This window comes from Gouania willdenowi, assembly GCF_900634775.1.
Source record: "Gouania willdenowi chromosome 24 unlocalized genomic scaffold, fGouWil2.1 scaffold_320_arrow_ctg1, whole genome shotgun sequence".
NCBI lineage: Eukaryota > Metazoa > Chordata > Actinopteri > Blenniiformes > Gobiesocidae > Gouania > Gouania willdenowi.
In genome coordinates, this window is record NW_021144848.1 from 3,795,978 (window position 1) to 3,868,066 (window position 72,089).

The window sequence follows — 72,089 nt, forward strand, 5'->3', positions numbered from 1 at the left end:
TGTTGTTTTGTTGTTGACATCCTACCTGTACCACGGGTAAACAAAGTTCTCCAGGACCAACTCGAACAACTGATGGACACAAAGGACACACACGTTAGAGGTGGGGCAGAGGAGGGGGCGGTTGCCACGGTAACGTGGACTACCTTTACTTATTATTTTACCTCAGCAAGAGAGGCGTCGACCTTTGAGTGAACCTTCAGGTCCAACCAGGGCTGGTAGTTCTCTAGGAGCAGAGCAGGTCTACACACACACACACACACACACACACACACACACACACACACACACACACACACACACACACACACACACACACACACACAGAGCAATAAACAATAATAAACAAACACAAGAGATAAATGGTAAACGTACCGGTGGCGTTTACACGTGTTTTTCCCGCACACCGCACAGCTGCGCCCCTTAGGAAACAGAGCCAGGTCCGGTCGCTGTGAGAACATGCAAACCGTCAGTCTGACACAAACCTGTACGTAGATGCTTCAGAGGAGGGCAGGTGGTCACCTGACTGCCTCGGCTCCTGTGATTGGTGAAGAGCACATTGGGGAGGAGGGAGTGGGGGCCCAGGGAGCAGTAGAAGGTCACGACCCCAGCTAGCAGAGACCAGAACACCATCAGCACATGGAGGTACCTGATAATACATTAACACCACACATTAGGATGCTGCTACGCATCAACTAGTCACCATGTCATCTAGTGACACGTGCTGGTGTTACAGATCAACTAGTCATCATGTTATTTAGTGACTGATTCCCACTAGTTTGTGTCACAGTTGGACTGGTACCAGCCGGTGTTGCAGTCTGACTGGTGATAGTGCTACCTGCTGACTGGTCTCTGTCACATGAAGCACTGAGACCGGTTGGTGTCACGGCTCGTCTGGTCACCGTGCTACCTGGTGACTCACCTGTTGAGCACCACGGTGAGCGTTGTCAGTGTGAACAAAGTGAAGCAGCTCAGCGGAAACTGACGAACTAACTCCGTCACGAGCTTCATCCTCATCCTCACGTGATCCCACAGCCTCGCCATCATCATCATCACCTGCTGACAACACCTGAAGAAGAAGAGTAAAGGTAGAGCCGAGCATCGGACGGAAAACTACGACTTTAGCCGAAGCGGGGAGCACAGTTTACGGTGTCAAAAACACTTTGTAACAAGTCACATTTGTGAAAATAAAGTCACAGTCTTCAGTTTGAAGTCCTTTTACGCGTTTTATTCACACATATTACCTGAGTTAGAGCCAGAATCCACAGTTTTACGTCGTTTTTAACTCCATTATCCCTCCGAAACAAACCGGATCACTTCCGACTGTTTACAATCCACCGAGTGTTGCCAGGTCTGTGAAAAGGACGTAAAGCGGCACACAGGAGTGAGTAAGATGGCAAATAAATTGCATATTTTTAATACACTGCGTTGTAAATAATAATTCGGCATTGGATTAGGTTCATATATAATTTGTAGCTCTGTATACGGTACCGTATGTAGTTTTCATGTTTACAGTCAATAAATTCCGACTTTTTCCTACTACGTGTTTTCAAAAATATTTTTCTTAGTTTTTGTTATATTTCTCTACTTTCAATTTCCTCTATTAATCTGCTGTGTTTATTGGCATATATTGTTATTGTGTCTTTACATGTCACGAGTAAAAACTTCTACTGCGTTTAAAAGAAAACAGACATGGCAACCTGCGTCAGATGTACGTCATCGTGTGAGCATTAACTCCATAGGGTTTAACAAAATAAAACAGCTGTAAAATCCACTAAAATCACTTCCTTTACATTTTAGAGCTTTATTTTCTTACTGACATGTTTCAGTCCAGACTCGACGGAATTCCTTTTTTTTTTTTTTTAACGATTTTTAAAGGCGTTAACCGATAAAGCGCTGACGGGCTTACCTGCAGAGCGCTACAACCAATCAAAAGCCAGAGCGGACGCCACGTGATCTTCAATCGGCCTATCAGGGCGTTCTGTGGCTTAAATCTACTACAGATTATGTTCACAGCTTCCTGTAAGGGAAGAGCGACTTCATACCAAAATAAAAGTATTTAGAAACCAACAGTACATTTAGTTAAAACTCTAAATATACAAAACACACTACATAGTTTTATATAATTATGTATTTTAAAAAAATCATATATATGCATAAAACATGTCAAAATGAGTATTACATTTAAATATAGAAACTATAAATCTATGTAATTATATAATTTCAAAGAAAAAATATTGTAGATTTTAGTTTAACATTTTATACAGGTTATTTTTAAAAACTGAATGTAGAATTAAACATATATATTCTAAATGCCTAAAGAGTGATTCTATATTTGTTAAATTTGTACATTTGATAAATGCTGAGATGAATGTAGATTTAGTGTGGTTGGGGCTCTTATTGTGAAAAGCTGCATGTTTCGCTCATAATCATATCAGCAGAGACTGTAATTATGAACAGGAGTCATGAATAACTAAAACCACACACAGAGGTTGAGGTTTGTTTGTTTATTACAAAAATAGATGGAGTTGATTCTCTGTACAGTACAAAACGTGCACACAGTTCTCGTACAAACAGCACCGCTGGGAGGAGGAGGTTAAGACAGTCGCATGACGCTGGAAAACCACGTTATTCAGGCAAAGAAAAACTACTAGTTTGTCATTAACATTTTTTTTTAAAAAAAAGAGCATTTCAGGAGAAACACCAAACAACGCTAATTCTCCTTCAAAATAAAATGTCTCTGAGTCCTGCTGGGTTTGGACGGAGGCTGTGAGGGGACAGAAGTGTTTCACATGTGCAGCTCCAACGTTTCACGTGTCGCATTAAAATACATGAAGTGACGTTAGTGACGTATGACCACAGGGGGCGACATTTCACCACTTCACTGCTCAGACGAGAAACTGAAGCTACGTTAAAAATGTAGACGAAATAAACGTACGTTTGCTCCCAAACAATATGTAACCTATGCACGGGGTGATTCAGGGAGGGATTCATGAACAATATGGTGGTCGTTTCAAACAGAGGGAGTGGCTTACAGACAGGAGGGGCATGTGTGGATGGAGGAAACAGTGGGCAGATGTGGAACGTGGGAAAGTCTTGCTAAAACATTCTGTGAACAGTCGTACATTTTTATAAAACAGCACAACTGTTGACATTGTGAACTTGTTCTTGGCTATGTACATCCCAATGTGGGGAAATGTCGCCCCCTGTGGTCACAGAACGTGAGATCTCACAGATTTCGGTCTATGTGTTACACCTTTACCCGTTTATGGTTTAGACCAGCGGTTCTCAACCTGTTCTGGCCGCAAACCCCAAAATAAAGGTTCCAGAGAGCGGGGATCCTCCAAAATAAAGGTTCCAGAGAGCGGGGACCCTTCAAAATAAAGGTTCCAGACAGCAGGGACCCCCACTGTAGCTGAAGATGGTTGAACACAGACATGAACATTGAAGAACAGTCATGTGGAGACAGGACCATCTATAAGGGGGAATAAAGGAGAGATTTTTGGGGTCCATCCATAAAGTCAGTAAAATGATGGTCTATTGTTCTATGAATCTGTGATAACCACATTTATTTATTCATCTGAATAATATCCACTGTTATCCAGGAACGTTTATTATTATTATTATAATCATCTTAAAGATGGAAATCATGGTTTTAATCACTAATAAAATGGTTCAAAGTGAATAAAAATAGTGGAAAATGTGGTGAAATGGGATTTTAAAAACCATAGAAATTGGTTAAAAGTTGTAAATTAGAGTGGCTAAAAACAGACAGAAAAAGTGGTAAAAATGGTTCAAAGTGTCAATATTGGAGAAATTAGGTTAAACTGGCCAATAATGGGCATGAAAAAGAGTGGTCAAAAATAATCATTAAAATGTGACGTAGAAGTGTCAGAAATGCACCAATAATACAGTAAAAGGAGCAAAAATATGGCAAGAAAAAGTGATGAAAATATGTTAAATTATGGTGAGTTTGGTGGAGTTGCAGAAAATTGAAAAATAAGCAAAAATGGGCTGAAATTGTTCAGAAAATCATCCTAGTTTCTTTCTCCCAGTGTCTCACAAACCCAAATGGGATCCTGACCCCAAGGTTGAGAACCCCTGGTTTAGAGGCCTCTGATTCACTCACGAGTGTCAAACTTTTACGTGAACACGTGAAACTCTTTCCATGTCACTTAAGAAGCTTCTTCTTTAGTCCGTGTGTGAGTGACAGCGTGGAGGCGGAGCTTAGGTGACCAACGATTAAAGGCAGATTAATCACAGTTCAGCTCATCACACAATGTTAACAATCCTCCCTGTTTCCTATTCTACATTAAGCTCCTCCTCCTCCTCCTGATGATGATGATGTAGTGACATTGTGCTGACTCAGCACACACTGATGAGTTAAAGTGATCACTGTGTTTAGAAGAAAGCTGCTGGTTACATTTCATCTCATTCAAACATTTCGTAAACGTCTTCTCCAACAGTTCAATGAGAACTTCTGCTCTCAGACTAGTTAGTGCCTGATGGGAGGAGCCACGGTGGCATCATGCTCAGACCGGGTCAGTCTGTAGTCCAGCGTGTCCACTCCGTTACCTCTGACTTTTGACCTCTGAGCGTGGGGCGTCCCCGTCCTCTCCGCTCGGTCGTCATGGCGACTCGTCAGAACCAGCCTGGACGTCGGTTTCCTGCTACGTCGTAACAAAAACAAAAAACCACAATTAGACACAGACGGTGAGTGACGCAGACAAATAAACAACATGTTTGTACCACAACTCCAAACGTTTGACTTTAACCAACATTTACCGTCTGATCCTCGGCACAAATTCCACAACGGCGGTTTTAAACGATGTGAGAAAGTAGGCGTGACTTTCACTGGTTCCAACTCATCGCCTAAGCTCACAAATATCCTGTGCACGTTTTATACAATTAGCAAGAAGAGAAAAAAAATAAGTCAAATATCTGGTTTTCCTTTGGTTCTTTGTTCACGGACCGTATTTGCTGCTTTGATCATCCGACATTGGCCTGCGGGCCGCAGTTTTGACATCAGTGTACCAGATACCTGCACTCGCAGATTTCATCTCATCTCGTCAGCAAAAGACCAAATTATTTTGGCGATAATTTCTGCACAAATCTTACATTTTGTTTCACGTTTCATGTTATAAACACTAATTTCCTTTTGCAATGATTCACTCGGCTCTCCAACAAAACAAAAATCTCAAAACCTGTGGAGGATTTTATATTTTTAGTTTAACAAATGAAACCATCACAAACTGTTCTGACAACTTTTTTTTTTGACAAAATGTACTTTGAAGAGATCAAAGTCATTTCAAAGTAATTGTCCTGAAAAAACTGAATAAATTAAACCTTAACATATTTCAAAGAAAACAAAATTAACTTTTTAGAATTATTACGTGGAAGTACATCACTAATCTACGGCGTCTCACCATCTAAATTATTACAATCATTTCTTACTTTTAGTTTTTGTCAAAGCCTTGTTCCAACATTTAATGCATGATTCATTTCCTGCAGCAAATCATTAAACGTTAAGGTTTCATTTACTCTGACGACTTTTTTAGGCAGGTTACTTTGTTTTTTTCAAATTTACTTTGATCTCTTCAAAGTAGCTTGCCTTAAAAAGTTCTCTAAATAAGTTAAAAAATTATTTTTAAAAAAGCTGCAATATTACTCTTAAGTAGAACAACAACAAAAGATACACGACTAAAACCAATCAGCGGCGTCTCACGCTGCGATCACAGAGACCATCTCGTCACGTGAGCAACGACTAAATCTGCAGGAATTAAAATCTACACGAGCAGTTTGTCATTGAGACAAAATCGACATTTGAAAAGCGACTGACGTGAAAAAGAAACCTGCAAAGAAAGCAACTTGCAGAAGTTTGGTTGGTTTTGTCGTCTTGCGTTGAATTGTGGTACAAACCCAACACACACACAGGGAGTGTGTGACAACAGGCACCGATATGTGATACAAACATGCGTGAGAATGTCTTAGACGACAGCAGGCAGGAGAAAAAGCAGCGTTGGATCCGTGACTTTAAAGTGATAATCTACTGTTATTACAAATGTGTCCTAAAATGATCCTTATTAGTAGATCTATGCTTAATAAAACACATTAATATGCACTATATTCATTTAATCAACTTTTTAAAAAAATAGGACTACTTTTCAGTTTTAGAGCCTGTGTTCCTTCATCTTGAAATCACATGATTGATGATGTCACACGGCCCCACTGCCTGTAAACATCCCATTGTTTTCTATTAGAGTGAAACATTCAGCCTGATTTCTAGATCTTTTAGTAGATTTTTAGATCTTTTAGTAGAGGCATATCACATGTACTGGGTGGGACATACACACAATGCACTTCCCTACAACATTACCCATAAGCCACTGCACTCAGGCACCCTTATTGTGATTTCCACAAGTGGTATTTTCTCAGTTTTGCTAATCCAGAAAAATCACCAAAATGTAATCACCTGTTCTCGTCTCAACATTTGCTGAAAATTTCATCCAAATCTATGAATAACTTTTCCAGTTACTGCTAACTGACAGACCAACGCAGAGTAAAACAGAAACTTCGGCTTCAAGCTTGGCTGAGGTAAAAATGACATTTAAAAGATTTTAGGACACATTTGTGAAAACAGTAGAGGAACCTTTAACAGTAGTCAGAGGGAGGGGGAGGGTTAAAAGCAGCCGTGTAATAAATAAACATTAAAACATGCGTGATGGTTTCTCCCACAGCAGCAGCAGCAGCAACACATGCATGATTAGTATCAGGCCTTCAACAGAGAGAAGATCCTTCTGGGACCAGGAAAAGCTTCACTCAGATCAAATTGTGTGTTTGACGCCCACTGAGAACCAACAGAGCTGTGACAGACCAGCTGGCAGGGGGCGGGGCTTAACTCTGAGGGTGGGACACCAATGGAACTGATAGGGATGGAGTATGTCACTACATGTACAGAGCGTAGAAGTATGTGACTTAAGAGTCGTAGACATGCAGAGGCCAACGCTGGCAAACCTTGGTTTAGTCCCGTTTTCTTCCACACGGAGCTTTAGAAAATTTGAAGGAAAATTTGAAGAGAGAGTTTTGCCCAAACAGAAATTAATTTGCAACACAATTTGAAGTTTTTGTACACGTGTGCGTGTATTTTTATTAAAGCAGACAAACAGCAAATAATACAAGCCAAAATGTAAAGCCAAAAAAATTGGACTGTGACGGTCCTTGTTTTTTTTTTTTTTCATTTTTCTTTTCAACAAACACGCAGTAATTATTCTGACAATACAAATCGTAGTTTCATCTGTTTTAAATACACGTTTAGGAGACGTCAGCTATCTAATTAAAACATGAAACCAGAATGTCTAAAAACATACCCATAGACAGCGCGAGCACATGATCGAGACTAAAAATGTGTTTGTTTGTAAACATAATAAAAGGAGAGAAACAGGAGGAGTGACTGAGGCCACGCCCATTAAAATATGTACAGAGGCTTTTCCTGCCTGATGTCACCAAATTTAGAGGGAGAGAAAAGTAATAAAAAAAAGATTCAGGTAACCGTGTGTGACTGAGAGCCAATCAGATCGAGTCTTTAAAAAAGACAAAAAGTGATGGGAGCCTACTGGTTCTACTGGTTCTACTTCCACTGCTGCCCAAAAGAATCCTGATAAAATTCCTGGTTGTCAGATTTGTAACCGGAATAGTTACCAGAATGGGTGCCACCTTGGAGCGGCTGCTGAGCAATGGGTTGAGAGCCCCAGTTCTGATTATTGGTCTGGCGCCGCTTGGAATCGGGCTGGTTGTAACCGTCAGCTTTGCGCTTTCCTCCTACATTTCCACCGCGGCCGCCCCGCACACCACGTACCCCTCCTCGCCCTCTGAGTGGCACGCCTCCTCTGGGTCCACGCACGCCGCCCCCACGGCCCATCGGTAAGGGCCCGCCACGCTGGGGGAATCCGCCTCGGGCTCTGGGCGCCCCCATGCCGCCGCCACGTCCCCTGGCTGGCGAGGCTCCGCCGCGGGGCCCCCGGCTGCCTCCCCGAGCCCGGCTGGGCCCCTGGTAGTCATCGTAGCTGTAGTATGGGTCCTCGTAGCCGCCACGGTAGTTGTGGTAGTCATAGCCGTAGTAGTCGTAGTAGTCATCGTAGCCGTAGTAGTCGGGCTGGTACGAGTAGCCTCCGCCGCCACCACCGCCCCGACTACCGCCACGACCACGCCCTCTGACGGGCGGGGGCATATGAGCGGGGGGAGAGTAGTAGTAATAATCATCGTACCTGCAACAAAAGAGTTTTAAATAAAGCTTTGTTTAAAGTGTGAGACGTCCATGTGACCAAACCAGCCACTGTAATACACACGTTTAGGATGTGTTTAAAGTTGAACACATTCTAGGAATCCATTATTAAAGTTTCCATTCACTGCTGCATTATGTGTGATTGTGAAGGCTGCATATTTTAGCGCAATAATATTAGCACTTTAACAACCAACCAGGCTAAGAGCATGTTTGTAGTTTAGCACTAAATCATCCGTCTTATGCACGTTAGCAGCAATGACTATTTCTGGAATGTCCTCAGCTAAATGTTGTTATATTAAGTATTAGGATTTTATTGTACGGTCCATGCTGTCTGATTTTGGACTTTTGTTATTCCACATCACTTTTCTACGGGTTGGGATTACAGATGGAAACTAGCACGTTGCTACTATCTGACACATTCACATGTTCATGTCCATTAATGTGCACTGTACCTGGTCACAAAGAAAGAAATAAAGGCTGATATGATAGATTTGTTCTTTTCTTGCTAGATGATGATTCTATAAAAGTGGACAGACTCATTGCCCTCCATGTATGTAGGCGGGGCCAAAGGTCACATACTTTACTCAATTAGAGAAGATTTGTTACCCCAAAAAGTCTAGCTGATTACTAAGGTAACAGCTAATGGAGATCCTTAATAAAAACAAGGGGATCAATACAAACATTTTATGAAGACTTTTAACCTTTTCTGACTTATCTAGAAAATGTGAACACAACATTTGTTGATGTGATATAATTGTATTGGTTATACAGTGCATACAGAAAGTATTCACAGTGCTTCACTTTTCCCACATTTCATCATGTTACAGCCTTATTCCAAAATGGATTAAATTCACTTTTTTCCTCAAAATTCTACACATAATTCCCCATAATGACAACTTAAAAACCTTTCAGATTTGTTGTTAAAGGGTTGTTAAAAGTTTTGATATGTGCAAGAGAGAATATAAATGGGAGAATAAAGATTTGTTTAGATATTTACAGATACGACATCGGTTGAATGAGATCATGGCGGGGGGATCAGGGAAATTAGACGGCGATATACTAAGTGTTTTTGTGACAGTTTATGTGTCTGGGAGTGGACGTGGAATAATATCCAGAATATACAAAAGCTTACAGAGCTCCTCAAACCTAAACACCCTGCATGTTAAAAGTAAATGGGAAAGGGAAGGAGGTTTGCAGATATCTGAAGAACAATGGGGGAATATTTGTAAACTGCAATGGAAAACAAGTAATTCACACAGCTGGAAGGAATTTGTGGAAATATCAGATTTTTTATTACCCCTTTCCAAAAGAGATATCAAGGTGTTGGTACAGATTGTTGGAGGTTGTGTGGTTCAACTGAAGCCAATCATTCCCATGTGTTCTGGAGTTGCCCAAAACTTGCAACTTTTTGACGAGAGGTTCATGAAAGTCTAGAAACTGTATTTCAAATAACTATTCCTTTTGATGTTTTCACACTGTATTTCGGAGGCATGGAACGGCATACAAATATTTAATGAGAATACTGCTTGTGGGAGGGAAGAAGGCCATAACTAAGAAGTGGTTACAACTGGATGCACCAACAATTGGCGATTGGTATAAAATTATTTATGACATCTACATTATGGAAAAATTAACCTTTTCTATTAAAGTGCAATCGGAGAAATTTCAAAGATGGTGGTCAAAGTGGGTTGGGTACATTGGCCCTCGGAGGCCAGACTTGATTTGATGACCCACCTATAGAATATAAAACTTACAGGACTATTCAATAGAGATGCGAGTATAAATATATACATTTATATTTATAAATGGACGAGTGAAGGTGACAGCTTTTTGTTCTTGTTCATTTATTTTATTTTATTTTACTTTTGGGTTCTGAAATGTATACATTTGTTTAAAATGTTTTTGAAAATGAGAGGAAGGAGTGGCTGAAGTTTCAACTTGAGGAACCACATCTTGCACTGTTGGGTTATTTGTATATATGTGTATACAGATATATGTTGTGCTGTAATGTTTGGAAATTGGTAAGATGTTGGACCATGTAAGATCTTCCTGTTTAAAAAAAAAAAAATTATAAAAAAAACAAAAAAAAAAACGAATAAATCACTTGTACATAAGTATTCACAGCCTTTGAGATCAAGCTCAGAATTGATCTGAGGTGCATTCTGTTTCCACTGATCATCCTTGAGCTGTTTCTACAGCCTAACTGGAGTCCACCTGTGGTAGATTTAGTTGATTGGACATGATTTGGAAAGGCACACACCTGTCTATATAAGGTCCCACAGTTAACAGTGTATGTCAGACCACAAAACAAGCATGAAGTCCAAGGAATTGTTTGTAGACCTCTGAGACAGGATTGTCTCAAGGCACAGGTCTGAGGAAGGGTACAGAAACATTTCTGCTGCTTTAAAGGTCGCAATGAGCACAGTGGCCTCCATCATCCATAAATGGAAGAAGTTTGGAACCACCAGGACTCTTCCTAGAGCTGGTCGTCCCTCTAAACTGAGTGATCGGGGAAGAAGGGCTTTAGTGAGGGAGGTGACTAACAACCCGATGGTCAGTCTGATAGAGCTCCAGGGTTCCTCTGTGGAGAGAGGAGAACCTTCCAGCAGGACGACCATCACTGCAGCACTCCACCAATCAGGCCTGTATGGTAGAGTGACCAGACGGAAGCCACTCCTTAGTAAAAGGCACATGACAGCCCACTTGGAGTTTGCCAAAAGGCACCTGAAAGACTCTCAGACCATGAGAAACTAAATTCTCTGGTCTATGAGACAAAGATTGAACTCTTTGTCGTGAATGCCAAGCGTTATGTTTGGAGGACACCAGGCACCGCTCATCACCTGGACAATACCATCCCTACAGTGAAGCATGGTGGTGGCAGCATCATGCTGTGGAGATGTTTTTTAGCAGAAGGAACCGGTAGACTAGTCAAGATTGAGGGAAAAATGAATGCAGTAATGTATAGAAACATCCTAGAAAGAAAACCTGGCCAGGAGCGCTCTTGACCTCAGACTGGGGCAACGGTTTATCTTTCAACAGGACAACGACCGTAAACACACAGCAAGATATGGAAGGAGTGGCTTCAGGACAACTCTGTGAATGTTCTAGAGTGGCCCAGCCAGAGCACAGACATGAATCCCATTGAACATCTCTGGAGGGATCAGAAAATGTCTGTGCACCGACACTCTCCATCCAACCTGATGGAGCTCCAGAGGTTCTGTAAAGAGGAATGGACCAAAGTGGCCACAGATAGATGTGCCAAGCTTGTGGCTTCATATTCCTAAAGACTTTAGGCTGTAATTACTGCCAAAGGTACCACAACAAAGTACTGAGCAAAGGCTGTGAATACTTATGTACATATATTTTCATTCTTTATTTCTAATAAATTTGCAAACATTTAAAAAAATGTTAAATTGTCATTATGGGGTATTATGTGTAGAACTTTGAGGGAAAAAAATGAATTGAATCCCTTTTGGAATAAGGATGAAATGTGGGAAAAGTGAAGCACTGAGAATACTTTCTGTATGAACTATGTTTTTCTTGTTTTGTTGTAATTCTTGACTGATGTGTTATAGGGTGAGATGGGGAGGGGAAAAGGAAAATGTATGAGTTGAATGTTTTTATCTGTGCTATTTGAAAATAAAAATACCTTGTTAAAAAATAAAAACAGACTTACAAAAGTGTTTTTGCCGCCTGTCGCTGAGCTTTCCTCTCCTTCCTCTTCTGATCGGGTGGCTTCGCAAAAACTATCTCCACCTCCTCTCCTTCCAGGTCTTTCCCATTCATCTCCTCCATCGCCTACAAACAGAAGAGCACACGTCAGCACAGTGTGTGTGTGTGTGTGTGAGAGAGAGGACAGAGAGCCCCCTACCTTCACTGCTCCCTCCCGCTGCTCAAAGTGGACAAATGCATAATCTTTGAGCTTCTTCACTCGCTCCAGAGTTCCAAACTGACCGAAGGCTTTCTCCAGACTTTCCTCTGTGACGCTGTTAGCAAGATTCCTCACAAACAACACCTTCACCTGTTGGAACATCATTAGAACACATCAGGACACTAACCACATGTTTAAGAGCTTCTCTCACTGTTTCAGATTCCTCACAAACGCGTTGATCTTTCAGGTGAGGGAGAAGGAAACTAGAAGATTAATCTAAATGTTCTTCTTCCTATGAGACTTAAGGAAATCCATACAGAGACCAGAGCACATGTTAGGTTAGCTTAGCATGTAGCCACCAGACCCAGGTGTTTGGGTTAGCTTACCATGTAGCAACCAATTAATCATTTATAGGTTAGCTTGACATCTACCAACCAGTGCACATGTATGAGTTAGCTTTAGTGCTGCCAACTATTGTCGTTTAGCGACTAATTGGTTGACCAGCAATGGTAAAAAATACAATGCACTTATATAGGTGATAAGGATTAAATATCAATATCATTTATTTAATGGCTAAACATGATTCTATGCCCAGCTGTTCTTCAGCTGTGAGTGTTATGTCCCCGGAGCAGATCAGAACACATTAAAGACAGACATCCACCATTTTAGGCCCATTTAGAGCCGATTATCGACTTGTGCGTCTATTTTTGGGATCGTGCGAGTCTCTGCTAAATTGTGTGTCATGCATCGTGTAGTATACATGGGGTCACAAGAAGCGATGAACACCTCACGACCAGCTCCTGATCAGCAATCGTAGGTCGTAAGAAGAACATGGATGGATTATCCTTATAATTGATACGTGGATTATGCAAATAGATCCACTGGCGTCGTGGGCACACCGCACACCTGTGTTTGATGTGCATTTGTTTCCTGTTACCACTAAAACAAACAAATACGTCATTTGTATGAGAAAAAAATAGGTTTTAATTGTGTGTTTCAGGTCAGACTCTGATATAAATACATAATGTATGTCAGACCTTTAGGTTTCATTTTTGCTTTGTCCGGTTCTGGTTAAAACTTGAATAAGGTTCATAACAAATAGTCTGTTTAAAACCAAACCAGCAACACAAATGCTAAAACTACATATTTGTCTCTTTCTTTCTCCTCGTCCTCCTCTGCACCTGATCATTCATTCTACGTTTTTTTGGTCGACTAATCGCTACGTGTGCCACAGCCTTGATTGACCAACCATTTACTTGGTTGACTGCAGCTTTAGTTAGCTTAACATGTAGCTACCAGTGCATGTATAGATTAGCTTAGCACTTAACAGCGCTGGCTAAGTAAGGTGAAATTGTAAAAATGGGCGGGGCTATTACGTCACTGATCTTTTTTTGTCCTGATATTTGATGATTAAAACACCAGAAACGTTTCCCAAAAAACTTCAACCTTAGAGAATGATGAGTCATGTTTATGCTGCTGCTGCTGGCGTCTCACCTTAGCCATGACTTCAGGGTCGGGGTCTTCTATGGGGTCGGCCCACTCCACAGTGACACAGTTCCCCCACACCTTCACCTTCCCGCTCTGCAGGCGGCGCCGAGCCTGAGCCGCTGCTTTGTGGTCCTCGTACTCCAGGAAGCAGAAGCCACGGTTCTTCCTCTTATCGTCAGGCTGATGGTACAGGATGACGTCGGTCAGGCCCTCTGACGGAATAAACAAGTGAATTAAGCCAGGAGGGGTTGAGGGCGGAGTTAGCTCACATGACCCAACGAGGGCGGGGCATACCTGTAACCTTAGAGAACTCCTCCACGATCTGATCCTTGGTTTTACTTTTAGGGATGGATCCCACGAACAGGCGGTTGTTGGCCACAGATATGCAGACACCGATGTGTTTCCCAGGACGGATCTCACAGTTGTTACACTGAGTAGACGGAACACAACATTACACACAACCCAGAGGAGTTCTCCAGTCCACCTCAGTGAGCGTACCAGTTTGACGGCCTCCTGCGCCGCCTCTTTGGTGCAGAAGGTGACAAAGGCGTAGCCGCGGTTCAGTCCGCTCAGCGGGTCCATCATCAGCCTCAGATCCCAGATGGGTCCGGCTTTCTCAAACAGAGGTACCAGCTCGTCCTCAAACAGGTCCCGTGGAATCTTACCAATGAAGATCTAGAAGAGGGGCCCAACATTTACCACAGACCATATGTTTGACACCACTGCGCTAAAGGAGGGATGTGATCTAGTACAGGGGTTCTCAACTCAAGACACTGAGCGGGTCGCCAAATGCTTTCAAGAAACTCCGATTTTTTTTTTAACAATTTGAGATTATTTTTGTTTAATTTCATAATTTTTCTACAACTACACCAAACTCACCATATTTTAACCTATTTTCATCACTTTTTCTTGCCATATTTTTGCTCTTTAGAGCATTTTGGCTACATTGCTCCCACACTTCTACGTCACATTCAATGACTTTTCTGCACATGTTCAGCACTTATAAACCTTTTCTACCACATATCACATATGTTGACCCATTGTCACTTTTAACCTCTTTTCATCATATTTCAAGATTATTTTTGAATTGTTCCAATACTGACACACTTTGAACCTGTTTCACCACTTTTTCTGTCTGTTTTTATCCACTCTAATTTACAACTTTTAACCAATTTCTGTGGTTTTTAAAAATCTTATTTCTTCAACTTTTCCACCATTTTTGGTCACTTTGAATTATTTTATTAGTGATTAAAACAGGATTTCCATCTTTAAGATGACTATAATAATAATAATAATAAACATTCCTGGATAACAGTGGATATTATTCAGATGAATAAATAAATGTGGTTATCACAGATTCATAGAACAATAGACCATCATTTTACTGACTTTATGGATGGACCCCAAAAATCTCTCCCCTTTATTCCCCCTTATAGATGGTCCTGTCTCCACGTGACTGTTCTTCAATGTTCATGTCTGTTCTACCACCTTCAGCTACAGTGGGGGTCCCCACTCTCTAGAACCTTTATTTTGAAAAGGTTGAGAACCCCTGGTCGATGGTCATACATACATACCTCTGTGCCCACGGTGGGCTGGGCCCCTGCGTACACGTCCTCAGGCGGGGGGCCTCCATACTTCCTCTGACCCGTGGTAACGTCCAGTGTGTAGTTGGTTCTGTCCAGAAGTTCTTTGATCTTGGCCTCGTCAGGTCCTTTGATGGACTCTGACACCTTCGTCCCCTGTTTCTCTCTCTGCCTGTACGTCTTCATCACCCCACAGAGGAAGGCACTTTTATTCTGAAAGGAGGAGGCCAAGGTTAGATGCTGCTTCCTGTGAACAGTGTGTGTGTTTTTTCACGTACTTGCACATGTGAGAGGTCGCTCTCTTTGAACTGGACCAGAACCTGCAGCGCTCCTTCCTCGTTGAACTCTTTCAAAGCTTCGATGGCTCGTTCGTCGAGGTCACTGTGAGCCACCAGACCTGAAACACACACACTAACTACTTAGTTCATCTACATTAACGAGGGGGAAACACTTAGGATTTTTTATTTATTACTCCTTTGTTTTAATTTCACACATCTATAGATGATTTTACATTTAATTATTATATTTCATTCTACAGCTTTTAATGAAAAAATATTTTTAGTCTGACTACATTTTAAATTATATTATTTAACATCAAAATCAAAACTTTATTTATCCCAGTAAGTAAATAAGTAATTTCTTTATAAAGCGCTTTTTGCTCAGAAAGTCACAATTAAAATTTTGTATTCTATTCTAAACTTAACTAGAACCAGTGCAGAGTAGAAAGAATGGTGGTAATATGGGATGTTCTAGAAGCACCAGTTAAAAATCTGGCAGCAGCGTCTGTACGATCTGGAGTCTGTTTAGGGTCGACTTATTAAAACATGTAAAATTACAATAGTTAATGTGTGATGATATAAATGTGTGTATGACCAGTTCTAGATCTGATTTTAATAATAAATGTCTGACTTTAGAGATATTTCTCAGATGATAAAAACAGTTTAGTCAGTAGATGACAGTGACCCTCCAAAGACATGAACTGATCAAACAAGGTTTCTGAGGCGAGTTTCCCAGATGGAATTACTTTCATTACAGAGGCAAATAAAAATAAACATTAAACATAGAAAGAAAAACATATAATTAAGTATATGACTGTTGATTAAATAAGGATTAAATACAAGTGCACACATTACAGTACAAAGGTAAAAGACAAATAAATACAATAATCAAAGCTGTCAGACAATAACTGTGTGTGTACACCAATATTTACATTTTAAACCTTTTTTTTTTTTTTACAACATTGTAGCTGTTTTTTCTACACATACATTGTTTTATTTTGGTATCATTACTTCAGTTAGTTACCAACAGTTTTTATGTTTTACTTTTTGTGGATGTTGCAGTTGGTGTAACATGTTTGTCAATATTTTGTAATACATTAATAAACTATATTTTTAACATATTAGATTCCATTTAAATGTAATTTAATACAAGTATACTTCCATAATATTATAGAGTAATGTTTCCTTGTAATTTTCTGTGGGTTTGCAGCTGAGCGATAGAGGAAATACTGTCAGATATATAGAGAAATGGCCGTCACCTGCTATAAACAGCTCGTCCAGCTTCTCAGACACTTTCTGAGGTAGACCAGCATCTAACAGAGACTGGAAGTGCTCAGAGCGCGTCACTTCTTCTGCTGTAGCTGCTGGTGTGTCCACGGGCTCCTCCGTCCCGTTTCCATTGACGTGATCTGAGGACGTTTCTTCAGACATCTGCAGAGTTAGCAGAGAATTAGCCACAGCATCACATGAGAACACGTTTTTAATAAGATAAAACAACAGGACTCTAGTTTACATGTTTGTGAAAAAAGGAAAATACAGATTTAAGTTTCTGAAACAAAAAGTAGCAGTATTGTTTTCAATTTTTAACCAAATCAAGCATAAATTACACTAAAATACATGTTTTTAAGAGAAAAAAAAATATCATACAATTTGTCGAAATCTGATGTAATATGAGACGATATCACATTTCCTCCATTTTTTCACTGTAAAAAAGGTGGGCTAACGTTAGCTTTAGCATGTTAGGTGTGTTTGTGTCAGTGTATTTCTGCCAAGGATAAATATTATATTAATGGAGTAATAAGTTCACGCCATTAACCTTATTTAGCACCTATGATTTAAGGACAGAATTGAGAAGATTTTGAAAAGAAAACTGATGCTGGGACTATTAAATGTTAATAAAATACACAAACCTTTACTTTGATGATTCTTAATATCCACTGACTAAACTAAGCAGAACTGGTGAATAAAACAAACTAAACCCAAAGTTTCATTCTGTCTACATACAATTATGGCCAATTGTAAATTTCGACCAAAATATGAATACATTCACTTTGACAAAGATTTTCAGTTTGAGGTTTAGATTAAAATGAGATGAAGATGTGATAAAAAGCTAAAAGAAAAGAAATCAGGATTAGATTAAATTAACTAAAAATGTGATCGTTTTAATACAGATCAAAGGAGAGAAGACCTCATGAGATGTTATGAACTAATGCAGATCTGATCAACAATTATTGAAACGTGATGAAGATTTTACTGAAATGACACAAAACGCGATGACTGTTTTAACAGGAAGTGATAAAGACTGAATTGATGTGATTAAAGTCTCTATAAAATGTGATCAAAGACGCGATAAAGACGTGATGAGGTTTAGATAAAGGTGTGATGAAGATGTTCGACTAAAGGTACCTGGACCGTCCTGGTAACCGGAGCCTGGGCCGGTACGTGCGGCACATGGCGTGCACTGTTACCGGCCTCAGTAAAGAGTTTTTCTGCTGAAAACAATCATTAACAACATGTTTGAGCACGGATCATGTTTCTCCCATAACTCGTCTGATTATAAAGCAGCTAAAGAGGCCTGGTTAGGTTAGCTAAAGTACACCCTGACCCGCGGCCTGTTATTTAAAACCGGCTAGCTGAGCTAGCATCGTGCTAATACCGGCACACAGAGAAAACTACTCGGTTTTCCCACATTACCTCCCGGGTGTGCAGAATGAAGCTAGCCTGGACTCACCGTGACAGCCTACTCTCCGGTTCTCTCTGCCCTGGTGAAGGTGGACTGTGGAGGACTGACGGTCCGCTGATGTGTTCTGTAACCGGCGGACAAAATGGCGGCTCCGCTCCCGCTGCTGCTCTGAAGGCACGGGGTTTCCCGAGAAAGACCGCGCGGGCTGCTTTTGAAACAACTTTATTGAACCTGAGGACACGCCCAGATCGTAAAAAAAGAGGCGGTTGGCGGGAACTTGCAGTAAAAAAAAACAAACTAAAAACACTTTAATCTTTTTTATACAAACACGTAAACCCTAATGACGTACTCGAACTTATTAAAATATTGACTGTCTTTACAAAATCATTACAACATGTCAAAAATAACAATTTGTACCTTATAAAACACAAATCTGATGCAAACACTCCAAGTTTCTGCTTTTGTACGCTGTACCTGCTGTAAATAAACTAATAACAAATATGTATGTGAGGCCGTTTAGGAGAAAACACAGTGAAAAACAAAACAATGAAAACCAAAGAAACACAACGAAAGCCCCGGGTTTACACATTAGATGGCGCACTTGTGCATTGAAATGCAATTTTTTTTTTACATTGAAAATGCAGGTTGTACATTTTTTTTAAATTAACGTAATATTTAAAATCAGTTTTCTTTTCATCAAATATATGTTTTTTTCACAATGAAAATGCGTGTCTGATTTATTTATTTTTTTCACATTAAAAAAAAAAAAAAAAAAAAACTTTGACGGGCAACCGGATGTTGATTGATGTGACTAGAAGGTAGCTGTTGTTGCCATAGATATGAATACTGTTGCCGTAAGGCTGCCAGAGAAGTGTTGCTCCAAGTTTAGCAGTAGCCAAATAACTCAAGGGATTATTATCTGTAAAAACTGTACACTGGTTGCCCAGCAGATAAACCCGGAATTTTTCTGTTACCGCCCACTTAAGGGCCACCAGTTCTAATTTCATCGAACAATAGTTGTTGATGTTATGCTCAGTGGGTTTTAAACTACGGCTTGCAAAAGCTATGGTTGTAACTTACCCTCCTGCTCTTAAGAAATAACTGCTCCTAACCCTCCATGGCATCTACTTCAGTACTAAATGCTCCTGGAAGTCTGCGTAAGCAAGAACAGGCGTGTTTATTAGAGCAGTTTTAAGATGTTGAAATCTCTGCTAGATTCAGGGTTACAGAATTAATTTAAGGGTTTTTTTGGTGTCTTGTCCTTTGCATTCTAGCTACTACAGGTCTCTACATTCACTTTCTCAGTTGGTCCCACCTTTTTTTCTCAAGCCATGCATGCTGATGAATAGCTGACTTAACTGGCATACTGTAGTTGAATGATATTTGCAAAATGTTTGAATGTTTTAGTGTCAGTATTAAGTTTTCAAGCAGTGGCTGAAATAAGAGGTCATTTATTTTATATAATTTTAAAAGACGTAACAAAAATGTTTTAAATAACAGCAAAGCATAACAATGGGTTACATGTTTTTTTATTTTACAGAAATGCTGTACATGAATTAATTTAACAGTAACATAACCAACTTATCATCTGCATTGTTTCACCCCATGAATTAAGGCAAGGCAAGGCAAGGCAAGGCAAATTTATTTATATAGCGCATTTCATACTCAAGGCAACTCAATGTGCTTTACATGATAAAACATTCAATTGTTTAAAATCAATAAGAACATTTAAATCAATAAGAACATTTAAAATCATCAGTAAAATCAATTAAAATCATCAGTAAAATCATCATTACATCAACAACATGACAAAAAATCTCTCTCTCAATCATATGCAGTAGAGAAAAAAAGTGCCTTTAACTTTGATTTAAAAATGATCACATGTGATGCTGACTTCAGCTCCGCTGGCAGTTTGTTCCACTTCTTTGCAGCATAACAACTAAAAGCAGCATCACCATGTTTACTGTGAACTCTGGGCTCCACTATCTGATCTGTGTCCATAGATCTGAGAGACCTGCTGGGTTCATACCTGACTAACATGTCACTGATGTATTCTGGACCAAACCCATTCACAGATTTATACACCAGCAGCAGAACTTTAAAGTCTATTCTGAGGCTGACTGGGAGCCAGTGTAAAGACTTTAAAACTGGAGTAATGTGCTCTGACCTCTTTGTTCTGGTTAAGACCCGAGCTGCAGCGTTCTGAACCAGCTGTAGCTGTTTGATGCTCTTTTGGGGGATTCCTGTCAGAAGACCATTACAATAGTCCAGTCTGCTGGAGATAAATGCATGGACCAGTTTCTCCTGGTCTTTCTGAGCCATTAAACCCCTCACTCTGGAGATGTTCTTTAGGTGGTAGAAGGCTGTTTTTGTGATAGATTTGATCTGACTGCTGAATGTAAGATCTGAGTCAATCAGAACACCAAGGTTTTTGACTTGGTCTTTAGCTTTTAAAGATCGAGACTCAAGATACTTACTGACAGCAGTCCTCTTTTCCTTGTTACCAAAGACAATCACCTCCGTCTTGTCATGGTTTAGTTGAAGGAAGTTTTCACTCATCCAGCAGTTTACTTTTTCTAAACAGTCACACAACACCTCAATGGGACCATGGTCATCTGGGTTCAGTGATAGATATAGTTGTGTGTCATCTGCATAGCTCTGATAATCAACCTTACAGTTCTGTAAAATTTGTCCTAAAGGAAGCATATAAAGGTTAAACAGAAGGGGTCCAAGAACAGATCCCTGAGGAACCCCACAGGACATTGGTAATCTGTCAGATTCAAAGTTTCCAATGCTTACAAAATAGCTTCGCTCCTCCAAGTATGACTTAAACCATTGCATTACTTTTCCATTTAGTCCAACCCATGTTTGCAATCTGTGCAACAAAATTGTATGATCTACAGTGTCAAATGCAGACTTAGATCCAACAGAATGAGAACAGATACTTTTCCTGAATCAGTGTTCAACCTTATGTCATTGATCACTTTGATCAGATCAGTTTCTGTGCTGTGATGAGAACGAAAACCTGACTGAAATTTATCAAATATTTTGTTGAATGTTAAAAATTGACTCAGTTGGTTGAAGACCACCTTCTCAATGATCTTGGCCATGAATGGAAGGTTGCTGATTGGTCTATAGTTAGCCAGTATAGAGGCATCCAGTGTTCTCTTTTTTAACAGTGGTTTCACAGCAGCTACTTTCAGGGATTTTGGTACGGTGCCTGATTGGAATGAGCAGTTAATTATCTGACACAAATCAGTGACAATTGACTTTACAACAGTTTTAAAGAAGTTTGAGGGTATTGTGTCAAGGCAACACGTTGATGGATTCAGCTGCTGAATAGTCTCCTCTATTGTTTTTGGGTTCACTGTAATAAACTCTAACATTGTAGTTGACTCATCCCTCAGTGGTTGAAGCTGTTCAAGCTTTTTGTGATTTTGCTGGTTTGTTCTGATGTTTGACCTTATTGATTGTATTTTTTCATTGAAATATACAGCAAATTCATTGCATTTTCCAGCTGACAGTAATTCAGGGGCTATCTGATCTGGGGGGGTTGTGAGCTTTTCAATTACAGAAAACAACGTGCGAGAGTTGTTGACATTTTTGGCAATAATTTCAGAAAAGTATTGCTGCCTTGCTTTGAACAAGCCATCATTGAATTTTCGCAGACTTATTTTGTACAGTTCTAGATGAATTTGGAGTTTTGTTGATCTCCATTTGCGCTCAGCTCTTCTACAGTCAGATTTCAAATTCTGCATTATCTCAGTCCTCCTCCAAGGTGTTTTCTGTGTGTTTGGTTTTCTCTTAGTTTTGATTGGAGCCACCACATCTATGACATTACAGACGTTTCTATTATACTCATCCAGAAGATCATCAACTGTCTCAGCACTCAATGTTGGTGTCATTGCTATGGCTTCCATAAACTGTGCACTTGTGTTCTCATTTATGTACCTTTTCTTTAAACACACATAACTAGGGGGAACAGATGTTACAGTCTCTAGGTCAAAAAAGACACAGAAATGATCAGATAGAGCTAAGTCTCTTACATCAACAGCAGAGATATCAACACCTTTAGAGATAATCAGATCCAAAGTGTGACCTTGAGTGTGTGTCGGACCAGTCACATGTTGTGTAAGACCAAAAGTATCCATTAAAGCATACAGTTCTTTGGCAGTATTGTCCATGTTATTGTCTACATGAATATTTAAGTCACCTGTTATTATTAAAAAGTTGTATTCAGTGCATACAACTGACAGCAGTTCAGCAAACTCATCCATGAATTCTCCAGAATATTTTGGGGGTCTATAAACGACTAAAAACAGAACTCTTGAATCACCCTTCAGTAAGAATGACATATATTCAAAGGAGATAAAATCACCAAATGTTATTTCTTTGCACTGAAATATTGATTTAAAAATGGCAGCAACTCCACCACCTTTCCTGCAAGTACGACACTTATTTAAATAAATAAAGTCTTGTGGTGCACTTTCATCGAGAATAGTATTACTGATACCATCATTCAACCATGTTTCATTAAGAAATAAAAAGTCCAAGTGATGTGTCAAAATAAAATCATTAATTAGTAGTGACTTGTTAACAAGAGATCTAACATTAAGAAGAGCTAATTTTAAAGACTTTACTGGAGACACTGGTGGACTTTTTGGATGACATGTTATAGGAGTCAAATTTTTATCTCTATAAAGCTTTTTGCTTTTCTTTAATTTCACAATTTTACCTGTGTTACCTGTCACCACAGGAATTAAAGAAGCTGCATTAACTCCATAGGGCCCTGACTTTTTCTGGTTGTTCATCTGGGCAGTTAAATCCAAGAAGGCAGGGGTAGGAGAGAAGCTGGATGAGGTGGAAGTAGGTGAATTTTGGGGTGAAGCAGGTGGGTCCTGAGATGCGGGGGTTGGGTTGACCTCTTCATTTTGGCGATTTTTATTTCTTGCTGGAAGCTCATTGACTCCATGTTCTTTCCTTGTTGTTTTGTTCTCCGATGGTACATGTTGTCCTCTGTCTTTATCAGAACTGATAGCAGTGTGACTGGTGAAGTAAAACAAGTTGGATGTGAAGAGTTTTACTCCAGCCTTGTTTAGACACAGTCCATCTGCTCTAAAAAGATGACGACGTTCCCAAAAAATAGGAAAATTTTCTATAAAATTTAGTGAAAGGGCAGCACAAGCCGAAGACAGAAATTTATTCAAAGAGTAAATCCTTGAGAATTTCAGATCTCCTTTGCGGACTGGAGGTATCTGGCCACTGATGAACACTTTAGGCTGTAAACAGCTCACAGTTTTTAGCAGATGGGTGAAATCCTGCTTTAACACCTCAGACTCCTCCTTGGCTAAATCATTTAACCCAAAATGAATCACAACATTTTTCAAATGTGGGTAATCTGCAACGATATGCAAGATTTTGTCAGCCAGGTCTGATACTGTGTCATTAGGTAAGCAGATCACTTTCACGTTGCTGCTAAACATCTTCTGAGCATCTTTAACAGAAACGTCTCCCACTATCAGTGTGTGAGGTTGTTGCTTTGGCCTACCATGTCGCTTTTGTTTTCCTGAAGCACTTTCAGTCTTCGCAGTTCCAGAAGGTTGTGTGTTGACCTCATTAGAGCCAGATCCTTGGTCATTCAGCAGTGGGGCGAATCGATTACCCAGTTCTACATGAAACTGGGTTTGTGACTTGGTGATACTCCTGCCTTTAGCAGATGTCCACTTTTGTGCCTGGGCAGACAAGGGAGTTGATGTTGAGGCTGCAGTCTGCGAAGCCAGTGCAGGCCAGTCCGTCTCATTATTGATATCAGGGCGCTTTGCTCGGCCCGTTAGCCTTTGAAGTGGATATGACTTTTTCTTAGGCTTAGCTCCCAGAGTATTCCAGGGAGGACTCGCACCTGTTGGCTTATCAACGGGAACAGGATCCTCCCTAGGCCTGATAGCTTTGTTAGCACGGGCTGGTAGCGAGTTAGCTTTATCCACTCCGCTGTTTTGAAACAGCGGCACAGTCGTATCATTATCATATCCACAGTGTCCATTAACCTCAATGTTTACTTGTATTCCTCGCACTGTAGTCTCCAGTTCAGTAATCTTTTGGAGAAGACTGCTGTATTCTGTTGTGGAAAGAGCCATTCTTCTGCTAGTTAGCTTGCTACTTGTAGCTAGCTAGCTTGCTACTTAGCTTTCCAGTTGAGCCAGCAAATAAAAAAGCAGTAGATGATTACCTCAGAGCCAGAGTCAGATGGTAAATGATAGAGTTTGATGTTGAGGTATCGTATCATTTCTCAGAAGAAAAAGTTCATGTTTAGTAAATAAATTCCTCTGTGAGCTCCGCTACGCTCTGCTCTTTTGCTGCTGTCAGCTCAGCTGCCGGAAGTTGACGAGTGAATTAAATTCAGAGGGTCCAGCTCTGATAGTGGGGTCTCCTAACCCTCTTCCCCTGGTCAGGGGTCTGTAACCTTTACTCTACAAGGAACCATTGAACCTCATCTCACCTGGATTAAAGTCCTCCTGGAGCCATAAAGACCTTCTCTATGAAGACAATACAGTGGATTATATTATATACAGTTAATATTATATAGAATGATATTTGATTTAATTTATATTGATCACGTAAATGGAAACTTAAAAATAGTTTAAAATAAAATAAAATTGTTTGACCATCAAGAAATAAAATAATAACTTGCATCTTCAAATTATTACGCATCTCAGTTTACATGAACACAATGTTATATAAAGAAGATTCTTTTTTTAATTTATTTTTAATTTTTTATTTATTAGAACCTTTCCGCTGACTCCGGTGTGTTAAATATGTTCCTCTCATTGGTGAACATGATCTGCAGCCGTGCAGAGAATAACAGACCATAGCGGACATCAGCGGCACAAAGCTTCTGTTTAACGCTGGCGAGGGCTGCTCTCTGCTTCACAACGTTCACCGTAAAGTCTGGAAAGATGTGAACCTGAACCCTGCGGAAGATCAGGGGAGCCCTCTCTCTCGCAAGACGGAGTACTTGTTGTTTGGCTTGAAAGTGGAGAACCCTGACGATCATTGAGGAGATCCCGGTTTGGGCTTTGGAGCCAAGGATCGGTGGGCTATGTCCAGCAGTGGAGAATCTTTGGAGCGTTCAACACCCAACAGTTCAGTAAAATAGTCAGCCATGAATGAGGTCACCTGTGGTCCCTCCATAATCCTCCATAAACACCAACTCCTCGATTCTAAATCCTCCTTTTTGTCCTCCAGGGCCGTGTTGCTTTTTGTTCAGTGCGTCACATTTAGCTTTGAGCTTGGTGACTGTTGTCTACATCTTGAAGTGATGTTTCCACATCGGTGAATCGAGTGGCAAAATAATCAATAGTGAATTGCAGAGTACACATAGAAGACCAGGTCTCATTCCTAAATGACTATAAGCTTAGCAACGGAAGAGAGAGAGGTTCTTCATGACCTTCGTCATCGCCATTTTGGGGTTGATTAGCACTACCCTTATCGGTGGTCCATGCTGGTCGGCTCTTCTCTGCTCGTTAATGCCAAGAATGACCTTTTCCTGTCATCCCGTATACTTAAGTCATAAAAACGGGGGCAGAATTGTAAGTTAGAATCTAGTTTGCTAAAGATTATTCACAAAATATGCAGGAGCTGGTCAGGACACGTCTACTCCCTATCCATGCTCAACAGCGCCCCCTCAAGTAACATGAATATAATAACACATGATCATATGATCAACACATGCTAATTATTCATTTCTTGCCACACATAAAACATACACATTTAACCTGTACATTGGTGGTTAAATGAATCTATGTGATGCAGCATGGACCGTGTCTCTCCCCAGTGTTGGTGACGTAGCAGCAGCAGCGTGTGTTTGGAGACATGGCAGCGTGTAGCGTCCATGTCAGACCCTGATTCACAGGAGGAAAACTCAACAGGACGAGGAAGTTTCCTCCTTTTGGATTTTCACTCTCACTCACACAGATGAAACCAGATTAAATTTTTACTCGCATACAGTGAAAAAATAGTCTTATATGCGACCAATTTACTCGCAGTCTTGAGCCTTGTACTAAATGATTCAAAGGTGCCGTCATTTTTTCAAAACCCACTTATAAATCTCCTGTGGTAACTAGCGAACCCCAAAAATGAATGGAGCTCTGTAAGGTGGGTGGGCTGTGTCCAGTCTCATACTGCCTCCACTTTTTCTGGATTTGTAGAGACCCACTCAGCATATATCACATGACCCAAGTACTTAACACGTCTCTGGAAAAACTGGCACTTTGAAAGCTTCACCATCAACCCTTGGGTTTGTAACGGGATAGAACCTGATCTAGACAGTGCAGGTGTTGGTCAACAGATGCCGAAAGACAATAGCATCATCCAAATACAGCAACACTGACTGGTATCTGAAATCCCCAAAAGGCGCTTCATGAGACGCTGAAAAGTACTTGGAGCATTGCATAAGCCAAAAGGCATGCGATTCAACTCAAACAAACAGAACGATGTGCAGAAAGCAGTTTTTTCTTTACCCTTCTCAGCTATCGCAACCTGACTGTACCAACTTGCTAAATCTAAGGTTGGAAACCACTGGGCCCCAGACAAAGAATCCAGTGATTCGTCAATCAAAGGTAAGAGAAATGCATCTTTTCGAGTGTTGAACCCTAACTGTCGGTAATCTACACACAAGGTGCCATCTTTCTTTGATACCAAACCAATGGGTGAAGCGTAGGGACACTGCTTTACCTTATTATCTGACCCTGCAAAAGTTGTTGGATGTGTGTACGTGCTAAATCATACTGAGAAGGAGGGATACGTCTATAGGGCTGCCGTACTGGAGTATCATCCAACAATGGGATCTCGTGCATTATTAAATTGGTACTGCCTACATCCAGATCACCCTTGGTGAACACACCTCTGTACTTAAGTAACATCTCCCTTGCTCGTTGCTTCTCCCTTCCTTGCAGGTGTTCAAAATCCCTTCCACCCACCTTATCTTCATGAGTGGAAAAAAAGGCGGTACAACTTTGTGAATCAACTGACACTTGGATCTGAGAATTAGGCGATACCACAGTGGTGGTTTGGACAAATGCTGCAACCCTACGAGCTGTTAGCCACACATCTGAATGACCAACATTTACAATGGGACTAAATGCTCTCCTCCTCTCAGCCTTCACTAAAGAAGGAGAAACCAGCAGTCCCTCAGGTAGACAACCGCCTTCAGGGACACAAATCTATTGGCTGGTTAGTGGGCACCTGTGGACATGTTACTGGTACATAGCAAAGGCTGCCAGATGTGACACATTATTAATCTCTGATCAATAAATAAACATTTATACTGTGTGGTAAACAGAGGCGATGGATACGCATGTATCCTTATATATTATTACTGATGGTTTAAACACATGGAGACTGTGATATCTCATTAAAAATACGGTACACATTAAAATACTGCATTAAAGTGGTATTTAGAAAACAAGATATAACAGAAGTCTTTTTGACTCATTTTTCCGTTTGTAGATCCTTTTTGTTTTATTAAAGCACCACTATATGACATATTTAATGATGATGATGAGGTGTATTGACTGCTTCCCATGGTTTTCATTTAATGCCATATACATTTGACCTAGATTTGGGTGTTGGTCTTTTGCATGCTTGAACACATGTTTTCACAATTAAACCATCCAGCACAGTTGCTAGAGTGATATATTGATCCAGAAACCAAGGAAGTTCCTTGGTCCCAGACTAGCTGCAGCTGTACGTCACAAAAGTGTTCAATGCTTTGTCAGTGCTTACCACCTCTAGGTCCACAGTAAACATTTGTTGCTTCCTCTCTTTGTTCCAAAGCTAAAGCCTTAGACACCACATGTTGGTTTCAGGTTTCTTGTCAGATCATATATGTGTTTGCGTGGCTTTTTTCCTATAGAGTAGCGTTCTGCTTTGCTGCTCTCAGACTCTCATCTTCACTTTGTATTAATAAAATGTTATGTTTGTATCAAGAAGGTGTCCACAGAGCATTCTTCACATCATCACATCACCATTTAGTTAAAAAGAAACCCACCACAATGACATGATTTCATGAAAGTGACTCAGCAGATTAAACCTGGTCAGGAGCAGGTTTGACCCATGGATGTTACTATGGTAACCAAGGTGTTTTCTCGTTGATGAAACCACCGTTCCAGTAAGAACCTGGCTTAACGGAGCCGGACTCTCAGGTTAAACCTGGACTTGATCAAATGCCCCTCTGGTTAGTGAATGGTGTTCCTCGTAAATGTACCTTTTCAAAGTGAGAACTCATACTGTGCTTTTCATACGGAAATCTTGCTTGTCCCATCAATAATAATACATTTTATTTATAAGCACTTTTCAAAAACACTTTACAGTTGTTAAAACAACTAGTAGCTGTACTTTTATTCTCTAGCAGTCATGTCACATTAATCAACATCCAGTTGCACATCAATGTTTTGTTTTGTTTTTTTCAATTGTGATATATCTATATATATATATATATATATATATATATATATATATATATATATATATATATATATATCCAATGAGCTTTATCTATGTGAAAAAACATCTGGTATGAATTTTAAATGTAAAAAAATATATATACTGTATTTCAAAATTTTCAATGTAAAAAATAAATAAATAAAATAATAAAATGCATTTTTATTGTGAACGGCAGATTAGATATACATTTCCTCTTCTTTGTCATGTAGGCAGTGTATTTGAATGTGTTTCAAGCAAGATCAATGTACAAGTGCACCATCTACTGTGAAAAGCCATGGTTTTCATTGTGTTGTTTCACTTTTTCACTGTGTTTTCTCCTAAATGGCCTCCCATAATAGGCCTGGAAAACATATTGAGTTTCTTATTTTGGCAATAATTATATATATATAGACTGTATATATATATATATATATATACAGTCTATATATATATATAGACTGTATATATTTAACTTTATAATGTTGTGGACATGGGGGGTAAACAGGTCTGGGTTTCAGTGGAACACCTGAAACCTGCCCACATCATGGCGGAGCAGCCAGTGGAGGTGGCACAGCCCCTGAGAAGTGGGTGCCCCCTCAAGTCATCAGCTGCCACATGGTGCAAATATTAATTTAAACAATTTTTGCAACAACAATTTTAACCCAGAATAGTTTTTTTCCAATAAAATCTTATTGAGTTAAAAATGTCAATATTCATATTGTATATCACCATGTTGAGGAAAAAAATACAGAAATATGAATTTTGGTCCATATCGCTCAGCCCTAATTACAAAACAACACAAGAGGTCTGTGTGTGTGTGTGTGTGTGTGTGTGTGTGTGTAGTATCATAAGTATCGCTTTTTAGCGTTCAATTTCTCATCTTTTTACAATTGATGTGTATATATTTTAAAGATTATCTTCTAGATTGTCATTTTTTGTACATATTTATTCTTTACATTGTGATGTATTCCAGTTAATTAAGTAACATTCTGTCTTATTAAGACTTCGGCTTGTGATTAAAATACTGCCTTATAAATTCCAAGTGGTTATTTTTCTATGTGAATGGTATGTGCAGCGTGTTGCATTAAAATTCTCATGTTTTTCCCTTGTTTTTTAATGTATGATAAAATCAAAGATAAAACAGTGTAAAAGGGACACATCTCGATCTTTCTTGTTGCACTTCCTTTAAAAATATTATTTAAAAAAAACACAACAATGAGTTTTTACATCGTCCTGTGCAAACAGATTTATTGCTGTTGGTAAAGGAACACTAGGTCAGTACAGCTGAGATCTTTGAAGAAGGTCTCACTCTGACTCACAGGGAACCGCACACAGTGTGTGTAGTGACGGAGTCGTCAACATCCCGTAACGAGGAGTCAGATCCAGCTCCTCCTCGGTGACGCCAGGCGGAGGAGTGAAACGGAAACGTTGCAGGAGGGTGGAGAAGAAGAGGAAGAGCTCCATCTGGGCCAGACTCTCTCCGAGGCAGATCCTCCGACCTGTAGGATCAGCAGAAAAAGCTGATTACCATTGGTTTAGACTCAGTATTGCCACGGTTACCAACCAAACAAGGATAGTCCCACCACTTAGCCTTCTAGCATTTCCTTTGACATTCTATCACCGAAAAAAAAACACCCATGAATCACAGAACGTCTTAAGACAACTGGAACTAAGCTAAAACTACACACAAAACACCCCCCATTTTATAAAATTAAGGGCAGAACATCTTAAGAAAACTGTGAAAAAAGCAAAAAAAAAACTGCACCAAATATAAAAAACACAAAACATAAAAAAAAAAAACACAAAAACCAAAACATACCAACACTAAACACCACACACAAAAGTTACACAAAACACTTCCATTTTACAAAATGAAAGAACATCTTGGCCCTGTGTAACGAATAGATAATTACATCCTGGATTCATCTCCGTTAGCGGACTTCAACTCTCATTTGAACTCAACTTTATTTATATAGCGCATATTACAACAAAGTCCTCTCAGCGCTTAACAAAATATAAAGTCCATAGTAAGAAAGAAAGAAAGAATCCAACAAGATCCACATGAACAAGCATTTAGCGACAGTGGGAAGAAAATAGGAAGAAATCTCTGTTAGAACCAGGTTCAGAGAACAACGAGAGCGTTTTAGGTTAATGCTATTATACTGTTTACGCTTCAGCAAATAAGTAGGTTTTGAGTTTATTTTTAAAGGTGGAGAGAGGAGCAGCCTCCTGTACTAAGACTGGGAGCTGGTTCCAAAGGGGAGGAGCCTGGTAGCTGAACCTTGTGGAACTCCATGATTAACTCTGGCTGAGGAGAGATTATTAACATGAACAAAGTGGGTTCTGTCTGATAGGTAGGATTTAAACCAACCCAGCGCTGTTTCTTTAATCCCAGTCTCTGCAGCAGTAGATGATGATCCACTGTATCAAAGATCACCAGAACTGAGACCAACCCTCTGTCTGAGGCTAAGAGGAGATCATTGGTTACTGTTACTAAGACAGTCTCTGTGCTGTGATTGGCTCTAAAGCCAGACTGAAAGCTCTCTATAAATTGTTCCTATGAAGGTGATCACATAGTTGACCTGTGAGAAGCAGTTCAGAATTTAACAAGAACATGGGCACAAATGTGCTTCTTTTTTTTTTAACATTACAAACAAACAATAAGATGGAAAATAACAACACACTGAAAACTCATTTTCCCATGCAGACTTAATATTTTCCATATTCACCTGTTTGAGTGCCTGAAAATGTTATATATAAATCTTTCTGTAGTACAAGCACTGATCTCATTTATCTGGGGTCACATATTCAAAGGATGAAACATGGGATCTCACAGTTTCTTATTTGCAGAAATCTGAAATAATCACTAGCAATTAAATTGTATTTATCTTAAAGCTGTGGAAATGAAGCAAAAGATCCCTGAAAATACAGATCAATATTTTGTAAACCCATTTCTTCACAACGATCAAATGCTGCATCCATAATTTAAGGTGTGAACAATAATTTAGCTGTAATGGGAGAGACAAAGGCCAAGACCATCACTTTAAATTCCTTTATTATCATCTGGACAGTGTTTTGTGGATGATTGTAATATGATTTTTTGAGACGAATGGGTGAAATAGCTACTGAATCAGTAGAGTAGGCCATACATTCTTCACCTTCCATATCAAGCCGACTCCCCATCAAGCTGAGATTATTTATGGTATTAATCTAAATATCTATCCTGAGGCCTTTCCCACACTCACTGCCTGTTCCCTCAGTCATCATGACCTCAAAGTCTCACTGACATAGATTGATAAGATGGCGCCCACACACACACACACACACACACACACACACACACACACACACACACACACACACACACACACACACACACACACACACACACACACACACACACACACACACACACACACACACACACACACACACACACACACACACACACACACACACAATAAATTAAATATTTTTTATAAACCAACATTGTAGAGCAAAACAAACTTAGTTTTTATTTAAGTTATGGACAAAATTGCCGTAACACCATAATATCTAGACCAGGGGTCACCAACCTTTCTGAAACTGTGAGCTACGTCATAGCTACTGAATAGTCCAAAGGGCTACCAGTTAGAAATGAATGTCTTAAATACTAAATGTTCACAGTTGTGCTTGGTTAAGATAATAAAACAGGCTAAGAATAACTTTACTATTTCTCCTAATTTATGCTTTGTTTCCTTTTCATTAAATTATATAGAAAATCCAAATTGCGTTTAAAAAAAAAAAAAACCTTATATATATATATATATATGTATTAATTTTTTTTTATGTATATATCATAATATACTAACATATAACATACCACTGAGCAGCACCAGATCTGCAACAAAAATATTCGTCACAATTCTTCAGTGAAAATAAACATTTAAACATTGTTCATTCAATAAGAAAACTATCAGCTGTATTTGACTTTACTAGTTAAGTACTTACTACATCTCTCTATGTATTTATCTTTGTGAGTTTGAATCCTTGAAAGTTAATCAGATTTTAGATGGAGCTCATTGGTGACTAGAGCTCCTGAGGGCCCCTCACACTGTCCATGCGGGCTACCTGGTGCCCACGGGCACCATGTTGGTGACCCCTGATCTAGACATTGATGATGTGACATGTTTACACATCACCTTTCATTGGACAGCTCGCTTTTTAAGAGATCTGATTGGTCAGGAGGCGGGACTTTTGTACTCGCTCAGATCCTAACCAGAACACAACCTGCTCCCGACCAGGCTAGCCGTTCAGCATAAGTTACCATGGTGATTTAGCTCCGTAAGACGTGAGCAAGCTTCATAGTCCAGTACACACTGATTAAAACTTGGAAGTTAGCGCGATAAGAGGTAATCTAGATTAGTAACACACCGCGGAAAAAAGCAAATACAAAAAAAACTGAACAAAATATCAAGAACAATACAATAAATAAAAAAAAAAACACAAAAACCACAGACCAACACAAAACTATTAAACACTACACACAAAAGTTACACAAAATAGCTCCATTTTACAAAATTGAGGACAGAACATCTTAAGACAACTGGAAAAAAGCACAGACACAAAACAACACAAAGGAGTTTGAGTCCTGGTGATGTAGCGCTAGGGATGTAACGATTCACTCAACTCCCGATACGATTTGATTCACGAAACTGGGTTCACGATACAATTCTCTCATGATTTATTTGACAAAATGGGACTGTAGACAAATATTACTTTATTTTTTTGGGGGGAAAAAAAACTAGAAAATACTGTACTATTTTCCTTTTATATTTAATTGTCAAAAAAATCCCTTGATAAACTATTCAAAACAATGCAATTTAACTAAAAATAATTCTTGACTGAAATAATTAAAGGAATAATACAAATGAAGAAGAAGCCTATTAATTTAAATTCTGGTTCTATAGTAAACAATGCAAAACTACATAATACTTCCTTTTCTTTTTAAAAGTGCAACTGAAAATGTATTTTGTGCCTTAACAATTGGACTTTAAACAAAAAAAAAAACAGTCTGCACTGTATTTACGTCAGATATTTGTTTGGACCAGCAGAGGGCGCTGGTAACCCAGTGGTCGGTTGGCATGCAGTTATTCTTGCAGTGAAGAAGAGAAGCTATGCTAACACTGTTGATGATTTTCCCTTTTCTTTCATGAAAAATCTCCATAAAAACAATCCATAGTCATTTGGCCGTTTGCCCTTGAGTATAGTAGAAGTTACTCTATGTCTGTATGTTTGACATCACTGACCTGCAGAAAAAGCCATGAAGGCATCTCTCTTAGTGAACTTTCCGTCTTCGTCCAGGAAGTGAAGAGGATGGAAGCTCTCGGGCCTCGCCCACTGAGACTCGTCTAAATGAACCGATCTGATGAACGGATACACCGTGGTTCCCTGTGTTAGTGACACACGAGTTAGTCAACTGTGTCAGAGCAAACAACATGAAACCATGTGACACAAACTCAAAAGAATGAGAGATGAAATAATCCAAACCTTCTAACATTCTGACCTTTCTGATGAAATGACCTTGGAATGTGACGTCCTGACTGGTTCTGTGTGGAAGCGACATCGGAACGACGCTGGCCAGCCTCTGCGTTTCATAGATGACGGCGTTGGTGAAGTTCAGGTTCTTCTTGTCGCTCATCTGAACCTGACGATCGCCGATGACAGTCCTCAGCTCCTCCTGAACCTTGTCTGAGAGAAGACACACCCTGTACGATCAATATCAAACTCTACTCCGAGTCCCACCTGAACATGGGAGCTCCTCGTCCTACCTCCAAGGATGAGTCCAGACAGAATGGAGAAAAGTTTGTTAAGTTGAGGTTTTGTTTATTCAGGTTTAATAAATAAAACTTCAACATAACAAACTGTTCAAAAAGAAGACAAAATGAATCTCGCTGAAACTATAGGAAGGAGAAAACATTTTGTGGCTGCTTGAGCGAATGGTTATGGGTCCTGGATCTCTACGGTTGAGGCCTGACCTGCCTGTGAAGAAGAGCTTGAGATACTTTAACTCAAGGTCTCCAAGAGAAGTAACACAGAGGAGGGTCAACACTGAACTCATACCCATGACACTACCCAGCAACATTGCAACAACAAATCCATCCATCCATCCATCCATCCATCCATCCATCCATCCATCCATCAAGGTCTCCTTCTGATATATCAGCCCACAAGTGCTCCATTTTGGCTGTGTGATGGTTTAAACCAGGGGTCCCCAATTATGGTCCCCAAGGGCCACTATTCAGCATGTTTTAAATGTTTCCCTCTTCCAACACACCTGATTGAAATGACCAGGATGGTTATCAGGCTTCTGCAGAGCTTGATGATGAATTAATCATTTGAATCAGGTGTGTTGGAACAGGGGAACATCTAAAACAAGCTGAATAGTGGCTCTTGAGGACGAGGATTGGAGACCCCTGGTTTAGAGGAAAATAAATAAAGACTAAAATAAAGCAAACAAACATCAAAACGAAAGAACATGTTTACCCTGAATCTTTGGATACTTGGCCATGTACAGGAGGCCCCATCTCAGAGTGGCTGATGTGGTGTCGGTGGCTCCTCCAAACAAATTAATGACAGTCATCATAAGGTTCTCATCATGGAAGTGACTGTTGGACACGTTTAAATCCTGCAGATGACAGTAGAGATAAACTGGAACATTTATCTATCGTTCCAGACTTTCCCTTGTCTTTTATCAGGACAAGTTGGAACACCAACCTTCAGCTGTTGCTTGCGGAGCAGGAAGGCGTCCACGAGGCCTCGGCACCGCTGTGGGTCAAATGTTTGCTTCAGACGATTAAAGAAGATTGTGTTCTGACTCTTGTTGGCCGCGGCCAAGATAAAAAATTTCTTTCGATTAGGAACCCAACTAAAGAGCGACGGCAGCATGTTGTAGATCTGTGGAAGATCATTGTTACATCGTTAGTTAGCTGTCGTGAACTGTTGATGACTGTTTAGTTTTCAGTCCTTTGTTAAGCAGAAGAAGTAAAAACCGACCTGCAGAGACAAAGAACTGGCCAAGTGAATCCTAGCCTGAGATTCATCCACCAGTGACGTGAACTCTGGGTCGTCGTACTCAAACCTGCTGCCATAGACGATGGAGCAGATGATGTTGGACACGGCATAGTTCATGGATTGGGTCGTATCAAAAGCTTTTCCTGCAACAAAACAAACACCAACACTTGTTAATGTGGTTCAAACTAATCATTTATTGTCTTCAACTACCTTTAAACTTCCTGAAAACATCCACCAGGTGCTGAGATTCCTCAATGATCTTCTCCTCACAAACCTTCCGGCCCATCCCGAAGTCTCTCAGACTGGTCATGGCGAAGCGTCTCATTTCCTTCCATGAATCACCGTTGGACCATGTGACCCCTGTGTTTTAAACTGAGGTATGAAAATCACCCAAACAGCTTGAAGGTCTGTCGTCGCGCTGTTGATCCCAATGGGAGCAATGAGCTAGCTTAGCTTAGCTTGTAGCTATAGAACAGCATGCTTATGGAAACAGGAAGGAAGTTTGAACTTTAAAATGAGTGAAACAACATCATTAATATATAGGACAGTAATTATTCATGAAGATATTAGCCTAATATTAGCTTCCAGCAGCATCTGTTTTTTGCTTCCTGAAGTATTTAGTTAGTGAAAGTATATTTTGATTCCCAGTTTTATTCTTTAAATTTCAAATTAAAACTGCTGCTAACTGTTACTTGACTTTTATTTTGAAGGCCATAGAAATGAAAGCCTTTAGGAAACAGAAACAGTTCCCTGAGTTTGGGGGCGGGGCCTGTTGTCTTCTTCTTACCGTGGCCGTTGCTTAGTTCCCATGCAATGGCCAGAGGGTCTCTGTCCCCAAACTGCTCGTCAAACACCCCCAGAGCTTCCTTCACCGTCTTGTATCCCGTCAGGAAAACGACCTTCTTGGTTCCCATGTGGAGCGTGAAAACAGAACCGTATTTCTTAGAGAGCTGAGAACAGAAAGTATTTCATTAGTGTTTTAATAGGGCTGTCACTAAAACCCTTTAAATGATTAATTAATTACAGGAAAACCTCTATCATTTTAAGAGTTCCCGCTATATCATAATACTGATGCACAGACTACAATAACAAGTTGGGACACTGCTGAGCTGCTCAGCTTCATTGGCGTTAATTTAAGTTTTTAAAAACATCGTATGGAAAATGTAGCTATTGGGACTATTTTCACATACAGAGGAATGTAAATGTCTACGTCTGCATCTGTTCTAGTCTGTTAAAAACAAACAATAAATGACTTTATAAAGACTGCCACAATAATACAATCGAAATGAAAATACCTCAAGTTGAAGGCGTTTCTCAGCAATTTTTAGGTGCGATTAAAAAAAAAGAGATTATTTATATTAATTAATCGCACAATTTTTTTAATCTCGACACCTAGTTTTTTTAACCTAAGGTTCTCAACTAGTACGGCCTCAGGGTCCAAAAGTAACATTCTCAGCATCTTAACACTTAAACTATGAAGAGATGGAGTAAAAAACAGCCTGAGATCGAACCGACGCGACAGAGGAAACTATTCACAACTTTAGTCTCAGCAACACAAGAAAAAACACAAAAACCAGCATGAATCTCTGTGTATTACAGATGGTAAATGTGCTTCTTCCTCTGAGACTGAAGGACCGTCATACAGAGACCACTACACATGTCTGGTTAGCTTAGCATGTAGCCGCCTGCCATCTTCACCTCCATGTAGGAGTCACAGATCCTCCTCAAGTCCAGCTGCAGCAGGTTCCCGATCAGAGGGAGCGGAGTCGGTCCTGGAGGTTCCATCCTCAGCTTCTCTGAGCTGAAGGAGGAGGAGATGAAGAAGAGCAGCAGAAGGAGGAAGAGGAGGAGCAACAAGAGGAGCTCACAGGTCCACATCTTCAGATCAGTGAGTCCACAGGCTGGATGATGGCCTTCACAATAAAACACAGAAATACTCATTTAAAAAGTAACTAAACCTTTAGAGTAATAAACCCCTGCTTTCTGCTGAGCTGGTACTAGAGGGAAATTAAAAACTTCCTTCATTATGGTCAGACCTCCTGACTCCAAGTAAGACACGCCCACTTACGCAGCTGGTCAGTGCTGGTAGTGACAGAGCGCTGTCTGCTCAACAACTACACACAATACACAGCTCACAAGCACACACACAGACACCAGACACGCACGCACGCACATCTATATGATCCCCCTTGGTAATGTTATGAGAAAATACTCTGTTAACTTTCACTGCTATGCTGATGATACCCAACTGTATGTATCAATGAAGCCAGGTGAGACAAATCAGCTATCTAAACTTGAGGCCTGTCTAAAGGACATTAGGGCCTGGAGGGACCAAAATTTTCTTCTTCTCAACTCAGACAAGACTGAGGTCATTGTACTGGGCCCACGACACCTTAGAGAAACCTATGCTAGCCTAACTGCCCTAGATGGCATTACTCTGGCACAAAGCACAACTGTTAGAAACCTTGGGGTTCTATTTGATCAGGATTTATCCTTCAACTCTCACATAAAACAAACTTCAAGAACTGCCTTCTTTCATCTCCGTAACATTGCTAAAATCAGATCTATCCTGTCTCAGGGCGACGCCGAAAAACTAGTCCATGCTTTTGTTACCTCTAGACTGGATTATTGTAATTCTCTTTTAGCAGGCTGCCCGAGCAAGTCGCTTAAGACACTTCAGCTGGTTCAAAATGCTGCAGCACGTGTACTGACTAAAACTAGGAGAAGAGATCACATTACTCCTGTATTAGCCTCTCTGCATTGGCTTCCCATAAAATATAGAATAGAATTCAAGATTCTTCTTCTCACTTATAAAGCCCTAAATGGACAGGCACCAGTCTATCTCAAGGAGCTTGTAGTGCCATACAATCCCCCCAGAACACTACGCTCTCAAAATGCTGGACTACTCGTTGTTCCATTTGTCTCTAAAAGTAGTATAGGAGGAAGAGCTTTCAGTTATCAGGCCCCACTTCTCTGGAACCATCTACCAACCACGGTTCGGGGGGCAGACACCCTCTCTACCTTTAAGGTTAGGCTCAAAACATTCCTCTTTGATAAAGCTTTTAGTTAGGAACCAGCTCATAGCTCATAATTAAGATGCAATAGGCATAGACTGCCGGGGGGGGAATCTGGCATGCTCGGTTGGAGAGAGGTTGGAGAGGGCGTTAAGAGAGAGGTCATTTAGGCTAGAGAGGGACCGGAGAGGGTCCCATTCCTCTCTCTAACACTCCCTCTTTGTCTGCTTCTTCCCTTGTGTGTTTGCTCCTGTTCTCCTTCTGGCTTTTGTCTTGCAGGTCCGTGGGATCCTCAGTGTGGAGTTACAGAGTCTCAACAACTCTGTCTCCACCCTTTCCTCTGCACACACCCAACACAGCATAACGTGGATGGCTGTTCATCATAGGAATGGGATCCACACAAGGTTCCTGCTGCTTAACAGAAGGTTTTCCTTGCCGCCATGATGAATTCATGTTGGGTGTGGGATACATATGTATGTGTATATACGTATATATGCATATGTGTGTATCCATAAAATGAAGAGTCCGTCCTTAAGACTGCTCTACTGTTAAGTGTCTTGAGATACCATTGGTTATGATTTGGCGCTATACAAATAAAGATTGATACACACACACACACACACACACACACACACACACACACACACACACACACACACACACACACACACACACACACACACACACACACACACACACACACACACACACACACACACACACACACACACACACACACACACACTTTTTTTTTTGTAGTTTTGTTGTCATTTTGTGTTTTATGAGTCATTTTGAGTGTGTTTTTGTCAATTTTTTGAATCTCTGTGTAGGTTTTTGTGTGTAAATTAGTATTAAATATTTAACTTCTTGAATTCATTTCCATTTATTTGTCTTGGGAGTCGATGGCTTCTTAGACAAACACAAGCTTGTTTTTTTGGATGAACTTGACTAACTGCAGTTTTTCCTGCTTTTGTTCAAACTGCCTCTGGATCAGTTTAAAGTTGAGGTTATTTAAGTCTAAATTAAAATATTCTTTTATTTGATTTGCTAAAAATCAACCTTTGATGTTTTCATATGAAGTACTATACCTTTTTCTATTCACATGCTGCTGCTTGTTTTGTCTGCTACTATTATGAGACTCTCTCCATATTCATCCAAAAACTGAAACTATGGAATTGGTCAGCTGGTCATTTAATGTTGATTATTAAATGTTTTCAATGAAAAGACCAGGCCGAGGTGAGCCTGCGTGCCCTGATGGAACTTCTTGTCTGTCTGTCTCTATTTTCCGTTGAGGACGTGGAGGACATCTACATGATTGGAACCATGGTAGCAGGGATGCTGCTAATTGGAGCTAGCCGCTATCTGATCTATCTAAAGTCTATATTAGGTTGGCAGCCGTTTTGGGAAGACTGCCAGTCAACACTAAAGGTTTGGACAAGGAGTTGAACTCTCAGACTATAATGAAAGACAATTGTAAAGAATGGAGAGGATGTCGCCATATGTTTGATTCCATAATATTGGATTTCTGTGACCAGAGACTTCAAGGCTACTGAAAGAATGCTAGTCTGTAACGAAAACAATTCACTATCACTGATTGGCCTCCCCAACACGCTCAAGGATGTGTCCAATTTCACCAGGATGTTTATGTGACTCAGCAGGAACCTTGTGTGGATCCCATTCCTATGATGAACAGCCATCCACGTTATGCTGTGTTGGGTGTGTGCAGAGGAAAGGGTGGAGACAGAGCCGCTGAGTCTCTGTAACTCCACACTGAGGATCCCACGGACCTGCAAGACAAAAGCCAGAAGGAGTACAGGAGCAAACACACAAGGGAAGAAGCAGACATAGAGGGAGTGTTTGAGAGAGGAATGGGACCCTCTCCGGTCCCTCTCTAACCTAAATGACCTCTCTCTTAACGCCCTCTCCAACCTCTCTCCAACCGAGCATGCCAGACCCCCCCCGGCAGTCTATGCCTATTGCATCTTAATTATGAGCTATGAGCTGGTTCCTAACTAAAAGCTTTACCATAGAGGAATGTTTTGAGCCTAACCTTCCTCTAGGATAATGTTAAAAGATATTAAAAAGTGATCTGATAGCAGAGGATTTTCAGGGTAGACTTTTAGTTCATTAATATCAAGGCCATATGTTAGAACAAGATCAAGAGTATGATTTAAACGATGAGTAGCTTCATTAATAGTTTGAAAAAAGCCAACTGAGTCTATTAGGGACATAAAGGCTGAGCTCAGGCTATCACTATCTTTGTCCACATGGATATTAAAATCTCCTACTATCAGTATTTTATCAGAACTGAGGACTAAGTTTGATATAAACTCAGAGAATTCTGATAGAAATTCAGAATAAGGGCCTGGAGGACGGTAAATTATCACAAATAAGACTGGCTGGAAGGTTTTTGATTTGGTATGAGATAAATTTAGAACCAGGCTTTCAAAGGAAGTGTAATTGGCCTTTGGTTTAGGATAGATTAGGAGAGAGGAATGATAAATAGCTGCTACACCACCTCCACGGCCTATGTCTCGTGGCATATGAGTATTTAAATGACTGGGAGGAGTGGCTTCATTTAAACTAACATATTCATCTTGATACAGCCATGTTTCAGTTAAACAGAATAAATCAAAGTTATTTTCTGAGATAAGGTCATTTACTAGTAGAGATTTGGATCTCAGTGATCTAATATTTAATAGAGCACATCTAATGCTTTTATGTTTTGGTGTTTCTAGATTTGAGATTTTAATTTTTTTCAGATTTTTATAATTGATAGCTCTTTTATTTGATTTTATGTTAAAATCATTGTGAAATATGGGTCGGGGGACAGACACCGTCTCCATAAAATAATATTCATCACCATCACAACAGTTGTCATGGCGATGAACACAGCTATCATGATAGCAATGGGAGGGAAACTGTCCTAAGGCAAGCGCAGAGGGGCGTGGAGGACTCCGCCTCTGTAACATGGTCTCATTCATGAGATGTCATAAATGTGCCATGTTTTCTGATAGTAGAGATGCTCCCTCCAAAGTAGGATGGATTCCATCTCTTCCTATCAGGTTCGGTTTTCCCCAGAAGGATCTCCAATTATCAATGAAGCCCACCTCGTTTTCTGGACACCACCTCGATAGCCAGCGGTTAAATGATGACATGCTATAGGCTATACATGTCATCACTGGTCAGATTTGGTAAGGGACCAGAGAAAATTACGGAGTCCGACATTGTTTTAGCATAAGCACAAACTGATTCAATGTTCACTTTGGTTGCTTCCGACTGACGACGTCGGGAGTCATTAGTGCCGACATGGAGGACTATCCTATCAAACTTACGATTACTCTTTGCCAGCAACTTTAGGCTGTACTCACACTGGTAACCAGGGCTGTTCCTAACCAGCTCTGTACATGTGTGAAACCATGGGGGGCCATTGTCTGGCCTGTGTAGGTGTGAACTGCACCGCAGGGGGGTTAACGGCCCGATGGTCCTGCTAGAAGAGGTGGTCCAAACACCAGACTGGCACGGTTGGCCGTGCATGCGCACGCACAACTCGACCCGCGCGCAAAATGTGATGACGTTGGTACCGCGCGACGCTTTATGGCACATAAACATCCGCATTCCGCAATGATAGCGGTGTCAGAAGTGCTCATTAGCTGATGAAAAGTTCAGAGTTGGCGTTTCCTGATATATATGAACAACACCACAGAGAACTCATGGAGGAAGAGGACAACATGACCATCAGGACTTCTCTTTGTTCAGCCGACAGTGGGACAGTAACGGAGTGTAGCAGCTCATCATCAGGTCCGGGTATTTCCGAGGGTATAAATATACATATAAACACATATTACTGGTATATTAACCCATATAAGCCAGAAAATATGGAAATGGGACATTTTACTGCTGCAAATGTGTAACATATTACTGGTATTTTGTGGACAGGACACATGTGGTTGGTTATTATATAACCCAGAAAAATATGGAAATGGGACATTGTACTGCTGCTAATGTATAAATAATATAAATATATATATATGGTGTTTCAGTGTTCTGGGACACATACTCACTAACTCTGTAGAATGAAAACGGGGGCGCTGTGGAGCCACGGACCAAGATGGCAGCCTAGTGTGAGTGCTCCCTGCAACTCTGCTAAAAGTTTACAAAGTCCTAGTAGTTATTAACGCTTCTAACTAGTTCTACAAGATGTCTAAACAAACAACGCTTAAAGACTGTGAGAGCAGCTCCAGATCTCGTGGTTCTCAGAGACCCAAAACTACAACTATGACTACTGCGGCAGCCGATGATGCTAACGATGAGAGCAGCTCACGGATCGACTTAGCTACGGTGCTAAGTGAGCTGCAGTCACTCCGTACGACTATCACCGCGATCAACACCAAGATAAGTACTCTTGATGGTTTTGGGACAAAACTTGACAATGTGGAGATACGCATAACTGAGATGAATGGCTCGGTCGACGCCGTGCAAAAAAGTTTTATGGATCTTCAACAAGATATTACCGCTAACGCTAGGCGGCTAACGGAAGCCGAAGGCCGCATAGGGGTCACTGAAGATGGCCTGGAGAGTGTGAAAACGGAGCAGTCTGCCGCCGCTAAACGCATCGCTTATTTGGAGTCTAAAACGGAGGACCTAGAAAATCGTGCTCGGAGAAAGAACTTAAGACTGGTAGGGCTCCCCGAAAACGCTGAAAAAAACCAGCCCATGACTGATTACATCCAACACATGCTGCCGATCTGGTTGGGGCTTGACGCCGGCAGGTCGTTCACATTGGAAAGAGCACACCGCACCCTGGCAAGACCAAGACCGGACCAGAACAGAGCTGTAATCATTCGTTTCCTACGATTTCAAGACCGTGAGTTTGTCTTCAACTCATCCAAACAACGCTCGCTCACTCATGATGGTCACAGGATCTTCTTTGCTCAAGATTTATCAGCGGAAACCATGAAGGCGCGGAGCCCATTCAACGCAGTACGGAAAAAGTTCATCGAAGCTGGATCTTTTCGGGGATTCACCCTACGCCCTTGCAGGATGAGAGCTCTACACAATGGGAAAATAATTCTTTTCTCCACACCAGAAGAAGCTGAGGACTTCCTCATAAACTCTTAAACCTTTAAATGGCCAGGAGTGCAGGTAATCACAGCAGGACTGATATGGACAATAACACAGGTGCACTAGCTTGATATAGACTTTCTTATGATACATTTATATACCTTTGCACTTTATAATTTATTTTGATTATATGCAGAGATGCTACTACCATATTTGGTGGACACCTTATTTTATGAACCTGGTGTGGACCTGTATACTCGTTCTATTTGTTACTGAAGCTGTTAAATCAAGAAGCGTTAATATTATTATGCTTTATATCTATTAGTCTAGGACTTTAAGTGTTTGAAGTCTCAGTTTGGGATGCGGAGTTGGGGATGCGGGGCACTTGGGCTGTCTGAGAGATGTGCCTACAGTAAAACCACTCCTCATTAGTGTGGATTGGTATTTGCCCTTATACCGTTTTGTTTAAATAAGGGAAGGGGGGCGGGTTTTTTCAATGGTTAAGTGTTTTTATGTCTGGTTCAGTTCTTATCATTTTAACTTGTTTTACTCGTTTATTTTTTGTCACACTCAACATGGTCATCGATCTCAAAATGATATACATAAAGCAACATGGAAGGTTCAAAACTGTCTGATTTAAGATTTACAAGCTGGAATGTCAGGGGACTTAATAAGTTAACTAAATTGAAGCAGGTAATGAATAGACTTAAAAACCTGCACTCCAAAATAATTTTCCTTCAGGAAATTCATCTTATGGCCAATGAAGTTAAAAAAGTACAGCGTAGGTGGCCTGGTCAAGTCATACACGCTACATATAACAATTACGCTCGGGGGGTATTAATTCTCATCCACAAAACAATTCCTTTCCAACTTACTAATACTATTAGGGACCCCCAAGGAAGGTTTGTAATCGCCCAGGGTAGGATCCTGTCCCTCGCACTGAATTTGATCAGCATATATGGTCCTAATGAGGACAATTCAAAATTTTTTGAAGATTTCTTTCTGACCCTGTCCTCATTGAATGGCCTAAATGTTATCGGTGGGGATTTCAACTGCACTTTAAACCCGCTGGTAGACCGCTCTACAAAATCTGACCCCCATAAAAAACAATCCAGAAAAATTATTTTACAATATATCACAGATTTAAATTTAGCAGAAATCTGGAGAAAACTTAACCCAGATAAATTAGAATATTCATGCTACTCAGGGATACATAAATCCAGATCTCGCATTGATTATTTTTTAGTGTCACAAGAACTGGTATCTAAAATTCAGAATTGTTGGTATGACTGTATAGTCATCAGTGATCATTCCCCCATTTCCATGTCTGTACATATGGAGAAGCTTCAGCAGTCTCCCCCTTATTGGCGTATGCAAGTGAGATGGCTCCAAAACCTGGAATTTGTTAAGTATGTAGAAGAAAAGATTGATATTTACTTTCAGATTAATACTAACCAAACTAACGCATGCATTAGATGGGAAGCCTTCAAGGCATATATTAGAGGGGAGATTATTAGTTTCACAAGCACTCAAAACAAGAAACGAAAAGCAGAAATTAATAAATTAGAGAAACAAATAAAATATTTGGAAATAGATATAAATAACAAAGATGACCCTGAAAAACAAAAACGGTTACTAACCTTAAGAACGGAATACAATAAATTAACATCTGATAAAGCAGCAAAAAGTTTACTGTGGTTGAACCAGGCCTTTTACGATCAGGGAGAAAAGGCTGGCAAATTGTTAGCTTGGAGAATAAAAAAAATAAAATCTGAAAGGGCAATTAATGGCATAACTACGCAACCAGGAGAGATGCTGAACGATCCTCAAGATATTAATAATGCATTTAAGGAATTTTATCAATCATTGTACAGGTCGGAATGCTTCCCTACTCCCGCTTATAGAGATACCTTTCTTAATCATCTTCGGTTCAATACAGTCACAGAGGAGGTTAAAGAGGACCTGGATAAAGACATAACAACGGAAGAGCTACTGCAGGCCATTAAAAGTATCAACTCAGGTAAAGCTCCGGGGCCTGATGGCCTGCCAGTAGAGTTTTACAAAACCTTCCAAAAGCAGTTACTGATCCCACTTTTGAGTATGTTTAATGAGTCATTTAACAGTGGCACATTACCACCAACCTTAAGACTTGCTACAATAATCCTTACTTTAAAACCCGGGAAAATACCAACTAATTGCTCTTCATACAGGCCTATTAGTCTCCTGGGAGTTGACACAAAAATACTGTGTAAAGTTCTTGCTAAAAGGCTAGACCCACACATCCCTTCTTTGGTACATAGCGATCAGAACGGGTTTGTACAGAGTCGTCATGGCTTTCATAACATCAGAAGGGTCCTCAACATAATTAATTCCCAAAATAATACCAGGGATACAGCGTTGTTATCTCTAGATGCTAGACAAGCGTTTGATAGAATCGAGTGGCCTTATTTGTTCAATTTGTTACCAAGATATGGACTTGGGGGAAAATTTCTGAAATGGATAGAATTACTGTATACCAACCCTACAGCACGTGTAATGACAAATAATAATTTATCAAGCCCGATGGTGTTGGAGAGGTCAACCCGTCAGGGCTGCCCCCTTTCCCCATTATTGTTCATTTTGGCCATTGAGCCTCTAGCCATGTCCATTAGAGCTGAGACCAATTTGTCAGGTATAACTATTGGAGACCATGAACATAAGATATCATTATATGCAGATGACGTAATCCTTTTTTTGTCAAACCTATCTAACAGTGTCCAGACACTATTACATCTAATTAATAAGTTTGGTCAGTTTTCTGGATACTGTATTAATAATGCAAAATCTTCTATACTCTTTTTGAACAAAGACGAAAGAATGAATCCAGTTATAAGTACACCCTTTTCTAGTGCGACTGAGGGCTTTACCTATCTTGGAATTAGGATTACTCCCCAAATTAACACAATTGTTGAAGCAAATTATGACCCGTTGATGAGAGAGGTACGAGAATCGCTTGAAAAATGGACAACAATGCCAATATCAATGATTGGCCGGATCAACTTAATTAAAATGACTATCTTGCCAAAATTTTTATACCTGTTTCAATCGCTCCCCCTACCACTGCCAAAATCTTTTTTTAAAGAAATTAATCGTGTATTTTGTAGATTCATCTGGAACAACAGAAAATCTAGACTCAGACTTAGCTTATTGTATATGCCATATGATAGGGGCGGTTTACAAATGCCCAGTTTAAAGTGGTATTACTGGGCCGCTCAGCTACGCAGTACTATGTTTTATTTTGTTAAACAATCCCCTCCAGCATGGGTTTATATTGAACAGGCATCAATATCTAAGCTGCCATTAAACCTATATCTATATTCAGCAGATTTTAAAATCTTAAAAAAAACAACAACAAATCCTTTCCTTAAAAACTCTATTGATATATGGTTTAAAGCCCATAGACATATTGGTGATACACCCCCCATCTCTCAATTTTCACCCATTTGGGGTAATGCGCGGTTTACTCCTGGCAGGGCAGATGGTGGCTTTCAGATTTGGGCCGACAGGGGGGTGCAAAAAATTGGAGACTTGTATGTTCAGGGCACTTTACTAACATTTATTGAACTTTGTTTTAAACACTCACTGCCCAAAAAACACCTCTTTAAATACTTACAATTGAAGCACTTCATCTCGTCAAAACACCACCAGGCTATATGCGAGCCACCGCTGTCCCACCTCGAGGATATTGTGTTAAAACACATGCATGGGAAACGGCAAATATCTATAATATATGCAGCACTTGTCTCATACGACAAGGAGTCTAGTCATGATAAAAGGAGGGCATGGAGCCTAGATATTAAGGAAGATATTGAAGAAACTGAGTGGGCGACAGCTTGTCTAAAAGCTCAATCACAAACCATTAATACCCGAATGAAACTACTGCAACTCAAGTGGCTAATGAGGACATACATGACTCCTGAGAAACTTAGTAAATGGTCCCCTGGCATTCCAGATACATGTGTAAAATGTTTGACTGAGAAAGGTACTTTAGTTCATTGTGTATGGGAATGTCCCAAGTTGGTAGCTTTTTGGAAAATGGTTGTCCACACTTTAAGTAAAATCACAGGTATTCAGGTACCCTGCTTAGCAAAACTTTGTATCTTAGGGATATATCCAAATAACTTTCCTTCTAACTCCAAGTGTAAAACTCTGATCAACTTTGGCCTCCTGCAGGCCAGGAGGATGGTGGCTCTGTCTTGGAGAGAGACTGAAGTATCTTCTGCACAATCCTGGATTAGAGAGATGGCAATGTGTGTTACATTAGAAAAGCTAACCTATGTAATTAGGGGCAAAGCACAAGAATTTGAAGAGGTGTGGACACCCTTAATGGACTTTCTAAGGCAACAATAGAATATATTTTGCTGCATGGTTATTGAGTGTGATGACTTATTATTATTATTATTATTATTTTTGTATTACTTATTTATTTTACTTATTTTTTTTTTTTTTTCTGTTATTTTTTACTTTTTTGTATGTGTATACGCTGAAAGACCAGCTTGCACTTGATTGAACAATTAGTATGGTGCGTGTTGATGTGTTTTATATGCTGCTACTGAAAATCAATAAAAACATTGTTCAAAAAAAAAAAAAAAAAAACTCTGTAGAATGAAAACAAACACAGTGTCTTGAGGAGCAAAGTGTAGTGTATTAATTTATTCATCTAAATGTAACCATAAACAGAACATCACCAATACAAGCCCAAATAAATGAAATGTCTGAAAGAAAGGTCATAATTTTCCAAACAAAAATCAATAAGCCAGAAATAAAGTTCAACCTTTTGCAAAATGTAACATGAACCTTAAAAATAAAACATTTAAACATTGGAAGTACAAGGATGGGAATATTATGACAGCAGAACCTGGAACAAGACTGTAAACTATTTATTTATTTTTAATCTTATTTTATTTCTCTTCTTAGGTCGTGTCGTGTTAGTGCACATGTGATAATACCAATTATCAGTATGTGGAGTTCCTGTTAGTCCTGCACAACTATAATGAATTGATCAGAAATCTACACGTGTCCTGTTCTCATAATACCAGTAATATGTTACACATTACAGCCGTAAAATGTCCCATTTCTATATGTTTTGGTTTATATGGTTAATATACCAGTAATGTGTTTATATGCATGTTTATACCCTCAACATTACCATGGAATTGTGTGTTTTACTCAAACCCCTCATCATCACGTCTCTGCAGAAGAAGACCCTCCACTGCACCTCAGCACTTTAACAACTCACTAATTTCATAATTTAAATAAACTATTTCTACCTTTGTTTTTCTGTTTGCTTTGTATTTAATAAAATAGTTTCTCCAACAGTTGGTTAAATCTACACATTTATACTGTATATAATACACATACAGGATGATGTGTAACAATAATCAGTCAAATTAGCTGTAAACACATTTTGTAGAACTAAATATAAGGTTATGATGTGAACAAAGAAAGGAAGACGAGCCAGATAATCCTAAACTTTAGAATATAATACAATCATAACTTTTAATCATTAATATGACTCTTCTCAAAACAACAAACTCTGATATCTTTGTCACACAACATCTAAGCTTCCAGTGAATAATTTACAAAAATAAAAAAAGTTCACTGATTACATTGATATCTCAATGTCACCCTCAGTGAACTTTTTATTATTTGTAAATTATTCACTGGAAGCTTCTCTGGTGGTGTGTGCAGTGGTTATTATTATTATTATTATTGTATGAAGCCAACATTACTGCAGCTCTGCACATCATTGTTGTCCTGTTAAAGTATTTTTATACAAAAAACAATCTGAAATTAGTGCTGACTCAAGTAAATCACCTTTATTATGCATTATAACAATATGTTCCTTAATTCTGTAAATTATTGAAACAATTAAAAACATCTAAAAAATAAAATTACAGAAAATAAATAATCATTTAATATACATTTCAATAAATAAGTGCATCCCATTCTTTCTGTTGTCTGTAGAAGCTTTTTGACCTTCGACTATGCTTACCACGGACAGTAACCAATCATTGCTGGCCGAGGGGGGAGGCTAAGCTAGCGCTAGCACGGTCCGCACCGGCTAGGTCCTGCTTGCTAGCTTCTGTTTTGGTATCAGGGGTGCGGAACCGCTTCTCCAGATTGTTGATCCTCGCCTCCATATCTAACAGTACGCTACACTTTATGCAACTACCATTGTCCCTAAAGGAGGACGAGGAGTAACTAAACATCTGACACACCGGGCAGGAGAGCGGAGGGGAGGAGAGAGAAGCCATAGGTGCTACATTTAAGCTAAGGACAAAAGGAAGTTTAAAGGAGATTGTACTGCCTATTAGAGGCGAGGTTGCTTTTTACTTAACCTTCGTACGTTTAACTCTACGGTAAAAAATTAAAACAAGTGTTTTCAAGGCTAAAATATCAATAACAACAAGTTTGATTAGCGTTAGCAGAACACAGTAGTAGAGCGCTGCAAGCAGCGGTAGAACGTAAACAGGAAATGATCGATACGTCATTACGTCAGCACACCTGACTCACTTTTTGCATGTTATAAAAAAAAAACAAGGAAAAAATCCTATAATTTTGTGTGAATTATTTTACATAATGTGATTAAAGGTGCAGTTTGATGTCCTGTCATCAATGAACATGGTCACTACTTCATCTGCAACAACCCAAAGTGTCATTTTTGGAGCTGAAGCTTTGAAATAATTATTCAAACCAAACAAATGATTAAAAGTGTTCAAAGTGAGTCTTGTGCTGCTAAATAAACTGATAGTTTTTACTCACTGTGTCCCTGCTGCTGATGTGAAGGAGTCAGAGAGTGAAGATGCAGAAGAAGAAGCTCTGACTGAACACTGAGGATCATCTGATCAGCCTGATTAAAGGTTGTCCGCTATAAACGCACGGAGGTGTAGACTCCTCCCACGTAACCTTACGTGCACCTACTAAAAATCCTAGGGCTGTGATTGGTCTGCTCCAGACATTAACTGGGGTCAAGCCGTGGTCCACTTTTACCTGGTCAAATCAGCCGCACGTTGTTTTCTAGTGCGCCAATACACCAACACTTACGGTAATGACTGTGGGTCAGACTGAACAATTACATCATCTACACGTTTTTATTTAACGTCTTTTGGGGGAAACATCATTATTTCTGTGACCTGTACAGGGTTTTGACAGAGGAATACTCAAAAAGTACACAGTAAAAGTACTCACTATTATGCATGCAAGTATCCAGGAAGTACTAAGTTCAGCCAAATATGAATCATGGAATATTTATGGAAAATTAGATTATTATTCCATGTCAAAGTTGGGTGAAATATCCTTAAATTTTTAAAGAATCATGGAATACTTTTCTCATGTCGTCCTTTACTTTGAAATCCGGGAGCAATACTTCGTGATATCTTCAGTTTATTATTGAATATAATAATAATGACTGTAAACGTATGGTAATGTTAATAAGTGTGATTGTGATGGTACAGTCTGACCCACAGTCTCCACCAGAGCCTTCTCATTAGCATTACCGTAAGTGTCCGTATATTCGCGCACTAGGTAAACGTGACTGACTGACCACAGTGAACCTCTGCCCTGGGCTGCGTCCAAATTGTCCCTCCTATCTCCTTTCCTATCCACTGTTCCCTCCTATCTCCTTTCCTATCCACTGTTCCTTCACCCCCAAAAGTGTTTAAGTGGCGGCCATGATAAAGAGCGTTCAAGTTCTCTTTAAGCTCAGGAAAAGATGCTCAATGCTTCCTTTATAACCTCCTTTAGCCTAGGAAACACTGATACATCCTTTACCAAAGGAGACGAGATAATGCTGACCCACAATTCATTGCGGTGACAAAATTTAAAGGGACACGCGCACCCAGCGCTTATGTACAGAAGAGTATTAGCGCCACAGAAGAAAAGAAGAATTCGGAGGCAAAAATCTCATGCACTTCAGAAAAAAAGTCAAAAATCAAAGTCGATCCATTTCTGAGATACTTAATATTTTCAACAAATTTAAATTTTTCGAAATCTGAAGCTATGCCACTGGGCACTCTGAGCTTAAATGATGTTTTCCTTTTAAGTGGACTGTTAACGGTTTCACATATCTCGGAATAAAAGTGTCCCCCGATTTGAAGGATATGTCGAAATTAAATTTTATCCCAATTTGCTGATCAATTAAAAAGGATTTGAAGCGTTGGCACAAACTTCCTCTGATGGGTCGGATTAATCTCATTAAAATGAACGTCCTCCCTCATTACTATATCCCTTCAGATGCTCCTCCTTTACATAACCAAGAAAATTAATCAGAATTTAAAAAAAACATTTTCAAAATGTATTTGGCATGGCAGAAAACCAAGGCAGGAGCTGAAGACATGGGTGGCCTCTCTGATATTTTATAACTGGGCCTGTCACGCACGCCATTGCTGGCTATGGCTACATGTGTATCTGAAAAGAGAGACTGTATTGACTCTTGGGCGTGCTTCCCGTACGCCCCCTGGAGCTTGGTTACTTGTGATGCAAGCAAGATAAACCCAGAGGTTAAGAGTAACCTTATTATATATAACAATGTCAGGGTATGGCACCATTTAAATAAATATATGGGAAGTAAAAATATGAAATCTTTGCTCTCCTCTATAACCCATAATCCAGATTTTCCTGTTGGCATTGGCTCATCCATGTTCTCCTCCTGGCGGGATAGAGGGATACAGGTCATTGGTGACCTATTCAAAGATAACATTTTAATGTCCTTCCAACAGCTACAATTAATATTTCACATCCCCAGGAAAAATTTTTTGCATTTCTGCAAATGAGGCATTTTATATCATCCCAGGTCACACTTTCTCCTGTGGATTTATCTAGTAATCACATAGAGATATTCATCATAGAACGTGAAAATGGAAAACATTTTATTCACTTCTTGGCTCCTTTAACATGTATGACCTACAAAATATTTCTAGGAAGTGGGAAAAGGACTTGGATATTGAATATATAGATGATGACTGGCAGGATACTGTACGTCTGATTAATACATTCACATGTAACAGGTTTAGAGAAACTCACTACAAGATACTTCATATCACTCCGTCATCTTGCACTAAATGAATCATTCCTTTTCTTCTATATGTATTAAGTGCCACACTGATAGGACAACATACTTTCATTACTTCTGCGAGTGCAAGATGATCTCCAGATTTTGGACGTTTATTTCCAAGGAGATAAGCGGGATATTTAAATGAAAGATTAATAAAGGCGTTTTCCTCCTTGGCGTTCCCTCTAGGGTACTATGTCTTCCTGCTATACATTACAAACTTCTTGAGAAGCTCCTTGTAATTGCTCAGAAATGCATTTTGCACAATTGGATCAGAGATTCTCCACCGAGTGTTACCCTGTGGTACAGAGAGGTGTTTGGCCCCTCCCTCATGAAAGATTACAGGCTGTCTTAAAGGGAAAGATGATCTGTTTCTAAAGATCTGGACACCTTTTCTAGATTATTTACCTGCAGATCTGCAGAATTTGCTTCTAAAGGGAGGAGACTTCTCTAAGTGGAAGACCCTTTACATGAAGGTTCTGATGACTGGTTACCCTAAAATGTACATACAGTGGGCTGGACATATGTTAGCACTCTCAAGGTTAACTGTTTATCATCATCTTTATTATGATTTTCATTATTCTTTATTTTTGTTTTTTTTTATTATTTCTTTACAAGCCGCTTCAAACTATAATTATTTTTATTATGACCTCTGTAATTTTGTGCTCTTTTATTGTGTGACTGTCTGGGGGGGGGAGGGAGGGGTGTTGCGTTATCTGTTTGATTGTCATTATTTGTATTGTAATTCATTATTGTCATTATTGTAAAATTCAATAAATAGTATTATATATATATAAAAAAAAAAAAATCAAAGTTGAGATTTTTTTTCGGAGATAAAAAAAAAAGAAAAAAGAAAAAAACAATGTTGAGATTTTTTATGGCCACTGAAGAAAAAAAACTTTGAAGGTAAAAAAAAAAAACTAAATATAAAATAAAATGTAAAAAAAAAAAAAGATCACACAATTCCTGCTGGCAGTAGGTAGCTATGTATTAGCTATGTATTAGTTATGTATTAGCTATGTATTAGTTATGTATTAGCTATGTATTAGCTATGTATTAGTTATGTACTAGCTATGTATTAGTTATGTATTAGTTATGTATTAGTTATGTATTAGCTATGTATTAGTTATGTATTAGCTATGTATTAGTTATGTATTAGCTATGTATTAGTTATGTATTAGCTATGTATTAGCTATGTATTAGTTATGTATTAGCTATGTATTAGTTATGTATTAGCTATGTATTAGTTATGTATTAGTTATGTATTAGCTTATGTATTAGTTATGTATTAGTATGTATTAGTTATGTATTAGCTATGTATTAGCTTATGTATTAGTTATGTATTAGCTATGTATTAGCTATGTATTAGCTATGTATTAGTTATGTATTAGCTATGTATTAGTTATGTATTAGCTATGTATTAGTTATGTATTAGTTATGTATTAGCTATGTATTAGTTATGTATTAGCTATGTATTAGCTATGTATTAGTTATGTATTAGCTATGTATTAGCTATGTATTAGTTATGTATTAGCTATGTATTAGTTATGTATTAGCTATGTATTAGCTATGTATTAGCTATGTATTAGCTTATGTATTAGCTTATGTATTAGTTATGTATTAGCTATGTATAGCTATGTATTAGCTATGTATTAGTTATGTATTAGCTATGTATTAGCTATGTATTAGCTATGTATTAGCTATGTATTAGTTATGTATTAGTTATGTATTAGCTATGTATTAGTTATGTATTAGCTATGTATTAGCTATGTATTAGTTATGTACTAGCTATGTATTAGTTATGTATTAGCTATGTATTAGCTATGTATTAGCTATGTATTAGCTATGTATTAGTTATGTATTAGCTATGTATTAGCTATGTATTAGTTATGTATTAGCTATGTATTAGTTATGTATTAGTTATGTATTAGCTATGTATTAGCTATGTATTAGTTATGTATTAGTTATGTATTAGCTATGTATTAGTTATGTATTAGCTATGTATTAGCTATGTATTAGTTATGTATTAGCTATGTATTAGTTATGTATTAGTTATGTATTAGCTATGTATTAGTTATGTATTAGCTATGTATTAGCTATGTATTAGTTATGTATTAGCTATGTATTAGTTATGTATTAGTTATGTATTAGTTATGTATTAGCTATGTATTAGCTATGTATTAGCTATGTATTAGCTATGTATTAGCTATGTTCAGGTTTGGGAGGGTTACTTTAAAAAAAAGTAATCCGATACAATTACAAGTTACCTGTTAAATCAGTAACTTACTTTAAGTATCACTATATTATTAAAGTAATGTAACTGATTACTTTTGGATGACTTCAATACCAAACATTTAAATAAAGACACAAAAGGATAGAATACGTGTAACGTACTCACTGTATTATATTAGATAAACATAAAATCATCTTTTACAGTCACACTGTATTAAAGAAAATGTTTTAGTTTAACACAGAGTGAGAGAACCTACAGTAGTTTAAATAAATAAGATTATCAATCAATTTACTCATGAATTATGAACAATTCAGTTAAATCATTGACCTAAACCACAGACCATACTATAATGATTATTGTATGGAATGTAATAATTGTTATTGTTACAGTTTTGTAATATATGTAAAACAAAAAAACACCACCTGAAAGTGGTATGTCATGTTTTAGCTAGTGCTATAGCTACAAAGTTACATACACAACATAGTAACAATTGTCAGTATATGTTTTAGATATTAACATGATCCAGGTTAAATATTCCTCTACACTGGTGTCAGCATGTTTTTCATGTGTCATGTAATGTACAGGTAACGACTTTAATTAAATATGTGCTGAATACAATTTACTGAAAATGATTTCCTAGATTAATGAATGCAGTTAATCTGCATCCTGCAGCATTCTGCCAGGAATATTTATATATTTCACTAAAACATGATTTGTTTTTGTCTTTAAACTTCCATAAGAAGAGTTTTTAAAAGACTGGATGGTTATAATTTACAGCACATCCATCCATCCATCCATCCATCCATCCATCCATCCATTTTCTGACCTGCTAACTTACAGCACAGAGCAGATAAAATAATAGAGAGTAAAAGCAAAAATCCCAGGATGACGACAACATTCTAACAGACAGAAATCATTCACTTTGTACTTTGAGTGTCAGCTGATAAAGAGTTATATTATACATTATATAAAATCCAAAGCAATTATTACTGTGATATTCTTTCTTTTTAGGATTTAAATGAAACATGATGCAGGAGTTTCCATTAGGGATGAACCCACATGAAATTATTATGCAAATGATTAGTGTATGTGTACTAACCACTAACATTAAAGGGTGAATAATATTGTACAGACCTATAACTGACTGAGCTGTTGGAAGAGTCACATTAAATCAGCTTTTATGGTTTAATGTATTAAATATATTATAACATGTTCTTTAGATGCACACACAGCTCTGTGTACATGTCTTTTACACGCTGGTTTAATTTTAATCCGATCAAGAGATAATCTTTATAACGCAGACCATTTAGTCGTGATAAAGTTCAGACGTGCGCTGACAGCAAAGTTGTGGCACAAAAATAACACCATACGTGCCGTGCTTCAGATCGTTGTGTAGGGTTCCCACGGTACTACAGTGATGACGTGACAGAAACATAAAACACACGTACTGATCCACCAGCTCTGCTTAGAAATCTCTTCAGTGATCAGATTATTAAATCCAGCTGCTCTGAGTCAGTTCATGGACACGTTGGTCCGTTTCTAGATAAGCGTACGTGACCGCGCTGTTCACGTCATCACATCATTGTTACAGTTTGTTTTACGTGTTCATTTGTTGTGGTGAACTACCGTGAAGTATCTCAATGCGCGCGCGCACTGTGTTGATGCACTGATGCATATTCTGCTTGATTTTAAAATTTGAACCCCCGAAACTGACTGCTTTACTACACGTGGAGCGGTGCTGTGGACCTGACATGCACTCCTGCTTTCCGGCCTGTGTCTGTCTCTGCAGACTTTATGAGCTCGGACCCCGCGGGGGGTCTTGTCGACAGAAGACTAGATACGTTTCATCCATTTAAATAATTCCATTACACATTGATTCACTGTTTTACATTTGTAGTCTATTTTTAATCAACTGATGGCTAATCCACCCAGTCTAGTCTCCATCAGGGTCATCTCAGAGGTAAAGTGGTCCTCTACTGCCCTCTAGTGTGTGGTGGGTTTGACCCTGGTTGCAGAGGTCCTGAAGGGTGTGCATGTGTTCCTGGTTTTAGTGTGCTGTGACTGTTTACAGCAGTGTTTCCCAACCTTTTTTGTCCAATGTACCCCTTAACTTTTCTGTCTTAAGGCGAGTACCCTTTTATTTTGTTAATTTGTGTCAGAAGGCTGGTCTGAAAGCTTCACTCATATTTTGTTGATGTCTTGACCATTTTAGGTGTTGATCTTCACCTTTTTTCATGTATTTTAAAGAGTTGTGCCACAATGGATTATAGATAGAAAAGGAAAATGTGTGTTAGCGATCAGAAATGTGTCTAAAAATTTTAGAAAAATAAATTGACAATTTTTTTTTTTTTAATTTATTTATTCAGTTCATTTCCGACATGGTTGCATTCACAGAAATTCATTTGACATTCAGAGCAAAATCACATCATTGTTTTTTTTTTTTTTTTTTTTTGTCCTTTTTCATGCCGGAAAGGGCGACGGAAAAAAGCATTATGCTTATCCAGATCCATCCCCTAATTTGAACACAGATAATTTTACATCAAACCTTGTTTCTTCCCTTTTTTTTTTTTTTTTTTTTTGTCCTTTTTTTTTTGTGATGTGTTCTCGTCTGCAGTCATTGTTCCTGTTGTTACTCCTCTTCACTGTCTTTTTCCTCCGTATTTCCTCGGGCTGGTAATCAAGGTCGCGTTATCAGACGGGAGTATAGCATTCCCAGAGCTCTGAAAAACACATCCGCTCTCTTCCTTGGCTCAGGAAGAATGATGACAATTGTTTCTGTGTACCCCCTGAGGTGTGTTGAAGTACCCCTAAGGGTACACGTACCCCTGGTTGGGAACCACTGGTTTACAGTGTAGTGTATTGATAAGGGTTCATTAGGGTCCGATGTCCCAGAATGGGACAGAGGAACCTATTGTTTTCGCTTTAATTTCCTATTATTATTATTATACCCCGTCCGCCTTTGATCGCTAATTCGACCCCCTAAAAATGCCCAAAAAATCACCGAAATTTGCACGCACCTCAGGCCTGGCGAAAAATTTGATAATTTGGTGGCGTGAAAAAAAACGAATAGAAAACGCACGCATAGCGTGCATTTTCGCCGCCAAAACAAATGATGGAACCACACGACCGCCAGGTCTGACCGATTTGCACGAAAATCGCCACATGTGGTCTTCGCCCCAGAATGAGCAAAAAGTTACATTGTGACCCCGCCCAAAACCAAACAGGAAGTCAGCCATCTTGGGTCAAAGGTAAAAAATGGCGTTTCGCCCTCGAAACGCATCTGCGCTATCTAGTCTGAGGGGATTCATCCGATTCGCTTAAAACTTGGCAACACCACATAGGACCCATTGAAGATGAAAAGTTATCAAAAGTATTTTCGTATCTGTCACGGTTTGGTCGTGGCGCCGCCACAAAAATGCAATGCTAACTTTCGTTAGCACGCAAAAAATTCCAAATCTCCATAACTCTGACACACAAACTTCGATCAGCTTCAAAATTCACACAAAGGACATGTGCCCAAGCTTGGTCATGACTGCTTTGAAACATTTCCCATCATGCCTTGTGTTTTCGACCGGTGTCATTTAAGGTCATGTACACGGTTAGCATTTACAGGACGCCGTTCTAGGAAAAAGCTTATAACTCTAGAATGTAAAGTTCAAACTGCTTCATATTTGATACACATGATGACCGTACAGCCATAAACAAAACTCGAGAACCAATTTACCCATAATGCCTTGCGTTCTCAGAGGGCGCCGCTTCTGTGGTCGTCCAACACGAGCAGCTGTAGCGGACAGACGATATGTCGTGTTGACTTCAAAACACTGTAGGATGAACCTACACAGAGGGTAGCAGATTGCTATGGAAGAAACCACAGACTGTGGTCAGTGGGAGGGGCCTAAAATGTCACTGGAAAATTCTTCGCCATCAACACGCTGTAATAGGAAAATGCTTATAACGCTCCAATGCAAAGTTCAAACTGCTTCATATTTGATACACACGATGATTGTCCATCCATAAACAACGCTCGATGACCAAATTACCCATCATGGCCAGTGGGAGGGGCCTATCATGACACAGGAAAATCCTTTGCCATAACTACGCCGTTATACGAAAACGCTTACAACTCCAGAATGCAAAGTTCAAACTGCTTCATATTTGATACACATGATGACCGTACAGCCCCAAACAACAAACGATAACCAAAAACACCCACAATGCCTTGCGCTCTCAGAGGGCGCCGCTTCTTGGGCCGTCCTACGCCAGCAGCTCTAGCGGCAAGACGACATGTCGTGTTGACTTCAAAACACGGTAGGATGAATCTTATTAGATGGAAGCACATTGCTATGGCAAATATAGCAGGCTGTGAAAAGTGGGAGGGGCCTATCATGACACAGGAAAATCCTTCGCCATAACTACGCCGTTATACGAAAACGCTTACAACTCCAGGCCAATTCCCAAATCCCCAACAGTGGTATACGTGACCGTGGGTTACCGCCCCCGGCCGCTTCATCGGAACCTATGACGCCGCTTGCGGCTTTAATTTATATATGTTTTCATTATTGATTCTCTTTATATTTCCACATACACTTCCTTTTATTTTGGGCACTACAAGTAACGTAGATCATGTAAGTTACCAATGTAATAATGTCTTGAACAACTTTAAATAATCTAAAACCCATAGATTATGATAATGTAAGACATATAATCAGAAGAAAGACACATTTTAATCCACATGATGTTTTATTAATCATAATTAATATTAGTGAGTAGAAGGTGAGTGTGATCAACCATTCTCTATGTGACGTTCTTTAGTTTACCTTTAGTTCCTCGTAGCCATGGTAACCTCTTTTCCTTTGATTTACATTCATACCTGTGATTTATGACATTATATCAGTGGAAAGTGTTAGAAATTAGCTTTTAGTTTATTTTAGGAAATGTGTATTATCCACCAGACGTCACTAACCATCGCGGCCGTCAGATTATTACGTCACCTATGGAAGTGCATCTGATTGTAAAAAAAAAAGGGGATGGCCTTTCCTAACTCTTCTCCTAACACCTTTCCTTAACCCTGTGATGTCATCCACGGGGTTAAGGAACAGTGTAGGGATTGACAGATATGGGTTTTTTAGGGCCGACACCAACCATCCTACACCGTCAGCCATGGAGAGTTTATCTCTGTGACCTTTGACCTGATGTGGACGAACTGAACCAGAGCAAGAGTGTGAAAAGGCTTATTGGTAATCTGGTCATAATAATAATATTAGATGGAACAAAAACACTTAGCAAGCAGGCAATAGGTGATACAGGCAATTATAAAGGATCATATACAATGGGTCAGACAGGTATGGCTTCTCTTTACTACATAGATAATAATAATAATCATAAATAAAAGTAAAAACATATTTAAAAGATAATAATAATTACAATTAAAAAAATAAAGAAATATAATAATAGTTGGATATTAATGGTAGACGTGTGAACTAGATAAATAGATTTATTAATTCAATGATAATTGAAAAATAATAACTAGTGAATAAGAAAAGGAAAAAACTAATTTACAAATTAATAATAATAATAATAATAATAAAGGAATCATGCGCGTGTTTGAAGTGTATGCTAGGAAATATAGCTGGCGTAGAATGCACAAGTCTCCTCTGATGCATGCTGGGTAAAACGGGCGGAGCTAGTTCTCATCCGGTGATTTACAGTGGACTTGCTGAGAAGTGGACTTTGAATTGGAACAGGACTTGGGCCGCGCGTGATGACGTTTCACGAGTCCACGACCACACAAGGCAAAGAACCCCAGGGGCTTCTCCACAAATCCACACGAGTACAGATTGAGAAACGGTCAGAGTTGTGACAACACAAGTCCAAAATGCTTGACCATCATGTGATTCACATAAGACTGAATTTTGTTCCAGAAGTTTGTGGCGGGCCATTTGAATCCATTGACATACCTGAGATTTTCGGTAATTTGTCATCAATAACTGTATTGATTGACAATATTTATACAGTACATGATCATATGTATGTGTATATCACGAGCGGAACAAATCAGAGCTGGGCTGGGGGCGGGGCTAATGACCGGGCCCTTTAAACATACACACGCCCACAACAGCAGGGTTTACACACTTTGACACCACAGAGAGTGACTATGTCATTATGAAGTCCATCAAACAAACATGAAATATTAAAAAACAATAGAACAACAAAAACATTAAGATGGTCACTAACACACATTAAAACATCTCAGCACCACGGATAGCCAGCGTTTTATTCTGACTTTAACCATTTCACCTCAGAGCCTGTATCAGTAGATATAAAGTTTATTAAACTAACACAGTGACCCACATGTTCACTAACACTATTTAATATGAACTACTATAGACATATGAAGCCTTACGCTCTGTGAACCTATCCATGATGATCTATGTTTATTGTCTTTGTTCTGTCATTCTCTATAGACATCATCAGTCTCTCCTGTCTCACTGTGCTCCTCATATGGTTTTTATATGTTTTAACTTAGAGAATGAGTGGAACACGTGACTGACGTGGACACACACTCTGTGCAGAAACCATTGTTTACATATGTGACACATGAACAATGTCAAACTATCAATGAATGAACCACTGTTAAAGCTCATAAATAGTTTATAATATGTAGAACGTATTTAAAGCTCACTTTAAATACAGGTGAAGGATTGTGGGACACATGCAGCGTTCCTGAAAACTAGTGATCATCAGATGTTTGCTCCTGTCCAGATGTTTAATGATCAGATATTTATACATATCTGACAGAAAAAGCCAGTGTATAAACCATAGAAAAGCTAAAAACATGAAGGCAAATTTATTTGTATAGTGCATTTCATACACAAGGCAACTCAATGTGCTTTACATGATAAAACATTCAATTGTTTAAAATCAATGAGAACATTTTAAATCATCAGTAAAATCATTTTAAATCATCATCAAACACATGACATCATCATCATGATCATAAATCTCTATCAATCAAACACAGTAGATAAAAAAGTTCCTTTAACTTTGATTTAAAATGTTCACATGTGATGCTGACTTCAGCTCTGCTGCAGTTTGTTCCACTTCTTTGCAGCATAACAACTAAACACAGCATCACCATGGTTACTGTGAGCTCTGGGCTCCACTATCTGACCTGTGTCCATAGATCTCAGAGACCTGCTGGGTTCATACCTGACTAACATCTCACTGATATATTCTGGACCAAACCCATTCACACATTTATAACCAGCAGCAGAACTTTACAGTCTCCTCTGAGGCTGACTGGGAGCCAGTGTAATGTGTTCTGACCTCTTTGTTCTGGTTCAGACCTGAGCTGCAGCGTTCTGAACCAGCTGTAGATGTTTGATGAAGACCATTACAATAGTCCAGTCTGCTGGAGATAAAAGCATGGACCAGTTTCTCCTGATCTTTAAGTCTCTAGATGTTTCTAACCACGGGGGTAGGTGGGCTGCTGTACTCCTGTTAACGAAGGTTTACACTGTATATGATATATGCTTATGTAGTTATTTTCCATAACGTAAATTTGTATTAATGGTGAGTGTAAACAGCTAACTTACCTGATTTTTTGACATAGTTAAGACCAACATTAATTTGGTTAAAAAATGTGTTGATATGTATTGTGTACAGTATGTATTGCTTTGCATTTTCTTTAATTGTGAGTCATTTTGTCTGTTTATGTGGTATTTTGGGTTTTTGAAGTAATGTTCTGTCATTTTCTATGTATTTGTACAGAAATACTGTCAACCTCATCATTTATTCTCACCCATACAAACATATGTACCAAATAAAATAAAATACACAGTAAATGTGCTTTGATGTGGTCCATCTTCATACAACAGTCACAAGCAGGAAATATTTACATAGGTTGTATGATGCATGTACAGAAAACACACATGTCTCTATCACAGCTATTAGACATCTGAGCCTACGTTCCTCCTAGTGGTGGATTATTAAATAACAGGTGCATTTCAAAAGGTAGAGCATAAATAAACTGTAATGCTTAAAAGAGATGAAATGTATAAATTCAAATGAAATTAAACAGACAAAAATGTAATTATAACAGTATTACTGTAAATACAGTTGGGTTACATCCTCCCCCACTTACCATGGGATTGAACTGGACTATCTGATACTGTATCTCAGAGTCCAACAGACCTGGTTGATCAAAGTGAACTCTGGAGCTTCAGGATTGAGGAGTTTTTGTAACTGTGACATATGTTCATTTTCCAAATGTAGAGGAGTCACACACAGTGTTCCTCTTCATCCACTCCAGCAGACAACAAGGTTTCACCAAGTTCTCCTCCATCGTTTGTAACAAGAGTTTGCATATGAGCTGTTCGGCCGTCCTCCTCCTCAACATCTGCCTCCCGTTTCACAGGTAAGAACTCACAAGGAAGAAGTAAGTCAGGATGCAGGACCCGCTCTCTGCCATCTTCATCGTCAGGTCTGACAACATAAACAGGGATGCTTTCATCAGGCTGTTTGATGACCACATACACAGTGTGTTTCTTTCTCACGAGGACCCTCTCCCCTACCTCCAAAGGCAAGGCGGTAACTTTTGCATCCCAACGTCTCTTGTTCAACCACTGTCTCTTCTCTGCACTTTCAGAGGCGAGGTCATAAGCATATCTGAGTCTTCGTTTTAAGTCTCGCACATATTGTGAGTGTGTTGCGGTGGTTGTAACCCTGAGGACTGATGCCAAAATGGAGATCAATGGGAAGACGAGGCTCCCTCCCAAACATGAGAAGAAGAGGTGCTTCTCCAGTTGCATCATTCCTAGTACAATTATATGCGTGTAGCAGGGGTCTGATGTATTTCATCCACTCCTTCTTTTTGTCCTCCAAAGTATTCAGAAGGTCAAGCAGAGTCCTGTTGAATCACCTGGATTTCTCCTCGGGTGGTAGGGTGTTGTTCTACTTTAGAGATACCAGTTGACTTGTATAGTTCTGCATCAATCTCTGATTAAAAGCAGGCTGTGTAATCTGAGCAGGAAACCATAGTGACTTATGAAGTTCTCCCACAGCACAGAAGCAACAGTCTGATCTTTGGTTGGATATGCTGCAAAGTGATGGGTTATAACCAGTATGTTTCCTGTGACAGGTGGACATGATTGAGCATTATTTTCTTGGCTTTTAGACTCCAGATACTGTAATCTACCTCAGTGGAAGGTTTTGGAAAGGTACTTGAGAAGTTTGGTGCCCTGGTGAATCATGTTTCACAATATGCTCCACGCTGAACATCTGCTGATAAGGGGTTGATGGGCAGACTGTCAACATTAGCACCCTGTGCAGAAGTGGATGAATGGTCTAAGTTCACATTGGTCTTTGATCAGAGCAGAAATGAAGGCCTGCAGCAGGGGTTGAGGTTCCTGGACCCTTGTTACGATCACTTTTCACAACAATCCCTGTAACATGATTTAATGCAGCAGGATTGATATTGTAGGTTAGCGCTAGCTCATTAGCTCTGCTGGGAACCATCAACTGAATACTCTGTATTGTGTTTGGAAGACTTTCAATGTGTTTGATTCTATTCACATCATCTAATGAGGCAAATGCCTTTAGCACTGTTAACAAATGAACCTCAGCTGGGACTACCTTTAACATAACAGTGTACTCTGGATCATAACCATACAGTCCACAAAACTCCATTTTTTTTGTTTTTTTTAGAAGCTCAAATGCACTGGATATCAAATGATAATTATATTAGATATGAGGTAGACGTACCACTTTAGGGTTTGACAGCAGTTTACTATCGATCCAAATAAAACAAAATATTATGGACAGAAATACAGTAAACCTCATCATTTATTCTAACCCAAACAAACCTGACATATCTACCAAATAAAATAAAATGTGCACTAAATGCAAAAAAAAATTCAATAAGCTTGTGCTTATATAGAGTCTCTTTCTGAGTCCATGAAACAAACAAAAAAATTAGATTTCTCAAAAACTAAAAAAAAAAAAAAAAAAAACAGAACCTAAGCTGTTTGAGGTCCAGTGTGAAATATCTATATTATTAGGTTCAATGTTCTGTTCCTCACGCGTCTTCATCCAAACACTTGGACATTCACTCCAGAATAAAAGACACTTCACTTTCATCAGAAAAGATGACCAACAGTCCAGTCTTTCTTCTCCTCTTTTTTTCTGTAAAAACTCAAACGTAAATGGTGATTTCTTCAGTATTCTAATTTTTTGAAATCCTGTTTTTGTGAGTTTTATGAGCTGGAAGTCCAAATTATGTAAAAATAAACAAATACTTGAAATCATTTAAATTGTGGACTCTGAATCTATTACCTATGAAAGTTTAACTTTTTGAATGAAATTATGGAAATTAAACAACTTTTCCATGATTTTCTAATTTTTTTGGTTAAGGGTCTGTATGTGACATTAGGTGTAAAAGTGGTGTAAAGGGTTTATAAGTGCTGAAAATGTCTAGAAAGTGAAAAAATGTGCAGAAAAGTCATTGAAATGATGTAGAAGTGTCCGAAATGGGAGAAATGTAGCAAAAATACATTAAAAGGAGCAAAATATGGCAAGAAAAAGTGATGAAAATATGGTGAGTTTGGTAGAGTTGCAGAAAAAAGGTAAAAATAAGCATAAATGGGCTCAAATTGTATAAATAAATATCAAATTTCTTGAAGGCATCTGGCGACCCCCTCCCAATGTCTCACGAACCCTAATGGGGGACTGAACCCCTGAATTAGAGGTTCTCCAAACGTTAAAAACTAGTTTCAACATTCCAGACGAAGTACATTTATTTCTATATTACATTCCAAACAATGTAGTGCTTTACATGATCACAAAGAACAACAAATGAAGAATCAATAAAAACATTAAATATATTCAACACTTATCTTCTGTGTACAACAAACAACTCTTTCCCACTGGCCTCTGGAACAGAAAGCCTGTGAAAATGTAGCGTTAATGTGAGAACAAGTGAAGCACATTCATGGAACACACACATTAGTGTGAAACTTTCACACGTTGGTTACACATCCGACACTCAAAGTGTGGACGTTCACTAACATCAGTGATAGATTAGCTCTCTGTGGTTGGATCAAAGCTCACATCCCAAAATACAGGGGTTCTCAACCTTGGGGTCTGGACCCTATCTGGGGTCACGAGAAACATGGGAGGGAGTTTACAGACGCCTTCAAGAAACTAGATATTTATTTACACAATTTCAGCCCATTTTTGCTTCTTTTAATCCTTTTTCTGCAACTTCACCAAACTCACCATATTTTAACCTATTTTCATCACTTTTTATTACCATATTGTTGCTCCATGTAAACAGAAAAAAATATTAGACGTGTACAGGTATGTAAGTGTGAGTATATAACAGACCACCATTTAGTCTGGTTACAGTCTGTGTCACTACACCTGTCCATAGAGTGGTAGTGACTGTAGTGTTACGCTCTGAGTCAGATCATTGCTGTGATTGGACAGAATACAACACACACACACACTTACTGACGTACACACGTGTACACGCCTGCACACCAAACAGTTTTTTACAAGTGTTTACATGTCATGTAAACGTTGCTACATAGTGAAGGTCACACCTGCCACTACACTTAACTACTTAAACTAGGTCAGTTTAGTGAAAGTTAGGCAGGTACACGTGTGATGGATTGGTTTGCATTCATTTAGACTGGATTCACCTCCCCCCACACACACACACACACACACACACACACACACAGACCGACAATCTTTGATTCAGTAGATAGATATCACATTCACCATTTGTCATATCTATTATTTGCCAGTTTAAACTAATTGTTCCATTATTGATACTTTGAAATTATTTTTACTACTTTGTCTGTTTTTCTGTAGTTTTTTAAAATCCCATTTCACCTCCTTTTCCACCATTTTTGGTCACTTTGAACCATTTTATTTGTGATTAAAACCATGATTTCCATCTTTAAGATGACTATAATAATAATAATAAATGTTCCTGGATAACAGTGGATATTATTCAGATGAATAAATAAATGTGGTTATCACAGATTCATAGAACAATAGACCATCATTTTACTGACTTTATGGATGGACCCCAAAAATCTCTCCTTTATTCCCCCTTATAGATGGTCCTGTCTCCACATGACTGTTCTTCAATGTTCATGTCTGTGTTCAACCACCTTCAGCTACAGTGGGGGTCCCTGCTCTCTGGGACCTTTATTTTGGAGGGTCCCCGCTGTCTGGGACCTTTATTTTGAAAAGGTTGAGAACCACTGATCTAAATGAGTCCACTGTGTGATCCTGATTTCTGCTAAAAACGGTTTGAAGTCACACTCTGAGTGTATCCGTGTGCAGATTAATCCTAAAGTCGCCCAAAGCAAACAGAGCTGTGAGCAAGCAGGTCAAAGGTTGCCTTAGAGGAGGGGGCGGGGCCTATCTGAGGACCTGAAGGAGGTCACGTCCTCTGAGGATCTGTCTGGGCTTGTGGAAAGAAGAATCCTTCCCTTTAGGATGAAACATTCCTCATAGCGAGCATGCGCACACACACACTCACACACACTCACTCACACTCACGCACACACTCACACACACTCACTCACACTCACACACACACTCACACACACTCACTCACACTCACACACACACTCACTCACACACACTCACACACACACGCACACACACACGGACCTCGTGAGGACCTAGAACCTGACATCCATCACACACTGTCAGACGGGAATAGAAGACACTGGGACGTTCCCACACTTGTTCTGGAATGTCGTCCCCGTCCTGAGCTGCTCTGAGTTCTGGATCCGGTCCGACTCTGACACACACGCGGACTTTCTGACATCTGGAATGTTCCTCCTTTCAGACTGAGGCTCCGCCCCTTTAGCCCAGAGGAGACGAGTCAACGTTGTGATTTTAATCATTTTCAGTCTGAAGCTCTAAATAGACGAAGCAGGACTTCAGATCTGGTTCTTCTTCATGCTCAGAGAACATCACAGACCTTCATCAGAACCACAACCAGACCTCTGAGGAGTGTGAAGCTCTTCCTCTGATCAGAGCAGGATTTCAGCTCTGCCTCCGTGTGCACGGAGAACCCTGCAGACCTTCCCGAGGACCAGGACCAAGACCAGGACCAGCACAGGGCTGGGAGGGAGGAGCCGTGGGGATTCAAACCAAAGGTGAGTGGAACCTGTCTGGTTGGATTCTTCTGCGTTGGCTACAGGCTGGGACTCAAACCCTGAGCCGTGAATGAATGAAAGCTTTATTTTTCTCCTGTGAGCCGTAAACACACATTTAAATTGTTTCCCACTCATGAAACCTGGTACCAAACTACTGTTCACTCCTGACCCGTCAGCTACGAGCTCACACAGGAACAAAACTTTAAACATCAGGAAGTGTCAGAGGTGATGAATAAAGGAAAATGGGACTTCATTCCAACAAATATCATCAACCAATCAGGTTACTTTTTAAAACATGACTCAACGCTTCTAGAATTCAACTTTCATTTCTGTAGAAGTCAGAAAATGAAACAAAATAAAATCAGAACAAAAGCACTTCATCCCTAGTATTTATTTATGATGCACATTTGTTCAGAACCGATAATAAAAAACATTGTTTCCAGTAAAAATGTGACTGACTGAAATATCAAGTGTGTTAATAAAAACTAGTTCACCTAGTTTTTATGTAACGCAGGTTTGATTGATGCTTTTCAGCACTTTTCCACTCCGTTACCATCAACCGTATCCATGGAAACCCCAGAACAAGCGTTTGATGTGAATGTATTAGAACAGGAACCATTGAGTTGTAGCTCAGTGTGTGACGACATGTTGTCCTCTCCACTTCATTACCACAGAAACACCTTCATCATTAAAGCCTGTGTTAATAAGAACATTAGCTGCTAATGCTACTCACACAGCACAGCTAACACGAGACATTAACCATTAAAATACAGGATTTTAAACGTCCCAAATGAACATTTCACCCACATATTTATACACTAAACAGAACTCATTCATCAACCGTTGGTACGTTCAGATCTAAGTGTACGACGTGTGTTTGACCAAATTCACCAAAGCTTCAGTATTTATCAATAGACGTGATCGTACGCTATGATCAGATCTACATCAGGTCTGATCTGATGTAGATAATCAAAGTGGATACGGCTATGAATGAGGGCCAGTGTGTGTACATACTGTTTATGTGGGAACAGGAAGTTCCTGTCCTTACTTCCTGTGTAACGTTGTCTTCCAGGCTCTATGATGGCAGCAGTGATGGCCCTGTCTAACGTCAGCGCGTCCTCATCCTATCAGCTGATCGAGGAGTGCGACGCCACACACAAGTCGCTCTACAACTTCTACGCCGCCGTCATGATCATCATCTTCATTGTGGCGCTGCCGCTCAACGCTTCCGTGATGCACCTCTTCATCTTCAAGCTGAAGTTCTGGAAGTCCAACACCAACAACGTGTTCCTGTTCAACCTGGTTCTGGCCGACATCCTGCTGCTCTTCTGTCTGCCAATCAAAGCCCACAACTTCATCATGGGCGAGCGCCGCAGCGCTAATGAGGTGGTGTGCAAGGCCATGCTCTTCATGCTGTTCCTCAACCGTGGCGCCAGCATCGCCTTCCTCACCGTCACCTCCATCGACCGCTACTTCAACGTGGTCCACCCGGGCAGGAAGAACCTGCTGCGGGCGCTCAAGAAGTCGCCGCACATCTCGGCTCTGATCTGGCTGCTGCTGCTGCCCCTCACCATCCCCACCATGCTCAAGAACTTTGACTGTTGCAACAGCCACAAGAGCGACGCCAAGGATGACACGCTCATCAAGGTACACACACACACACACACACACACACACACACACACACGTAGGACAACACGCTCATCAAGGTACACACACACACACGTAGGACAACACGCTCATCAAGGTACACACACACACACACGTAGGACAACACGCTCATCAAGGTACACACACACACACACGTAGGACAACACGCTCATCATGGTACACACACACACACACACATGTAGGACAACACTCTCATCAAGGTACACACACACACGTAGGACAACATGCTCATCAAGGTACACACACACACACACGTAGGACAACACGCTCATCATGGTACACACACACACACACACATGTAGGACAACACGCTCATCAAGGTACACACACACACACGTAGGACAACACGCTCATCAAGGTACGCACACACACACACGTAGGACAACACGCTCATCATGGTACACACGCACACACACACATGTAGGACAACACTCTCATCAAGGTACACACACACACGTAGGACAACATGCTCATCAAGGTACACACACACACAAACACACATGTAGGACAACACTCATCAAGGTACACACACACGTAGGACAACACGCTCAACATGGTACACACACACACACACACGTAGGACAACACTCTCATCAAGGTACACACACACACACACACATGTAGGACAACACTCTCATCAAGGTACACGCACACGTAGGACAACACGCTCAACATGGTACACACACACACACGTAGGACAACACTCTCATCAAGGTACACACACACACACACGTAGGACAATGAGCTCATCAAGGTACACACACACACACACACACGTAGGACAACACTCTCATCAAGGTACACACACACACGTAGGACAACACTCTCATCAAGGTACACGCACACGTAGGACAACATGCTCAATATGGTACACACACACACATGTAGGACAACACTCTCATCAAGGTACACACACGTAGGACAATGAGCTCATCAAGGTACACACACACACGTAGGACAACACTCTCATCAAGGTACACACACACACGTAGGACAACACTCTCATCAAGGTACACACACACACGTAGGACAACACTCTTATCAAGGTACACACACACACGTAGGACAACACACTCATCAAGGCACACACACACACGTAGGACAACACTCTTATCAAGGTACACACACACACACACACGTAGGACAACACTCTCATCAAGGTACACACACACACACACGTAGGACAACACGCTCATCAAGGTACACACACACACACGTAGGACAACACGCTCATCAAGGTACACACACACACACACGTAGGACAACACGCTCATCAAGGTACACACACACACACACGTAGGACAACACGCTCATCATGGTACACACACACACACACACATGTAGGACAACACTCTCATCAAGGTACACACACACACACGTAGGACAATGAGCTCATCAAGGTACACACACACGTAGGACAACACTCTCATCAAGGTACACACACACACACACGTAGGACAACACTCTCATCAAGGTACACACACACACACACACACACGTAGGACAATGAGCTCATCAAGGTACACACACACACGTAGGACAACACTCTCATCAAGGTACACACACACACACACATGTAGGACAACACGCTCATCATGGTACACACACACACACATGTAGGACAACACTTTCATCAAGGTACACACACACACACACACACACGTAGGACAATGAGCTCATCAAGGTACACACACACACACACACACACACACACACACACACACGCACACACACACACACACACACACACACACACACCCACACACGTAGGACAACACTCTCATCAAGGTACACACACACACACACACGTAGGACAACACGCTCATCAAGGTACACACACACACGTAGGACAACACGCTCATCAAGGTACACACACACACACACACACACACGTAAATCACCCTCTAACTAATGATTGATGGAATCAATGAAAAAACACTTGTACATGTGTATGAAGTCATAATAGACCTTTATCATCTAAAAGATTATTTAGCTTAACATGGGCCCTTTAAGCTCCTATCAAACATGTATAAATAATCAAAAATGTTCATTTAATGTCAATACTACAGGAGAAAAGCACACATGGCAGCAGCTAAAAATGAAATATAAAACATCATTCAGA

The 72,089-nt window shown here is 39.7% G+C and overlaps 4 protein-coding genes across 8 annotated transcripts in view; 1 reads left to right on the top strand and 3 right to left on the bottom strand.

Annotated features, from left to right (window-relative positions):
• snx14 (sorting nexin 14) overlaps positions 1-1,348 on the bottom strand; it is a 13,922-nt gene extending 12,574 nt beyond the window's left edge. For both annotated transcript variants that reach the window (XM_028440507.1, XM_028440506.1), the window contains exons 1-6: positions 1,242-1,348; positions 920-1,066; positions 520-646; positions 373-446; positions 162-240; positions 26-69 (exon numbers count right to left, since the gene is read on the bottom strand). In XM_028440507.1, coding sequence (XP_028296308.1) covers positions 26-69; positions 162-240; positions 373-446; positions 520-646; positions 920-1,050 — 455 coding nt within the window. In that variant the 5' untranslated portion in view covers positions 1,051-1,066; positions 1,242-1,348. The remainder of the gene's footprint in view (positions 1-25; positions 70-161; positions 241-372; positions 447-519; positions 647-919; positions 1,067-1,241) is intronic.
• Positions 1,349-3,982: 2,634 nt separating this feature from the next.
• On the bottom strand, positions 3,983-18,360 carry LOC114458193 (heterogeneous nuclear ribonucleoprotein Q-like). 4 transcript variants are annotated; one of them, XM_028440511.1, is made up of 11 exons: positions 18,230-18,360; positions 16,758-16,929; positions 15,499-15,617; positions 15,212-15,433; positions 14,136-14,312; positions 13,932-14,067; positions 13,644-13,849; positions 12,150-12,299; positions 11,955-12,076; positions 7,853-8,261; positions 3,983-4,664 (listed from the first exon to the last, which is right to left on the bottom strand). In XM_028440511.1, the coding sequence occupies exons 2-11, from the start codon at positions 16,927-16,929 to the stop codon at positions 4,626-4,628; spliced, it is 1,752 nt and encodes a 583-aa protein (XP_028296312.1). In that variant the 5' UTR covers positions 18,230-18,360; the 3' UTR covers positions 3,983-4,625. The 4 variants fall into 4 exon arrangements, with proteins under 4 accessions (XP_028296312.1, XP_028296311.1, XP_028296310.1 ...); XM_028440510.1 differs by having other exon boundaries at positions 3,983-4,667; XM_028440509.1 differs by having other exon boundaries at positions 4,499-4,667; positions 7,696-8,261.
• Positions 18,361-29,876: 11,516 nt separating this feature from the next.
• On the bottom strand, positions 29,877-50,745 carry LOC114458171 (cytochrome P450 2K1-like). The gene is made up of 10 exons (XM_028440466.1): positions 50,596-50,745; positions 37,412-37,626; positions 36,501-36,663; positions 35,924-36,073; positions 35,696-35,856; positions 35,417-35,596; positions 35,186-35,327; positions 34,206-34,390; positions 33,949-34,090; positions 29,877-30,159 (listed from the first exon to the last, which is right to left on the bottom strand). Exons 1-10 carry the CDS (start codon positions 50,672-50,674, stop codon positions 29,966-29,968), a joined length of 1,611 nt encoding a protein of 536 aa, XP_028296267.1. The 5' UTR covers positions 50,675-50,745; the 3' UTR covers positions 29,877-29,965.
• Positions 50,746-67,564: 16,819 nt separating this feature from the next.
• gpr31 (G protein-coupled receptor 31) overlaps positions 67,565-72,089 on the top strand; it is a 17,519-nt gene continuing 12,994 nt past the window's right edge. The window contains exons 1-2 of the mRNA XM_028440728.1: positions 67,565-68,296; positions 69,369-69,943. Of these exons, the coding sequence (XP_028296529.1) occupies positions 69,374-69,943 (570 nt within the window). The 5' untranslated portion in view covers positions 67,565-68,296; positions 69,369-69,373. The remainder of the gene's footprint in view (positions 68,297-69,368; positions 69,944-72,089) is intronic.

What these genes read in the sequence shown, in the direction of transcription:
- LOC114458193 (XM_028440508.1), bottom strand. Translation starts at nt 16,929, where the DNA reads ATGTCTGAAGAAACGTCCTCAGATCACGTCAATGGAAACGGGACGGAG. An exon ending in GGACGAGCTGTTTATAGCAG is followed by an intron (nt 15,618 to 16,757) that starts GTGACGGCCATT and finishes TGTGTGTTTCAG; the next exon opens with GTCTGGTGGCTCACAGTGAC. An exon ending in CGCAGGAGGCCGTCAAACTG is followed by an intron (nt 14,068 to 14,135) that starts GTACGCTCACTG and finishes CCGTCTACTCAG; the next exon opens with TGTAACAACTGTGAGATCCG.
- LOC114458171 (XM_028440466.1), bottom strand. Translation starts at nt 50,674, where the DNA reads ATGATCCTCAGTGTTCAGTCAGAGCTTCTTCTTCTGCATCTTCACTCT. An exon ending in TCTGTGACTCCTACATGGAG is followed by an intron (nt 36,664 to 37,411) that starts GTGAAGATGGCA and finishes TTCTGTTCTCAG; the next exon opens with CTCTCTAAGAAATACGGTTC. An exon ending in TGTTTTCAGGAAGTTTAAAG is followed by an intron (nt 35,857 to 35,923) that starts GTAGTTGAAGAC and finishes GTTTTGTTGCAG; the next exon opens with GAAAAGCTTTTGATACGACC.